This window comes from Vidua chalybeata, chromosome 10 (assembly GCF_026979565.1).
Source record: "Vidua chalybeata isolate OUT-0048 chromosome 10, bVidCha1 merged haplotype, whole genome shotgun sequence".
Taxonomy (NCBI): Eukaryota; Metazoa; Chordata; class Aves; order Passeriformes; family Viduidae; genus Vidua; species Vidua chalybeata.
The window spans coordinates 3776269-3848357 of NC_071539.1; the positions used below are offsets into that span (position 1 = coordinate 3776269).

The window sequence follows — 72089 nt, forward strand, 5'->3', positions numbered from 1 at the left end:
GGAGTTCCTCCAGTGGCCACCCTCGGGAAGGCAGACAGGCTGGTATGGCCTGGACAAAGGGGCTGCTTTGCTGCAGGACCACGTTACACCGCTGCATACCTCACCCCAATTAGCCTGGACCTTAATTGGGCCTGACACGCGCCTGTTGAAAGAGATTCCCCAGGAATTAAAGCGCTACTCCTCTGGTTTGAGTTGGCTGCTGATGTGAAACATGACATGATCTTGGAGAATTTTCTGAGCTTACCATGAAACAAGCCTGCCACAGGTATCAAGCGGGCTTTGTGTTGGGGCTGTAATCATATTACAAATTGAACGCTTCCACATGTGCGCGCTGGCACATCCACCCTCGGCTATCTCACATGTATCTGCCCCAAGGTACAGATGCTGAGGTCTTGACACAGCATAATGTGGATCTAAGTATATTTTCCAGATTGCCTTAGCACATGCTAATGAAAATGAGGAGTAAAAGGCCCGCAAGAAGCAGCTGTTTAAAATTTTCTTCAATCCCTGAAAATCAACTTCTTAATTACTGATAATTTAAGCATCAAAATCACCACTAACCCTCTTCTCCCACTAGATCCTCCCAAGCTGGGAGGCCTGCTTGAAGACTCTTGGGCAAAACTTTTTCTTAGAAGTGTAACATTTCATCAAATTTCTTCAGCTTCTCTGGAATTAATTAGTATTAAAATAAAGCAGGGGAAAGGCGAGTGCCTGCTGGAGGTGCCTTCTCTCAGACCCCCCGCTTAGATGGCTAAAGCTCATTGTACCACAATACTTTCATATTTCCACAGCACCTTTCATAATAAAAGGTTCCCCAAACGTCCCCAAATGGATTTATATATATAAATAGCTTCAATTGCCTTTAAAATGTGCACCCTCTTGGACCAAAGAAAGCAGGCTTTGCTTCCATCAGGCAAAAGGATCTCTGTTCAGTCTGGTTTGTGTTCGTACCTAGGGGGGCAACCAGTCCCAAGCAAATTTTAGGCAGTGGTTTTGGGATAAAGGCTGGCAAGATATTCCATGAGTTCCTGGATCACTGTGTGGCAGTGGGGCCTCTTTCCAGGGATTAGCTAAATGTTAGTCTTGTTAGAATCTAAATTCTGGGATAATTTTGCTGAAAATTGTTTTCCTCTAGCAGCAAATAAGTCTGAACCAGAGGAAAGAAAATAATGGAAAAGAAGGTGTACACAGAACTTATTTTTTTACTTTTTATTTGATGCTCACCATCTCCCCACACTTCCCTAAATGACTCTGAACTTGAGTTGAGCCTTTCCTAAAGCTGGCACCATTTTCTGTGCAGAAACAGAAGTTGAATTAACTTGGCTCTTGCCAGCCCCAGGCTAGGTGTACTCACAGACCTACAGAGCCAGTCAATGGATGGGAGAAAGGCTGGTTTTGGCCAGGCTGCCAAAAACATTTTCCTGCTAACTGGAGTCCTGGCAAGGAGTATGGGCTTTGACATGGAAAAAGGTGTTTCTGTTTGCTGCTGGATACCTTTGTTTTGTTTAAATCATTACTGGAAGCATCTTTAAAACTGACTTTTCCACACCACCCTACGAGTGAGCAACAAAACCACAACTGGGACTAAGTATAGCTGGAGAGCACAGTGGAGCCATCCAGGAGCTCACAGTGAGTCTCCACATGTGAGAGACCTGACAGAATGTTTTAAAGTTCAAAACACGCATGGAGCAACGGGCCAAACTGAATAGCTGAGCAAAAGCAGCCCTGCAAATGCTTTTATAATAACTTCCCCTCCCATTACTCCACAAATGTACCCATTGGAAACAGCAGCTGACACGGGAACGGCGACTGAGACCCACAGGGGTATTGAGGAGCTGGGCCAGGGTGAAATATTGATTAATCATCTTGTCATGCTGGGGCTTTGTTCAGTTCTGTAGATGGGAATTGAGAGGCTAATGTGCAGCTCCTCCACCTAGGAAGGCTGCTGGATCACATGGGAATGATTTGTTGACTTACAGAAAAGTACAGAAAAGTGTGGGGTGAACAGTAAGATGATGCTGAAATAAGCTGAAGGGATTTTTGAAAAGTATTGAGGTTTTTTTTTTTTTTTTCCTTAGAAAAAATTAAATCACTGCAATAGAAAGCCAGAAACATCAATCCTCACTCAGCATCTGTTTGCATCTGGACGATTGCACCTGTGTGGTCCATTGGGGAGGGTAAGACACAAAGACAGACATTATCCAGTTTTCTTTGTTTATTGGGGGATGAGATGAGTTATCAAATCTGGGTTTGCTTTTCAGCTATTCCTCTGGGTGAGCAACTCTGGTACTGAGACAAGGCAGTGAAAATCAAGGTCATGGTAAGGGTTCTACATGGAGTTGAAGGACTTGTTGATATCACAGAAATACACTTTGTCCCCTCTGCCCATCAAACCCCATGGGCAGTGCCCATGGGTGGGACACTGTGACATGAAAATACCAAGTTCCAGACAACCAATGGGAAGATCAGTCCAGGGACTGGTGGCAGTCTCTCCCTAATGGTCACCAGACCCGGTTATGGGCAGTTTGAACTAACCCTGAGCTCAGCTCAAGGAGTACTTTTCCTGACAGGTCCATGATACGTGTGTTACTGTAACCCGGAACATTAAACCCAGGGGACACTGTCCCACCCCTTCTCCACCTCCCAAACCCTCTTTCATCTAGGGCAGGTGAGGGCAGAGCTGATAAGAACTGTCATTGCATCAAATTAAAGGGGAAAATTATCTGGAAAGTTGTTTGCAGATAAAACTTGACTTGATTAAGCTATTTGTTCTCTGTATTTGGCAGAAACCTAAAACCAAGTTTCACAGTGACTTTAACTGCACTAAAAATAATAACCTATTTATGCAATTATCTGCATGTACGTGGCCATTCCCTCAGGCCAGTGCAGTACAAGAATATGCAGACAGGATTTTTTTTTTCATCTATTTACTTTTTTTCCAGGTGGGGTTTAGTTTTCCTGCATGAAAACTATTCCAGTGTAGGTTCTCAGCTTGCTACCAACTTGTGCTGAAGGAGCAAACCAAACAAGCCCACACCTGGGCTGAAGAGAAGAATGACACATACAGGTTATTCTGAAATATAACTTAAAATATCTTCTGAGCTATGAGAGGTCTTTGGGCACTGACACAGGCTGAGAGAGGAGCATCTCAGCCCTTCCATCTCTGCTGATAAGAGGATCAGCAAGATGGGTATTCCCTGGGAAAATGCTGTTTTTTCCTGACATCCCTCCTGCACAGGTTGCCCAGAAGCAGGGATTCGGACCTGATTTCAAAGGGAACGCAAATTAAAATCCTGTATTTTTTTTTCCCTTTTAGATTCCAGAAGGCTCACTTTATGCAGTTGGAGGCCCATTTAGCTTCTCAGCCGTGGAGTTTGATCACTCTGGTGAATGAATATTTTACTATGCACCAGCCAAGTCACTGCTTCCCAACGCTGTCCCCACAAGCAGCAGGCAGGCAAAGCTCAAACTCAGGGCTCCACAAGCGCCTTTGAAGGTGACACTGCACCAACCTCTTCTGTGAAATGACCTAAATATCCCTCTTTTCCAAGGTAGTGTTTTGAAGCTTAAAGGACTTAACTAAACCCCTCCAACAGTCAGTCTATTGAGAGGCTCTGGCTCGTGTCCCACATTTCATGGCCAAGTCCAAGACACCCCCCAGTGCCCCATCCTCTGGTTGCCCTCATGACCCCACAGATCCATCTTTGCTGCAGAGGAAATGCTCCTTTTTCGCCCCAGCTCAGACAAAACCAAGACAAAAAGGAAATAGATCCCTTCAGTTTTGTAGTCCTTTATTATTTTTTTTAAGTTGATCCTCCCATAGTAATGTACTGAAATGCGTAACAGTTACATTGTACAAAGCATTTAAAGAAAGTACCTCAACTTGCCGATTATTTCAAAATGAGATTATAAACAAAAGGAAAAATAAATCTGGTCCCTCACTAAAGGCCAAAAAAAACCCCAAAAATAACTGAATACCTTCCGTTATTTATTTTTTTTTTTAAAACATAAATTTGGAACACTTCATCTTACAAATAGGATTAACATGAACATAACATCACACAAGCTCGCAGACAACCAGCATAAAATATTGGGTACAGTTTTTTTAATCAGAAGAATCATGCTTTCATGAAGAAATTATAACTGTTTATACAATCGAATCGATTTACTGTATTACAAAAAAAAAAACAGAACAAAACTAAGTCGCATCTATTAGTTATTTAGTTCATTAAAAGGCAAAAAAAAAAAATAGAAGAGGAATGTAAGAAAATTTCAAACACTGTTTTGCACTCCCATATACACAGATCAGTTCACCTCACTTTTTTGGAAGTACATGGGTGCCTTACATCGTAACGCAGTGGGGGACTGGAGCAGTGCTGTTTGTTACAGGAACAGTGCTATTGTAATCAACAAACAATCGTTTGCCAACAAATAAATACACGGTACACACAACACAAAGGAGAAATTAGGAGGGTAGGGGGAAAGGAAACAATACAACAAAATAGTGACATGATTGTCGAAAATTAAAAATCTCCTTAAAATGATTCGAACTAGTGGTGCTGTTGATGAACACGGTGCTTTCACGGAATTATCTGGATGATTTAGCTTCTTGGAGTATTGAACATTCATAGTTTACAATATACACAAGCTTCTTATGTATTGTTTCTCAGAGTTCTTTCTTTTTCCGTCATTTTTTTTTTTCTCCTCATTTTTCCTTTTTTTTAAACAATGCAGTTGAGAAGGTAAAAGAATTACGGAGAGAACAAAATATTCCCTGTTATTTCTTTCTACATTTACGACGGATAGTGCGCATTTGATAGAACTATTTTCTTTCTTTGAAGGGCTAAAATGCATAAAGCTTTAATGAAGAGATTTGTACATAAAAGCAACTGTTCCAAATCCTGTGTCAAACTATCTTATACAAAAAGAAAATCAATTCAGTTCCTACTTTAAAGGAGTGCCCATGTGTGTATCAATGCAGTCTTAACCCTTCTGCCCATGCCCCTCAAAGCCGGGTGAACTGGAAGACACTTTTTCTCAGCCCCGTTCACATAATCCACTGAAACAATTTATTTATTTTTTTTTTTTAAGTCGCATTGATCCTCCAGAAGTCAGCAGCTGCCTTTGCTGTGCAAAACAAAATATTGAGAATAAATAGTTTCTTTCTTTTTTTTTTTAAAATTATTCCGTTTAAGGTCACCGGACTTTAAATGAGTGACCCTGCAGATTTATAAGGCATTCTGCTCAGCAGTCTTTTAAATAGTCATATATGAAAGAGCCATGCTACTGGTTTGGACTTGGTCCCATCCTCGGAACGACTCCGCACTGTCATACGTGGCTGATGGACTGGATGGCGCTGGATTCCGCGGCGGCTCTCGCCATACTGTGCCACATGTTGGGAGAACTGTGGGATGCAGAATGAAGGGAGTCCTTGTCGGAGAGAGAGAGCATCATGGCATAGGCCTGGACGGGGGCAGAAGAAGGACAAGGAGGTCACACTCCCGTGGTGGGGATCTGAGCTTGGACCCGCGCCACCCGTGCGCGGCCAGGGCAGCAGTCAGGCTACAGCCACTGGGCTCAGCTTAGTTAAAAAAAAAAAAAAACACCCCAACAAAATGTTTTAGGTAAAACCACTGTCAACCCTTTCACTGACACTTTTGACTCACTAATAGCAATAATAATTTCTGCTTTCATCTGGTTTCACAAAGCTCAGAGAAAGCTTTGATAGTCGACAAGGTCCCAAAGTCTCCTTTGCTTTCAGATTCTTGGCACCGGAGGCTCTTTTCAAGAGGCTGAGGAATCACATTATCCCTTGTCTCGTCCTGTATTTCACCAAATGTAACAGTCTCCTTTGCTGACCTTTCCTACATGCATATTCTGCAGTTTTTAAAACAGGAATCTTTCAAAGGGGCTAAAAAAAAAACCCATTTTAATTAGTTAATGTTTAGAAAATGGCAAAAAATAGCACAAGGATACCATTTCAGTTATTGCTGTTTGTAAAACACGCTGAGGACCTAGAGGTGGTACCATCCATCAGGCTATTAAAAAATACCAAAAAGCCAAGCCAGCCAGAAGATCAAGTCACATCCCTGTGAGGCTGCAGCTAAACTCTGCAGCATCAGTGTCAGCAGAGTGGGACTAGTTCTTATCATGGCATTTCTGGAGGCAGCAGGCAGAACAAAAATAGTAAAAAAGTAAGAAAAAATTATGGAAATCCTCTGTTCTCAGGGACCAGAGCACCCTGCCATGTTTCTGGGGTGCAGTGGGATGTTGGGTGAGCCTGAGGTTTGTGGACATGGAGCACAGCCCTGTCTGACAAAGCTGGAACAACCCTGCCTGCCACACACTAACAGCTTAATCCTGCGGGTATTTGGTGACAATAATATTTTAACTGAGTTAAGCTTTTACCTGGGATTTGGATTTCCTGTACAACGGTTGCTTGAGGTCCTCTGGCAGCTGGGAAGCATTGAAAGCTGCCAATTCAGCTTCACTGTATTGATTTTCTTCCACTTTCCTCATTTTGAGGCTATCTGTGAAGTGCCTTATGTGGTCCAAAGCTGAAAGTCCAGTCTTATTATACTCCTCTTCTTTATACCTACAAAAACACCGTGGAGGTTTTAAATGTCAATTAAATGATCCTCTCTGTGTTCCCTCATCTTCTCAGATTTACACATCTAAGCAACTTCCCCCTTTTTCACATTCATAAAACACCTTGCCTCATGGAACGGTGATCCTGAAGTAAAAGGAATTCCCTTTTCTGCTCTAAAGAAAGGGCAGTTGAGTGGGGGAGGGAGAGTTTGTCTCTCTCATGGTGTCCCCACGGCCTCTCACAAGGCCATTATGAGAGATCCAGGACGGTTCACGGAGCAGATAACGTCTCTCCCATGGAACTGTCTCACCCTGCTTCCTGTCTCACCCAGAACCTCACAATAGCTCCCCAAGCACAGTCCATTTTGCTAACAAGGGCTCCAGACTGCATGAAGAGGCTGAAAGCAGGGCTGGTGCTGACCCAAACAGAGACGCACGTTGCTATTGTGAGTGGGAAGCGGCTGCTCCGGTGCGGTTCCCACGGCAGCCGGTTTGGTGCTGGCACTCTTGTATGGTTTATTGTTTTTATTCCGCCTACCGGGCACACCAATACTCGGAAGGAACCAACCTGCCAGGGGAAGCTTTGCAGTTCATGTCCAAAGTACTCGTTTCCTCATAATCCTCCTCGGGAGTGCCCTCGTGCATGTCACTCGGCACGGGCTCTTTGACTGCCTTCCCTGCCATTTCGCTCTCTTCATCCTCTTCGTCCATCATTACTTCATCTTCTGCCTCCTCGTCATCCAGCAGATCCGAGTTCTGGCTGGCTACCATGGCTTTTTCATCCTTAAAGTGGCTGCCATTCATTCTGAAAGTAGCAAAACAAATGCAAGCTATAAACACAGATCTGATATGAAAGCTCCTCATGGGCAGACTCTTGGAGGCAGATCTGAAGAGCATCTGTCCCAGCAGAATAAAGTGATTTCTGTATTTTATATCTTGCTTAGCTTCAGACATTCAGGCAGCATTGGAGAAAATTCCACTCAGAAATCAGTGGCACGTTACAGAAGCAGCAGCACGGGATTTTCCTATTATCCTGCTAAAACTACTGTTCTAACAGAGGCATGTTCAGATAACCATTCCAAATTTTCTCATGCATTATTTCAGCTCAAGCTTCCAATCATACATAGTCTGGGCAAAACAACTCACTGCCTTTTAACAGAAGCTGTAGGGGCCAAGAAACTCTGAAAATCGGATCTGTCATTTTTAACAAAAAATGACATCTAATATAGCATTCAGAGTTTTAAAGTCAAAATTACATACATAATTAATTTTGCCCACTACCACCCCTCTGGAAGCCATATTCCTTCACTGAATGTATGGATTTCATACATGGGAACCTAAGGGACTTTAAATGGAGACCTGAAGAGTGGTCTGCAATATCACCTCTGTGCTGAACTAGGTTATTGAATGATTTGAGGGGTGAAAAGCAATGAAAAGAAAGGTCATATGGCAATTTAAGTGCATTTATTCTTATTAAATGAGTAATTACAGCAATACACACATGGAAAACCATTTGGTCTACAAACTGTTATTGCACTGCCCTTTGCTCTCAGACAATGACTTCTCTTAACTACTTCCTACGGGATTTTTATCAAGGACGTAATACCCACGCTGAAGCAGGGGCTTGTTTGGTAATGGTCTCAAGCCTGTAGGATTCAGAGCATCCGGCACTGCATCGTGTCCATCACATCAAATGAGAACTAAAGAAATTCGGCACCGCGGCCTCAACGAACACCCAGCCAGAGGCACAGGGATGTGAATGAGCTGCACCCAGTGGAGCCCCCGCCAAAATTCATGCTACCACTGTATCTGCCCCCACCACGTCATGCAGCACAGAGGCCTTGATTCATCTATTGTTCTCATTGTGCAAAAGGTCCTTAACTCTTCCAGGAATACAGTTACAAAAATGGAAACCTTATTGTCCGCACGCAGTTTGCTTCAGACTCCGCGTGCTTCAAACTGTGCGGGACAATATGGGGTAGACCCAACGCTGGAGCAAGATAAGATGAACCCTCACAGCCGTGTTGGTGTTTAACATTTGACTTTCTGAGGAGCAAAGCTGGTCTCTGCCACAATAATGTCCTGAACATATTAGAGTTTCATCTATTTTCCGAGCAAATTCCAGCTGACTGCCATGAGTTTAGTATTGCATTGAAAAAAAAACTCTAGGGAACAGTCTGTCTTTAGAACAGTATCAAAAAAATCTGAGGTTGTGCAGAACAGGGAGAGCTGAAGCAGCCATCTCCCTCTAAGATCATCAGAGAAATATCTCTTTATCATCTTTTATTTAAATAGGCAGGAGTAAGAAATTGTTGAGCTCAGTTTGGGCTGCCAACTTGCTCGTTATGCTCAATTGAGGCTGCTAGAAATGAAAGGGAGATGGACTACAACCAAAGTAACAAAAGCCATGTGATTAAGAAAACAGATTCTCTAATTATGCTTTCAAATGCAGCAATTTGCCAGGGATAAAATATCCGTCAAGAGCAGTCTGAAGTGCCAAATTTAGAAAGGAAACACTGCACAACCCAGCAACCTTTCCACTTTGCTGACTTCCTGTCAGAAGACATGTTGAGACCAGATGTGCAAGGAAAAAAATCCCAAGCCCTCATTGCCAATCAAGATGGAATGAAATTTGAATATGCATGTAATCACTTAATCCAATACTATAGTGGAGATTGTGTTGTGTCCACCCTTTTTATCCCCTCAAAAAGGGATCTAGAAATTGAGGAGACAGCAAAGTTTGTCACCAACAGTAAGAAGTTTTTGATGTTGATAATGTAATGCCAATTCAAAAGGGAAAATAATGCATAATGCAACACCAATCCCAAAGAAATATTTGGGGCTCCATCCCACCACAGCCTATCTGCTTAGCTGAGCTTTTATTAACTGAAAATATTTGGAAGTGGTCTCTCTTCTGTTAGTTCAGAAGAATTCAAACACCCATATACTTAATAAATCTTAGTAGAAAAAGCTCTCTCACATGCTGGAGCACCGTGGACTCCCAACGCCCACCCGCAGCCTCACGGGCTTTTGGCTACTCAGCATCTTTCTTGGGATTGAGTTACTTACGGGAAAGGACTTTCAGCTACAATCTTTCATTTGATCCAAGAATTTAGCCTGGTCTACTTTATTAATTACACATTTAAATTGCACTTAAATCCTAAGGCTCCATGCATTTACCCACAGGATGTAGAAGTCACCTGTTCTGCCGTGAATGTAAAGAGAAGGAATTTTTCAGCAGACTTAAATCAACGGCAGGAGCCTGAAACTGAGAGCTCCAGATACAAAGAGAAATGTGTTCACAGATGGAATCTCTTGTCCAGCATCTGCCACTTGGAACATCTTCGTACACAGTGGGGAGGGAATCAACACATTTCTTTTCCTGGGACACCAAGGTGGCCACTGAACTAACCAGATTCAAAAATAACTCTGGCTCCAGACATCATCAAAAGTGAACAATCAGCAGACCTGGAAAAGGAGCGGTGGGCACCTTCGGAAGGCAGATCAGACACAACTCACCTCTCCTCTGAGTTTCGGGGGGATTGATTGTTGTGGTTGCTGTTTCCAATAAAATTCCTAATTTCTGTGAAGTAAGAGTCTTCCTTGTCATCTAGGATTGCCCCTGTGCTTTCCAGTTCTGAGTGAGGTGAAGATGTTGCAGTACCTTAAAGCAAAACATACGATGTCTGTTGCTGCTCCTTTACATTTTCTATATTTAACCATTTAAATCAAAATGAAATTGAAACTCTGGTTGATACGGGTGAGAGCCAAAAGCTGGTCAGTGTGAACTATCAGCTTTTGGCCATAGAACCAGTAATTAGCAATTATTCATGGGCAAAGGTGATTTCCAGCCAAAATGACTTGGTTGCATTTCCATGATTTATCATCACTTTTGCCATGTCCCTGTTTTAATATCTCCCTCCTGCTCCTTGTGATTCCAAGACTGTCCATTGATAACTGTCCTCCTTAGACCAATGGCTGAGCAAATGGAACTTAATTTTTATCTATCAATTGTGCAGATTTGTTCAACATATGGAGCAGCCACGGACAAAATCAGCACAGCTCATTAGCACTGAGAGACCAGTGGCAGACGCCTTTCTCTGAGCACTGGGGAAGGGACAGCTCTGCATTCACTGCATGCCCCAGGTTATCTCCATTGAGGCAAAACGCAGACTGAAAGGACTGCAGAGAGGGTTTTCATTAAACCCTGCAGACACCCAAACCAGCCCAATGACATCCCCTTTTGCCACTGCCTGTGCTGCTGCTGTGCAGTGACCAATTTGCTGTGGGGCTTGAGAGGCACCATTAGCTCCATAATAGCCAGCGCTTTTCAGCTCCTGACAGTGGGAATATTTCAGAAGGTGCCAGGAAAATCTTTTAGAGTGCCCCCTGAGACTCTAAATCTAGGACTCCTATTGAGAGCCAAGTGATTGCAGAGATGGGATTAAACCAATTTTCCCAGTCTGCTCTCAAAAAGCTATGGGTTGGCTTAATTAAAACCAAAAGAAAAGACATCATCCAGTGGTCTTAAGTTATACAAGGGGAGAGTTTATGCGGGGATTTTCAAAGCACTTTAAATGTCAGCAGAGCTTAGGCACTTACATATTTTGCTACCCCCCACCCGCTGGAGCAGCGTGTGCCTGTGGACACCCAGCAGTGCTGAGAGGGAAGGGGCAGTCCCTGCACATGGTATGTGGGGCAGGCTGGGGAGGGAAGAGACAGGAGGGAAAAGACAGAACATACCAGACATGTTCCCGTTCTCGTGCTTTTTTAGATGTCTGTCAAGATTGGTTTGTTGACCAAAACACCTGTCACACAAGTGACACTTGAATGGCTTTTCTTTATTGTGGATGTTACGCACATGTCTCTGCAGGTTAGAGGATATGCTAAAGGATCTGTCACAGTATTTGCATCTAAAAAAACAACAAAACAAGTGGGTAGGAAAGAGTTTGTTAGTTGCTGGAAACGTAAGATTTGTCCTAAAATACATGACGAGCCTTCTGGGCTCAGTCTCAGCACCTCAACCACAGTTCCTTGTTCCCTACTGAGGTTCAATCCTCCCTGACATAAAGACAAATTTTGGCTAACTGGAGAGCTGTGCTCTTAGAATGGAGACATAACTTCAGCTTTAATTCTTATTAGACTTTATATTTTAAATACTGCCTTTAGGAATGAGCATAATATTTCTGAGCTAATGGCATCAAATTAGCTATGGTAATTGAGTCTCATGTTTTTAAAACTGTTGCACGCAAAGTTGGGAAGTTTGAAAACAGTAGAGCAATAACTCTATTGTTTCATGTGCTGCCAATACAATACAATTAAACACTTTTGGAAAAAACATGAAACAGATCTCTTCTAATTCTCAAATAAGGTAAAAAGGGCTATTTCTTTTCCTATTCTAAATTATACTGTGTGATTAAATCTTTTCTTGAGGAATTAGCTTGCTTGATTGCTAATCCCAGAGGAAATTCGGTTATCTTGCAAAAACCAGCAATAAACAATCCCAACCTTTAATACTGTGCCAATGTGAGTAGTTTAGTCTATCACTCTGGTACCAGAGGCATCAATTTTCATACTCTGTAGCGATTTGGAGTCCCTAAAGCCTTTACTGTATTGCTCTTTAAGCCATTACTAAGTCATACTATAACTATTCCAAATTCTCTGGCTGGCAACTAGCCAAGAGTCTTCACCACTTTAGTTTTTTCAATCTTTTACTTCTCCCGTGCCTCTCTTACACTTGTCAATGATGTAAAATTTTTTTTAGTGCTGAAATCGCCCATTATGCTACTAATTGCTTGTGGCTTTTATGCAGTGGATGGGTATAACATGCATCAAGACCTTCCTTCAATAAAATTAGATGTGAATCTCATTTCCCAAAGAGACTACATGCAAAAAACATATTGTTTCCTCACAAACAATGAGCTTACTCTGCTCTTTACAGCTCATAAAATGCAGAAATCTGTGTATTTGTTTTACTGGAACATGAACTGGCCTCTTTCCAGTTCAAATTAGCCTTTCATTTTCAATAAGGTGAAGCTTTATACACATTTCTGCGTGTGACCGTCCTGGATTCAGTATCACACACATATTCTTATCAACAGGAGAGTACACCCACATGGGTTTTGGTTAAGCAGACCTCAGAAAGGATCCAGATTAGGCAGGAAACAAATAAATACAGTAACACCTTTGCAACCAGGACCTTTCAGAAACCAGATGACTGACAAATCACCCAAATTTAGGCTGCAAATAACACCGCAGAGTTCCAGTAAAAAACATTTTTGCAAGGGAAAATACGTCCATGAGCCCTACTGAACATCACTTCAATCACACTGGTTCAGCAGTGCCAGCCACCCTGCCAGCAAAGGCAAGACTTGGGGATTGTGTTGGGAAGGTGCCCCAGCCAAAAGAACTTTACTAAGACCAAAACTCTCCCCCTTTCTGCAGCTCCAACACCGAGGATCAGCACAAAACTCTGAGACCAAAATGCAATGGTGTGTCCAAAGCTAACGAGGAAGAGCTGGAGCTGGTCCAGCAAGGATGTTGAATTCCCTGGCTTTATTCAGAGAAAATGTCTGCATTGGAAGGGACCCTAAAGCTTGGCCACAGCACAGACAGGGGTGAGGGGTGTGGTACCTATAGGGCTGCTCTCCAGTGTGCGTCCTCAGGTGACGGGTCAGGTTTGCAGATCTCGGGAAAATCTTGCCACAGTATCTGTGATAAGAAAATGTTTGATAAGACAACACAACCTTCAGTGGCTTCGTCCCAGTTTGAGCTGCACTGGATGCACAGCCCAAATGGAATCATCACGGTATGGCCCTACTGGCATTGCTTTGGTGCAACGACATCCCAATAAAAGCATTCAGCAAATGTAAGGGATCGACACACACACAGGAGTGGGACTGGAACTGCTGGCACCAGCCAGCTTCGCTTGTGCAGAAGCAAGGGTTATATGAAAAACCTGTTTTAAAGATCACCCCAAGGTTCTAAGCCCACTGGGCAATTATCAGACTCGTTCAGATTTGGAATCAAGAGAATCTGTTATTAAAGCCTTGGATTTCTGCCTCTGTGCAAGCAAATTTCAAACCTTTCAACCAATTCTACGTGTCAGCAAACGTGACACAGTTCTGTGCATTGAATAGGATCAGAGCAGACAAGACTCAAAGACCTAATCCATCAAGGTATGTTTCTATAACAACATGTCTTGAAAGAAGGTGACATGTTTTCAAAAAGATCAGATAAACCGATATGCCAGTGTCAAATGCCTGCACATTCTGGAGATGATATAGAGACCTAAGCAGAGCAATTTAAAAACCATTCTCCAAACTCGATAATATGTCACAGGAAAAATAATGGCAAAAAAAAAAAAATTATTGTGAGTTCTCCCCCTTCATTCAAGTAGCATATTAATATTCAGTTTATAATTGGCCCATTCTGTTGAGGACATTGAGCCCATTTTTGCATGGGGGCAGAGCACACACAGCACTCCCTTAAGTGAATGAGGGTGGTGGCTGCTCCAAGCAATGACTTTGAAGATTGCATCCCTTCACTGTTAACATCCCATTTATTTTTTCACAACATGATGTATAAGCCTTCAAAATACCCACACAGCTAATTCCACTCTTCTGGACAAAGCTCCCATTCATTTTGGGTGCACATTCAATGACTATCTTCATTGTGGGTTTTTTTTTAAAGTCCATACACACAAGTCCTAATAAGTCATGTATTTTATCACTGATCCCTTTGGATATTAAAACCAGAAGCCAGAGAGAAAACACGTCTGTAGTTTATGATCAAAAAAATCAATTATGAAAGCACACTTTTATATATGAAAGTGATGAGAAAATTTGGAAAAAAAAGAATTGTTTATATAATGATTTCCACCTCATTTATCAAAACCGCTGTGATACAGGGTGATGCCTTAGGATTTAACATTTATATTTTTCAAATCCTGTACTGCTTTAGTGTGTAACTCTAAAACTCCATGTAGACTGTTAGCTACTGTCTTCACATTTTGGTCAGACAAAACAATTCATCTCTGGGCCTGAAACTCAAGGACACCTTACTGCCTAAGACCCTGAGAGAGGTAAACAACAGTGAATTGGGAGGGGCAAAGTTGGAGTAAATTACTTCATTACCTGAAATTGTAATTGGAGGATTAACCTCTGATATGTAAATGGACCAAACTTGTAACTGTCTGAAAAACTCGTGACCGTCGTCCATCTTGGGTGTAGCCCCTGGGAGGCTTCTGACAGCCCAAGGTGTTAATAAATACCTGCTTTTATTCTCTTAATCTTATCCAGCCTCTATTCTAGGCAGCCACTCCAAGGCATCAAGGGAGAGCTCTTTGTTTCGTAACACCAATAATTTAATAAACAGAATCACAGACTCACAGAATCACCAGGTTGGAAGAGACCTTCAAGATCATCGAGTCCAACCCAGCGCCAACACCTCAACCAAACCCTGGCACCCAGTGCCACATCCAGGCTTTGTTAAACACCTCCAGGGATGGTGACTGCACCACCTCCCTGGGCAGACAATTCCAGTACTTTATCACTCCTTCAGTAAAAACCTTTTTCCTAATATCCAACCTGTATTTCCCTTGGTGCAGCTTAAGGCTGTGTCCTCTGGTGCTGTCAGTGCTGCCTGGAGAAAGAGCCCAACCCCAGCTGAGCACAGCCACCTTTCAGGAGCTGTGGAGAGTGCTGAGGTCACCCCTGAGTCTCCTTTTCTTCAGGCTGAGCACCCCCAGCTCCCTCAGTGGTTCCTCACATGGTTTGTGTTCCCAGCCCCTCTCCAGCCTCGTTGCACCCTCTGGACATGCTCAAGCATCTCAAAATCCTTCCCAAACTGAGGGGTCAGAACTGGACACAGCACTGGAGGTGTGCCCTCACCAGTGCCAAGCACAGGGGCAGAATGACCTCTCTGCTGGCCGCACCATTCCTGATCCAGGAACCCCAAAGAGAAACTCTTCCCATGCTGGGCACGGAGAGGCCTGAGAGCCTCGCTGTTGGACTCAGAGCAGGGGGGGGCTCGGGGCGGGCAGCGCGGGGTGGCCGCAGGGCTACCTGCAGGTGTAGCGCTCCTTGCCCTTGCGCAGCAGCGTCTCGGGGAGCGCGCTGGGCGGCGCGCGGAAGTTGAACATGGATGGCACCGACTGGATCAGCTCACTGGCCTCCGGCTTCAGGGCGCTGAAGCTCTCCAGCTTCTCAGCCATGTTTTCTATAGCTGACACCTGCAGCAGGAGAGAGCACAGAGCCCACCACGGTAAATAATCCCTGTGGATTTCTGCCCCCACCGGGAACCCGAAATGCAGAGAACATCAACTGACAAGTGAAAGAAGAAAAGGGAAAAAAAGCCAGGGTAGAGATGCAGTCTTGAAAATTATAGGTCATGAGGGTAATCATCAGCCAGTGTTCATTTCTTCTTATTTTTAAGTCCCAGCTTCAATAAAATTCTAAGTTTTGCAATCATGCTCTGTGGTTTTATGCCTACAAGTCTATGCATCCCATCTACAGAAATCATTGAATATTTATTACCAAATGAAGAGAAATAATAACTGAATTTCTAATTTTATTTTTTGTTAAGGACTCTCAGAGGATGCTTATTGCAGAGGAAACCTTATGAACACTCTAGCTCAACCAAGGTCTGCAATAATCCAGATCCAAAGAGGCTCCATCAATGTCCCAGGCACATCCAACCACCCAGTCCAGTGTTGTAGCCCATCATAGCCAAAGACTATTAGATAAAGAGAGAAGAAATGAAGCTTTGGTGGGTTTGGTGCTCTGTGTTCACATTGTCTGTTAGATGTCTATGCTATTTTTCCACCTCTTAATATTCTTGCTCTACTTTTAGTTGCTTGTAACTCCTTTGTGCTTTGGGATGGCTCCACTCTTGATTACCTGTCTGTAATTTGCAGGGAGTGGGGATTAAATAATTTCTGGAGAACAGTTTCCTTTAAGCTGTCTGGAAATGACCATGAAAAGCTCCTCCAAAACCTCAAATATTGCCACTTGAAGAGTTCAAGAATGCTGCTGAGCCGACTGACAGGTGAGAATAACCATCCACCTCTCCACAACACCACAAACAAATGAAAAAAAAAAAAAAAAGAGCCAAGCCAACCTACAGAGCACAAAACCCACAGCATGAGCCATGTGCAAGATCTTGCTTGTAACAAAGAAGGAAATTATATGAAAGACAAGATGTTGAACCCTTCTCAGCTGGAACACCTCCACAGACTGTTCTTCAAAATCCATAAAAGGCTGCTCTGATTGTTGGAAAATTGAAATTTTAACTGGAAGAACTGGGGAATTTTGCAGGTTTATTTAATTTTATTTTCATTGGCAGAATTACATGGTTGTCTCCTGGCATGACTATTTCCATGCTGGTTAGCTCTGCCTTTGGGCTGGGTTGTTTTTTTCCCTTTAGCCTGTAGCCTGCCCTCTCATTTCATGCTCAGATTCCTAATGCTGAGTACAAATTGCAACGTACAGGGTACCACTGCCAATTTGCCAAATGTCTTTCATCAAACACAGTGAAAAAAAAAATAAAAAATCTCAGAGGCAAGTCAAGATACATTTACTTGTCAGGCAACAAATGTGAAAGCATTGCGAGGCAGTAAGGGCTGTAAGCTCTGGGATTTGATTCATAATCACTCAGCTGCTAAAACATTCTCCACAGATGCAAGTGGACAGCACATTTGTCAATATGAAGGATTTTGACATGTACTGATCACAGGCATGAGATATGTAATGATGATGCTGCTGGGAGAGGAGGTAATTCTATCTCAGCACTGAGATGTCATTATCAACCCATACACCTCAACATTACCATATATTTCTTTTTATACTACTTCATATTCTCCTTTAGCTGGAATTGATTCGTACAGCTTTTAAAGCAGTTGTTCCACTGCCTTTAATTCCTTCTAATTGTTCCCTACAAAAAATTCACTCATCTATTTTACAACTGCTGAAAATAAATGGTTTGAATGAAAAATGCCCTTTGGCCTTCGGGCTGATTAGCAATGACAAGACAGTGCATGGGTTATGATATCACATATTTATGGTGAAGAATAATAAGGGTACTGAGAAGTATAATAAATGTTTTATTTATGTATATTTAATATTCAAGTCCATTTCATTATCTAGTGGGTTTAAATCATTTTTGGATCATAATTTCTCATGCACATGTTGCCTGCCAGTAATATATTAAAGCAACTATTCTCCCCTTTATATTTAAAATGGCTTAGTCATGCTGATTTTTGTTTTAGTTCTTATTTCCAGGATTTTGCAGAGTAGAAACTGAGACAGACTCTTGTTTCATGCACAGCAATGCAGATCAGTTCTACCTCCAACACTGCCTCCAGGATTACATCAGTCCCAAAATAGGTATGAAATCAGCACCTAATCTTAAATCCCTCATCCAGAGGAAACACGAGTACTTCCAATTATTTTAAAGTATTACTCGCTTTCTATAAATATGTTTCTCACCATAGGAATGACTATTGTGCTTGCTGTTTTGCTGTTTAGGTGTTTTTTTTTTTTTTTTAAAGCCTGACTTATGTGGTGACCTGATATGATTTATGTTTTTCAAGAACTGCTCCAGCACCAACGGGAAGTGTTTGGCCCCACGGCTTTGCTGATCCAAGGCACTGTCTCTCCACTGCTACCAGGATAATTATAGCTGGTACTATCTGCTGGAGTTAGGGGTCCCAAGAACCAAAACTGGGGCATTTTCTCAAGAAGTCCTGGAGTGTGTTGGTGCTCAGAGCCTTCAAGATGCAAATCCCTATTGTGAGATGGGTTCCTGGGCTGTGGGGGCAGCTCATGCAATCCTGCAGCCCTGATCCACAACATGCTGTCCATCGCCTTCAGCGCAGGCAGACAGCCCCTGCTCACCAGTGTACTTGCAAAACACCAGCTGAGCAGTGAGAAATCCAGGGGGTTTGCGTTGAGGACTCATTCAGACACCAAAACCAAGCAGGAACGCTAAACCTGCCACGTGAGCTTCTGGAAGGTGGTACTTGGTGCCAAGCAGGGGCTCCAGGGGATACACAGGAGGGCGAGCAAGGGACAAATCTCCCCACTGCCACACACCAGCCCAGGGAGGTGCAGGAGCATTAACTGGAGGCTTCATCTCCGTTACAACATTGAACAGCCATCGGCCACTGCTCCATTCACTTGGCTAAACCTTTTCAAACCCATTTCTATTTCTGTCAAGGAGAGGTCACCAATTTAATTAGGTGCATATGAAAAGATACTGGCTTTTGTTCCTTCTAAGCCTTTGCCTGATATTTTTGTGGTGTTTTTTTTTTTTTTTTTTTTGTATTGTTATCACTAATGAATAACCATTCCTCATTCAAGTTCTGCTCACCATTCATAGGCTCCCGGAGCTGGGGCACAGCTCCCTCAGGATTTTTTTTTTCCCAGCTGAAAAAATCAAAGTCTACCTAGCGTGTTTTTGAATGGAAGCTGCTCCCTATCTGTGATCATCATTGTTGCACTTTTCTGTGTCTTTTCTAATTCTGCTATGGCCTTTTTGAGAGGAATATTAGCTGTATTCAAGACCTGAAGCCATAATGATGTTTTCAACTCCTTTCTGCTAAGCACTCAGATGGTATTTTCATAAGACTACCAACTTCAAGATCTTTTTCCTGAATGACAGGAGTTAAAAGTCACACTTTCCCCATGGTATTAGTGGGTATTTACTGACATTGACTTTTATGGCTGTTTTAATCCTGGTGACTCAGCTTCCTCTGAATCTTCTGCAGAATCTTCATAGTCAGTTCTGGATTTGGATACTCACAGTGAAGAGTCACAAACTCTCTGCCTGCTCACCCCTCTTCCTATGGCATTTACAGACATATGCCACAGTTCAGGGCCCAGTGACACTCCAAGGTGGACCCACCAATGATCTTCAATGATTGTAAAAATCACTATTTCATTCTTCCCCTTTCCCCTCTCTTTTTTAAATGACTAAATGTTAACCCAGGAGATGACTTTCCTTCTTCCACAATGAACCTCCCTCTTCCACACTGAAACACAACTGAAGTAACTGCTCTTCCTTCCAAACACTGTTAGTATTGATGGCAAAGCAAGACCTGCCTCCACAGGAGTTGTGTTGGCCATGGAGATGAAACTCAATCCACCAAACTCCTGGAGAGAGATGTTGGTGAGAGTGCAGGTCCTGGGGGTTGGGTGGGTGCTCATGGTCACCTCCCCTCTCCAGGGATGGTCCCTGGGACCACCAGGGAGGCAGGTGTGTGGCTAAAGCCACCAGCTGTGCTTTCAGGGGGTTCTGCACCATAACCCAACACCCAAGGGTTGTGGTGATCCCTGAATGGGGCACGGGGGGGGCAAGCACTGCTTGACCCCAAGGATTGAATTAGTGGAATTGCCATGCCCATGGAGAAAGCTCTCTGAGGAGGCAGGAGAGGGAGAAGATCCTATTACATATTTTACATACAGCTATTGCCTTACGGACAAGTCACGTGCGCTCCTAATCTGCGATCAGTGAATGACAGTGTTTTATATAGAACAGTAACTTTTGATTTACATATATAAGAGTTGTTGATTCTATCTGTGTCCAGATGTCTGGAAAAGGAAGCAGCTTTCCCCCACCTCCCTGAGAGGCTATTAACCTCCGACTGACGCAAACTAATGTGCAGTCACAATTCCCCAGCTCCGACTCAAAAATGCAGACATTACCATAATCGGCTAAAACAAGTATTTATAAACATTTCAGCGGGCAAGATATCATCAGCGGGGGCCTTGAACATTTGTCTTAAAATTTATTAACCAACCCAAGAAAAAGTGGCATAAATAAAGCGAAGGTTCGCTGTTGCTGCTTTTTAAGAATAACCTGATGATATGAAATAATCTCACAGACAATGTCATGAATTACATGACCTCCTGTTTGACAAACGTGACTGCTTCATTGCTACTATCACAAAAACAACTGACTTTATGGCCAGACCTCTTGGGGAAAAAAAAAAAAAAAAAACTGTTCAAGTGTTTGCTTTCTATTTTTACTACTGTTATTTGGGGAACTCTTCAAAATCCAACTGCTAAAGTTCAGGATTTCTCCCTCCCCCAGCTGAAGTTATAATGTTGCCTCTAAAATCTGCAATTTGTGAATCGTGCTGACTTGAAACTGCATGTATTTGGACAGTCAGCCCTGGAATTTGGCTGAGTTATATTCACGTTCAAGAGACCTATCACATGTGGCTGCACTTTATGAAGCAGTAGCAAGAAACTCCTTCTGATCTGCGGTATGGCTCCAGAATAACTGGATTTGTACTAATCCAGTTGGTGGGGATTAAGCTCAGTTAAGAGAATGGATCATGCCCTAAAACTATGCCCAGTAAAACAAAAGCTTTGTTAAGGCTCTCACCAAATTCCTTTCCATTTATTTGTACAATTGTTTTAATTATTTACAATGGTTCTTCCTAAAGCAAATACTCTGTGCCTAAAATTACAGAACCTCCTTAGAGCAACCTTCTCCTGATGGGACCAAAATGGCATAAATAGATCAAATTAATCCTGATCATTCAAAAGAGAAGCCCACTGATTTGCACCATAGCGCTCCTGCCAAAGAATGAAAAACCAGTCTCAAATAATGTTGAAATATGTGGCACATGCAACTGGGAATTGAGATGGAAAGGCTTGTGTCACATAACCAAATCTCTCAAGATGGAGATCCATCCATGAATCAGCATCCTGCTCAGTCACTCCGTGTTTTAAACATCTATTTCTGCTGGAGCTGCTCAAGGCGTGAGCACGGCCAGGAGACGTACACTCACAAAAGGAGCAGAATGATGGAAATTTGAGGACTAAGCCAAAGTCAAGGAAATCAGACAGAAGAAACAGACTCCACTGGGTTTTTCCACTTCCCAAACCTGCTGAAACAGAGCCACTTTTCTCAGAGCAGAGGATTAAGGGTACCTGGGCCAAATCACAAATCCTGCTATGGCCCCTTCATGTCCTACAACAAATTTCCCAAAGAAAATATTTGGGATCCACCTCCTGTTCTCTCCAAGTCTGGCATCTAACCCCACCTCCTGCTTGCTGAGCTCCTGCAGCACCTCTGGGTACTCTCAGGAGTCCTTTGGTGCCTGCTCAGCTCCTTCCAGCTCAGGCTCCCAGAGCATCTTTGCAGCTGCATAAGACAGCTCTTTGCAGAAGAAAGGGGGATGAAACTCACACAAAGCAAAGGTCCAGCGCTGCTCCAGAAGTGTGCCAAGGAGGGCACGGAGCAGAGGGCAGGGCTCAGAGCCCAGGGGCAGCACCTCCTGCAGCAGCCCCGTGCAGGGACACACAAGCAGAGGAGCGCGAGAAGATCTCAGCGCTCGCTCTGCAGAATTCTGGCGTCGCCTGGTGAAATGAGTCCAGGTGGCAGCGAGAGCGAGGAGCAGCAGTGAGTCAGGACCCCAGCCCTGCCTCCTGGCTCCAGCTCTCCCCTCCAAAGCCCAAAGGTGGGGAAAATCTGGGACGAGCATTTTTGGGTTCGGCGCTGCAGCTGAGGAGCCAGCAGTGCGAGATCAGAACACGGCGTTTTTGGAGTTGCATCTGCAAAAGCAGTTGCTCTGGTTCTTTTTTTTGTTTTTGTTTTTTTTTTTTCCCTTCTCATGAACAATTTAGATGTATTAAAAACAAGGTTTTACAAAAATAGAGGAGAAAGCCCGAATTTATCCCACTGTGCACTTAAAGCACAATTCCTGTTCGTGTAAGGAGGATGATGTAAGTATACACAGAGGACAAATTTGACTTAAACACAGCAAATAAATGGGTGTTTTATTTCTGCTTTAAGCACTGCAATGAGCAATTAGGCTCAAAATTTCAAAGCTATTAAAGTAACTATTAAAGTGACTACCACCGAAGTCAAGTGAGAGAAAAACATAAAATCCTCAGAGACTCTGTATTTTAATGCAGATTAAATATTTATTAACTATTGCTATCTAACAAGATTTCAGCCCGAAAATTTCACTGCAATCTCTGAAGGAAAATGGCTTGGAACAATTTCAGTCACATATGAACAAAAGACTGCATTCTGCAACCCTCACTCAGGTAAAGCTCCCATTGCCTTCACCAAACAAAACCAGCAGGATCAGGTACATAAAGCCAATTTTTCATAAGAGCATATTTATCTGCTCAGTGTAAGACCCTGTAGGAAAGAGTGGCATGCTCCATAATTGAGAGGTAAGTTATCTTTCATATTATATTTTTCTTATGCAATTTATTTCACAGTGATTAAATTAAAAATATAAGCAATGAACTTACCCAAATTCTTTGATCAGGCAATTGGAACTGGGAGCAAAATTGAAACAAAAACAACACATTATTCCTGCATTGGAATCCTTATTGCAATCAATGTACTTATTAAGATTTTATTTAAAGATATTAATTAAAATGCTTTTTATGAATGATTTATTGGACAGGGGTGTTCTCTTCCTAAAAGTTACAATCCTTCTAATGGCAAATTATTGTGGAATGCCACTAAATTATCTAATTTTCATAGCTTTTGGGCACAGGGAGGAATTTTGCCCAGCCAGGAACAGGATACAGACTTCAGGGTTTATGTCTGTAAGTTCTATTTCAGAAACCTATTTGAAAGATCCATCTGTTTGCTGTCATATCATCTAGTTAAGAAACAATAAATTCTTGGTCCCTGAGATGGCAATTTTCAGGAATAAATTCAACAACAAAACCACAAGCTTTTAGGACATGAACAGTCAGTTTGTAAATATTTTAAATCCTGCCAGCAGAAAATGAAAACTCGTGGAGCACTCCCCACCTGTACTTTTACAGGGGTGAACAGGACTATAAAGGAAAAACAGCTTTTCTGGAAGCCGTTCCCCAGCCCTCTATAAATACCAAGCCAGATTCTGCCTTTGCAAACAGGAGGCTCCTTTCTGTTCCATTAAGGTTTGCAAGAAAGCATTTTGACATTTACTTCTTCGACAGGACATGTGCTGGTGGTTTGGTTTTCTTTTACAACGTTCCTTAGTGCCCATTACACTCCTGACCTCTGTATCGATCCAGCTCACACCAAGTTACAGACATCATCCCTCTCACTCAGGTAAGGGCTAAAACCAAAGCCAGGCTTTGCCATGGACTTTTTATTCTGTTGCACAGGCAGAAATGTGGAGGAGGGGGTTCTGCAGAGCCAGCCCTCCCTCCTGCCCCTGGGGGCTGGCTCTGCCCCACCTGGGCTGGCTCAGGTGGCACCTGACACCTCCTCCTCACACTGCCAGCCTTGGTGACAGCACTGGGACCTTCCTCGGGCACCAACAAGAGTTTCAACAACTCCCTGGGACAAAACACAGAGGGTGGAAGCCTGACATCATTCCCATTAACAGGGAAATGCCCAATTTCTCCATTTCACCCACACATCCTCGCCTGACTCCCAGTTCCCCAGGTAACTCAGTCACACAAAAGAATATCCAACTCCTTAAAAGAATACATAAAACAATATCCAACTCCATAAAAGAATATCCAACTCCTTTCCTGCCCACCACAACCAAACTCCAAACAGTGAATTTTACCCCAGTAGCCCCTTTCCCACCCACTGACCAGCCCACCTAGCACTGGCATCAGTCCAACCTGCAGCAACACCTTCAGAACCCCCAAACCCAACACCACTGAACCACTCTTGAGTTACAGTGTCTGAACAGCTAGAGAGCACTAAGCAAAATAATCCTGCTTTTCCCATCAATGCAGCATCTAAAATGCCCCCATTTAAATAATTTACTCATAATTTACAGCTCCTTAGCTGCTCTAACAGAATCATTGACTTGATGGGGAGGAACCAGCGTGTTTCACAGCAGGGACAAAAAGCAGATTGAGGTCCTTTGTGCATTAGCACTATCTGCTACTAGAGGGGAATTTTCACTTGTTTTGCCAATTGGGCAGATTTACCTTATTTAAGGTAACTCAGTGGGAGGTGTTAAGCTGCTATTAAACCTTGCACATAAATTCTCAATGATTTTAATACATCTTAAATTCTTATTTAATGCTTATAAATACTTACATAATGCCAAAAATACTCATGGCATGTAAATACGACTAAATACTTTCATTCACAATCCAAAGCTTTGTTCAGACATTGAAATTGGAAAGGGGTGCTGTGCATCTGCAGCCATATATGCTATCAGCTGGTCCTCCCAGCTCTGCAGAAGTGCCATGTTTCAGAACATATTCCATGCAAGTTAGGACATAACTTAGGATTTCATTGGGAAAAAAAAAAATCAAGTGGTAATTGGGCTGTTTTGCCCAGGATTCAGAGGAACCTGAACCAGAGACAGCAGCTCATGGTTGCGTGCTTAAAATAGAGGATGTGTAGAGGGTGTCATTACTAAGATGAAACAGCCCACAGTCAGCAAAGAGTTCAAATCTGTAAATACCACAGAGGATTTTATTGCAGGTGTAAGACTGAATCGAGATTTTTAGCAAAATCTACTTGAACAAGGAGGAGGAAAACAAAATGAGGGCGCAGTGCTGGTGAAGAAAAGCAACGTGTAGTTTGCACACAGATCCTCTTCCTATGCCACATACACATCACAGTTGTTAAACTGTTTTGGGACACCCTCCTAAATGTTTTTCATCCAGGATTGTAGTCATAAAATCTCCCTTCAGGACTGGAGGAGCAGGGATCCTACACACACTGCACACGTTGCAGCCCACAGCAGCTACCAAAGAAACCGTGGAGTGTTTGCACTATGAGGCTTGCAAACAACAGGTGGAAACTTTTCTCTCTTTTATGAGAGTCCTTAAACAAAATATAATCCCTTTTGAAGTGGGATGTTCAGCTTTTCTGGCCTTACTGTGAATCTGCACTAACTCCTTGTAGTCAATACTGACTCTCCTAGCTCAGAGCACAGGAGGGTGCTGAAGACACGAGTGGCTGCAAATGTTGGTAGCTACGTTATGGTTTTGGAGGAAAATGGTTCTAAAAGACACACTCAGTTCGAATCTGGCTTCCTCTACAATCAAAACATGTTGTTTCATCTGCAAAACATCAAGAAGCTCAGAACAATGCTAACGCTTTTCCACCACAATGGTCCAGCAAAAACTGTGTGTTTTAGGAAATCCAAAAATGACTAAGACTGCATTCATTTCTCTGCACCTGCTTTGAAGCATCAACAGGCTTGTTTACAACATCAAAATTCCCAAAATACTTACTTGTGGATGAAACAAGAATCCCGGGGAAGGTCTCAAGTATTTCTCTTTTAAAGCTTCCAGTGGGTCAGTTAGCTTTCTTTTTTCTACTCTGTAAATGTTAAAATTAGATTTGCTTGTGATGAATCAGTCTCAGATATTAATAATCATACAGCTACTCAGGCTTAAAACAGGCAATTACACGTCAAGCAATTTGTTTCTAGGAGATAACAGTAAAAGATAAGGGAGGATTCAAGTCTTGATTCCCACACATAGCTCATTACTGCCAGGGTGGGGCTGGGAATCACCTCTAAAGTAGATTATACCATTTATATAGGGAATAATCCCATTTCAAAAGGTTGATAACCATTATAATAGGAACCAATGACTAACTACCAAAAACTTTTATACAGAAATTAGGCAACTGAGTACGCTCAGCACTAAGAGGAGAGGAATTCAAGGCAACAGAGCCTTGAGCAGTGGGTCCCTTGCCATCTGTCCACACGTGACATCACAGCCACCACCCTGGGAACCTCCCCTGTGCACAGCCAAGGCCAAGCAGGGCAAGAAAGGTGGGCTTGCAGGAACACACTGAATCTGATTTGTGCCAGCAACAAATCCTGCAATTCACTCGTGGCAGCAAAACCCAGCGTGGACAATTTGGAAACAGCATGGGAATTTGAGGATTTTGCTTTTTCTGGTACTGATGTGCATGGTTTCCTGGATGAATCGTGCTGTCCATGTGTAGAGGTAAGTCATGGCAAAGGAAGGCTCAGTAATAACTGGCCTCGTGCTGTACTGCCAGAATTTGTACAGATTTCATGAAACTCATAGAAATGTAGGCTCACAGAATGGTTAGGGTTGGAAGGGACCCTAAAGATCATCTTGTTCCAACCCCTCTGCCCTGGGCAGGGGAGTTTGCAATGCAATTTAATTAGTTGGTAATGCAGGGCCATAAAACACAGATCATGATTTCCGCTGCTTCAGGCATTTTAAGTGAATATGACGCAAAGAAAACTTATGGTCCAACACAGATATCAATCTGGCATGAATAAAACCATCTCACTAAATAGCATCATATCCTGTTTCTTCATAATGCAGACTTCTTGTCTTATGCACCAGCACTCTCCAAAAACTTTGCCCACAGCATTTCTTTTTCAGATAAAGTAATAAATAAACATAATTTACATGGCAGTATCCTTTTTTTTATAACAAGAGGCTATAAAATTAGTCATTTATATTACAGACGAATATTTTTATGGCTAATATTTCTCTAAACTAATTTAGATGCATGATTTTGACTTGTTAGAGATGTAAGTGCAGAAAGGGCAAAGGGAGGCTGACACACACAGGATGCAGGTGAAATTCACATGCCAGTGAGATCCATCTCAATTCTGCTGGGAAACACCAGAAGGTCTGGATTTTACCACTGGTTTTAAAAATCTCAGCTCACTGACACTGTGCACCTTTCAAAGCCAACAGTGCTCCCACTGATTTCACAAGGTAGGCCATGGGTGGGGATCTGCACAGCCTGGCGGAGTGGAAGGTGTCCCTGCCCATGGCAGGGGGTTGGAATGAGGTGAGCTTTAAGGCCCTTTCCAACCCAAGATTTTCTGTGATGATTCCGAGGAGCCCACTGCTGAGGCTTTGTGCACGTAAGGATGCTGTGCCTTCATTTCCATGAACAAAATGCCCAAAGAAATCAACCCAGTACTCAAATAATGGTAAAAAAGGGCAGAAATAATTCTCAATTCCCATACTTTTTACACATCTTAGGGCGAATGTGTTTCTCTGTTGTACTTGTGAAAAACTCCTCTTGAATCCAAGAGGAGCTGGCAAAGTGGAGTACAAGGGGTACTGTCATCTCCAGGGGAAGCCAGAGGAAGAAAGTGAACTTCAGGCAAACCAGTGACATCAAATAAACAAACATTCAATACTGATGCCAACTCAGAGAATATATTCAACCTCTGCATGAAAAGCTATGCAGGTTGAACTAATGGCAACGAGGGCTTGCTAATTGCAGCACTGCCAGTCCCGTGGCTCACTTGGAGCAGCTGGGATGTGAGGAGGCATGTACAGGTCAGCGTGTGGCCTGGGCCCCCTGCCCTGGCAGTGCAATGACACCTCCAGGGACACTGGGAGGGGGACGGGGTGGCAGCCCTGGCAGACCTGGCTGCCTGCACCTAAGGATGCTGAAAGGCAGCAGAGGGTCCTTTACCTGTATATGGGATCCATAAAGAACGGGGTGGGCCTGGCGTGCTGCAAAGAGGACTCTGAAGCTTTCCTCTGCTCGAGGTCTCCTCCTTTCTTCTCTCCAAAGACGTGGTTTTTCCGAGGCTCAGCTTGCCTTGTGCTGCTGGCTCGGCTTCGGCTGCCCATGCTGAGATCCAGGGGCTGGTCCTGGCTGGATGCAGAGGGGGCTGCTGGCTTTGAGGGGATGGGAGTAAGTGGCTTCTCCTCCTTACGTTTTATGGTGAGGTCAAAGGGAGACTCAGAGCTTCCCTTTGGGATCTTCTTAATTTCACTGGGTGATTGGGGCTCCACTTTCAAGGGTAACGGTCTCAAGTCTCTATCAGGAAATGGATACATTGATTGAGAGAATGCTGGAAAAAACGGGAGGGGAAACATGGAAGGGTAAGGTAAGGCTCCGACTTTTTTGTCTTGCAGCCCCACAAGTCCTGTTGAACCAAAGTACTTTTCAGCAATAGAAGCAATAGCCTTTATAGAATCATTCACCGCTCCTGACACCGCAGTCTGCTCCTCTAAGGATGGTGAGAAAATGGAATGATTGCTGTGGTCTTTCTTATTATTTATTGACGCCAGGCTCTGCAGAGAGCTTACTTTGTCTTTGAACATTTTACCATTTTCTTTAAATTTCTCTTTCTCACTTTCAATGTCACTTTCCAGATCAGAGCCCGAGGTGGTTTCCAGGTCACTGCCACTGGGGGTACTGACATCGTCAAGGTCAAGGTCACTACTCTCTGACTGGTCACTGAGTTTCTCATGTGGCCTCTCTTCAGAGGACCCTTCTGGTTGAAGCTCCACTGGCTTATTCTCCCCTACTGATGGTTGTTTATTTAGTGCCTTCAAAATATCCTGGGTGGCTGGCAGTATCTGAGGATTTGTCATGAGGGGACTTTGGCTTTTGTTTGTCTGATCTGCGCTCGGAAGTCCTTTAACAGGAGAACTAGTAGGTAGCAAAGGTGGCCTGTGGTACAAGCCTGAAGGAAACAGACCGGGGAAGCTAAAAGAAAATCCAGGAGCTGTTGGAAAGGTAAGACCAGCAGGATGCCTATTGGCTCCAAAATAGTCAGCAAGGCCCGGATTTGCATGATTCATATTAACCATGGACGTTTTATCCATAGCTGGGGTTCCAGGAAGAGAAATGCCTTGGCCAAAAAATCCTCCTGCTGCAAAATGGTTCTTGCCCTCACAAAATCTCCTGTGTTTATTTAAGGAAGACGTAGTGCTGAACATTTGTCCACAGTCTTTGCACTTGATTTGGGTTCTGCAATCAGCATGCATGCGCTTATGACGACAAAGGTTTGAAAACTGAGTATAGGATTTATGGCAGACCTCACCTGTATGTAAACAACAACAACAACACATCTCAGGCTTTGTGGTAATTGCCCCCACCCTCAAAGTTGTGCAAATAATACCATTTTTTACCCGCCAAATGTCAATGAGGAAGCCACAGGGAGAGATCTAGGTGCACAAATGTATAAAAGCAACTGTGCTGTCCAAAGCAAGGCATCCGAGCAGACAAATGTCAGAAGACGACACCAAAACCTGCTCCAACCAAGCAGAAAAGGTCTGGAATCACTAAAAGACACTCTCTCCTCGTTTGCTCTTTGCACTGCACAGTGCTGCTCGTTCAGTACCATTATTCCACGTTGCATTAACCCCCAGAGCCCCCCACGTGCTGTGACCCCGCATGAACCCACGGTGCTCCTGTGCGAGAGCACAGGTGTCTTCAAATGGCATCCATTTATGTCACTATTCCCATGTGGAAATGAATCATTAAAATAAATATTTGCAGGACCAGACAGAGATGAAGCTGCCTCACAGAGCTTTCACTCTGCAAGAATAGGAAAGAGGTGAAGGAGGAGGCAACCAGGCATTTCCTATTTCCAAGTATAAATGCAACAAACATTTTTTTTTTCCACTTACAATGAAAAATTTAATCTCATGGAAGTCCAGGCTGGAACCTGGAAAACCTCAGTACTCTCATATGTCCAATGCATTTCTATTCATGCAATGCATACAGTGCTCACAGGTGCCTGTAACTCTAAATTCCACATCTTAACTTTCCTAGTCTTAATATTGCTTATTTGCCTCTTGCACATGACAAGATAGACCATATTTCAACAACAATTTCCTTTAAGAATGAAACCCTCTTTATTTGCATGTCTGATGCTCAGTAAGAGCCCGATGAATTTCCTTTCAAACACTTCTGGGATGAGAATGATTTCAGTCTCACAAATGCAGCATCTGGGAGAAGGTCTGGGAACACACAGGGGAGCAGATCTGCCTTGAGGTCAGGGCCTGATCTAGCCTGTGACACTCTGCACGTTGGAGCTCAGCTTCCACAGTGGCAGGAGGCTGGAAGTGGTCCCAGTGGTGCAGAGTGAGACACTAGAGAGACAATCACGTCACTGAGGCAAACAGGATTTTGCAGGCTCCTGGTTTTCTGGCTGCTACAAACCTTAGGGAGCAAACTGGGGCAGCAACCCAGTTAAGAGTCTGTAAGTAGAAGCGGGGTTTGGAAGAGGGCAATGCTTAGCTCCCCAGTGACTTTTTATGCCCTTTCTTGGCATCTTTTGGATGAGCAGGAGCATCGGGCAAGCCCCAAGGCTGTGCTGTGCCTTGTGCTTTTCATTATGCTAAAATTTGTCTGTACCTCTGCACTACCTTGCTTCTAACAGTATCAGCTCCAGACTTGTTTGAAAACAACCACTATCAGCAAACACTGTTATCCCTGCAATAAATCCTTTTTTTTTCCCAGCCAGAAGAAAGCATGTGGCCGCTTTATTTTTTATTTAATTTCTGTTATATCATAAACTCTCATCTTTCACACATCAAAGCCGCACAACAATGCGCATTGTGTATTCCGAGGCCTTTTTAACAATCATTTTCATGATTTGAGACAGTCTGACATAATTTACAATGGCTCTATTTTAAGCCTGCAGAGGAAACTGAATTGAATGTATCCCATCCTGCACTCTTGGTTCCCATGAACTGCAATCACGTCCTCTAACTTCCACTCGCACCGGGGCCCGCGCTAACCTTCCTGCTCCTCCAAATCCCTGCCCTTGAGAAACTCCACTACTTGTTGTCATCTCCTAACTGTTTACCTCTTCAGCAGCCTGCTCCGTATCTCACCAACAATGCTCCTATTGTTCCCGGGCCTGATCCTGCCCCATCCACCCGTTTTTCCCCTGCTCACATCCCACACTGACATCCCCGGGACAATTCGTGGGGTAAACGGTGCAGGATCGAGCCCAAACACAGGAAATTTGCAGTGTGGTAATTCAGGAAGGAGGTTTGTTTCTGTGTATCAGTCACTGTTCCTGCTGGAAATCTTCATTCACAAGGAAAGGCAAGAAAGAAGAGAGAGAAAATCAAAAATCAAGCAAAAAGTAGACAGGAAAAAAAATGGAAGAGAAAGAAATAAGAGAGACAAGAAGGATGAGAAGAGACTATTCTAGTTTCTTGAAAATGGTTGGTTTTCTCTTGTTAAGTAGTTTTTGTCCCTTTAAAAATAATTTATTTGCCATTTAACATAGATTTTTTTTTAACATAGAATTATTTATCATTCATTTTTGCTCTGATTTTTCTTCAATTTTCTCCTATTTTTAACCTAATTGCAGGCATAAGATTTCTATTCCACACTCCAGGGTACAGAACCAGGCCCCTTACCTTCACTGTTGAGGCTTTACACAGTAATTTCCCCCAGCTCCCACCACACTGATCACAGAAACCAAAATTAAACTGACCCAAATGGTGACTCGAGTGTTGCATCCATAGGTTCACACAAGCTGGATATTATGAATCTACTCCTCTCCCATGTCTAAAGCAGGATAGACCATATGTATGTTTCCAGAAAAAGAAATATCTCAAATGCATGCATTTCCAAGGATATGCTATTGTAAAATTAAAAAGGAATCATGTTTTATGAACTTTAGATCTTCTACCAGGTTGCCTTGAGGTCCTGCTTCTTATTCACATGGCTTTAATAAAGATAAGGTCTTGATCAAGTTGGCTGGAGTGGCAAAGGACTGAAAAGAGGGGTATTGGCACAGATTCGGTCTTCCTAAAATCTGGAAAGTTCTCCCTTAAAGAACAGTGGTACATTATTAAACTATTATTCTCCATTAATATATTCCATTGTCAACAAGATTATATTCTTGTTGAAGAATATTATTATATTATCAAGAATATATCTACATATATATATATTATTCTATATCAAAAAATATTCTACTCTGAAGAAAAGCAAAAATATGCACTTAAAATTTTAAGATATCCTTACAGGCTATTAAGGGAGATGCAAATTAATAATTTGACTAAATGCATTTTATCTCAGCTTCAAACAAAGTTCAATCGATAATGGCAATACCATTAAAATACATAAATATTTATTATTATAATCTCAGCAAACAGTTAACAGCTGTACCAACAATTTACCTTTTTGAGCACTGAAATTATTTAAAACCATTCAGTGAGGCGCTGCTTGCTCAAGGTGCCTCTTGCATTCAACAGGCATTCTATTTCATTTTTAGGGCTGGCAAAGAAATTTTGTGCCCAGGTGGCAGCCCTTGCTCCCTGGAGTACTCTTCCTCTTGGGGACTGTCACCTGAAGCCTGGGTGTGTCACGGCATCAGTGATGGGCACACCCAGTGCCACAGGGACTCTGGAGGAGACTCTGTGTCTAAACTGACTGTGACACCTCCATGGGTACTCCCAAGAGCCAGGACTCCTCAGATAAATTTGTGTTATAAGATCTGCCTCCTTTTCATCACATGACTTAAACTTTAGTAGATGCAGGGTGGTTATCAACTTTAATTGTTTCCATGCATGAAAGCAACAGAAGCTGGGTTTGATTTCTGCTGTTACACCTTATTACAGCCTTTAAATCTCACTGCCATGCTTTTAAGCAACTAACTTGTAAGAGAAGCCTCCCCTCCTTGCAGCTTTTATTGCTCTACAGACCCCAGGTTTAACACAAACCCCCAAAAATTGCAAAAAATTAATCTCGTGCCTACGCACTCTGTATGGTGATTGTCTCTGAATCCCAAATTAGCCAGCAGTTAAGTTTGCATATTTTCTGCTTATTAAAAAAATTACTGTAAGTACTATTTAGAATCTGTTCAGTCTATTATGGCATGTGGTTTCTATTTGGGGAGGCTGGAGAATTTGTGAAGGCAGTGAGTAATTACCTTAGTGTTGGTGAGTTTTCACTCAAGCTTGGGCGGCACACTGTAATAAGAGACAGTTGCCATAAACAGACTGGTATGAGTAAATCATGGTGTGTGGCCTTCTGGTGGAAAGCAGATATCTGCTCTAGGTGACCCTACCTCACTCTCACAGCTCAGCAAAGCTGACCAAACATGTGCTCTCCAAACCTTTTTGTTCTGCAATTACACGGCTGTTATCCGTAGGTTGCTCCATGGGGTTTCATCCCTTGCACTACATGTGAATATACCAGTTGTTGTTTTGATTTCTCAGGAAAAATAGCAACAAAAAAGCATTTGAGAGATTATCTCATCCATGAGAGCTTCCACTTAGAGATTTCTATGTAGGACGTTGCAATAGGCCTACCTGAGGAGTCCCTACCTAACCAGAAGTTAGTTTCTTAATTAAGTTTAATCATTTAATCTGCAATCAGCTTTAAAAATTATTAGTGATATTTAATATTGGATCTATTATACATTTTCTCATTGAAGGAGTCCAAAACAAAAGTTTTACTCATCCAATGGCAGGTTACAGATTTTGCACAAATGAGTTGCTTAAGCCAATACTCCTCCTCTTGAGGAAATATATTGGTTTGTGGCCAATGCTTTTCACATTTCTGCATTCACACCACAGGTGTGGTGCAGATATTTCAGTAAATTATTGCTGAGAGCAGCAAAAGATTGAAAGGTTTAGCAGACAAGTAGGGGAGATGGTCACAGCAGGTGCCTGAAAAGGCTGTGGTGGAGAACAGCAGTACCAACAATACTTTAAAATATTTTCTGCCTCCGCTTCCCCAGTGAAAGGGAGGGAAAGCAACCTGCACCCTTCCCAAGCAGGGTCTGGCTCAGCAGCAAATGCAACCTGTGAGGTGCTGAGGTTCCCATTTAAGCCCAGCACAGAGCCAGGCTCACATCCAAGGCCAGCTTTATTGCTGGAGAAGCTGTTAGTGAAGATCTAACAGCTCAACTTAGTCCTTAAACTTGGGGCATGCAGAGGAGCCTCAAGGAAGGTGGCAACATGAATCTCACTGCCTCTGAGATTTGTTTTCCAAACCCAGCAAAAGTCATGGCATCTGCTGTGGAGACTCTGCAGCCCAAAATCTGCTCCTACAGCAGGAGGAGAGCAGCCAGTTCAGCACGGTGCAGAGCAATGAGGCTGCAGCCACCAAGCCTGGCATGGCTCCTTCTGGCTAAATCCCACTCCTCACTTTGCATCTGTGCATGGAAAAACATCCCCGCGACAACAGGCACATTTACACAGCACACAGTGTCTGTCTGAAAAGGAAAATCACATGAAAATAACTCCTTGCATTGGACCACAAATTACCCAGAACTCACTCAGTGAGTCACAGCCCTTGTGACACGGGTGGGGAATTCAAAGGGAGCAGGACACAACCTCCTGCTTCCAGGCTGCGCTGCTTCACGGCACGAGAAACAACACTTAATCAAAGACGTTCAGTTGAAGACTTACATATAAAAGGTTTGACACTGCTGTGGATGTGTTTATGCTGTTTGAGGCCTGAAGAAGTGGCAAAGGTTTTGCCACACTCTGGACAAGCGTGAGCACGAGCCCCCACATGCTGGGAACGAATGTGCCTCTGAAGGTTGCTGGGGTCCGTGAAAACCTGCTAGGAAATGAGTACTGATTAACCAAGAAACTTGACTGTGGAAGAAGGCAGTTATTACAAGAGTCTTTTAAAATTCAAGCCTTGGAGCTATTTCTGGGAACATTCTAAGGTTAAAACCCTTGCTAATGGACAGCAATGGAAGCTGTGCCTGAAGGAAGGGGCCTCAGTTTCCCGGGATCACCCAAGTATTGTGTGGGTCTGTTAACCCCTTTGCAGCAGAAACATTTGACTTTGCTGTTTGAAATTGCACATTTGAGGTCATGGTTTTCATGGGAAATGAGTGAAAATGTGGCTGCTCAAAACCTCTAAGAATAGAAATACTACAATAGAAATACTTTATACTGATACCTGAGTGTGTGACAACAAGTAATAATCCTGTACACAACTCAGAGCTAGAAACCAGGGCTTGGTTACATCTTATAAGTGTCAGCTCAATATGAAATTCCCAATATTGCAGCAAATCTACCCAAAAGTCCTCATGAAAAAGGGCCAAGCAAATGCAGAGTACCACATACTATACAAATAATCCCCACAGCAAGCCCAGTGCTGGGATGTGATGGAGATGCTTTAGAGATGAGAATTGTACTCAGTGCAGCTGGAGTGCATTGCTATTGCTTATTTTTGATTTATATTGCAGTAGTGTCCTGAAGTTTCTGTACCCAGGAGCTGACACACAGCCTAGGGAGTCCTCTGCCTTGTGTTTCCCTGGGGGTTCTTGCCCCTCACTGACCCTCTTACACCCCACCAATCCTTTCAAGAAGCCAAGCCCTGAGCTCAAGAAGGCTGAGCATCCTGCATCAGTGCCCATTTCAGACTCCACAGCCATTTCCAAATCAAAAGGGAAAGAAAAAGAACATATTTTCAAAGCAGACATGAAAAACCCTTGAGAAACCATCTGGAGCACAGCAGAAGCCCTATGCCCTCCTGCATCCCAGCCTGGGGCACCCCCACTCCCAGGCTCCCCTGCATCCAGCAGCACAAGAAGTGCCAGGCAGCCTAAAAATTCACTGTACCTTGGCACAGTTCTCACACTCGTAGTGCTTCCCGCTGTCGTGTGACATTTGGTGACGTATCAAGTTGGACTTCCAGTTAAAAGCTTTGGGGCACTGGTCACACTTGTACTCCCTCTCCTCACTGTGTGACAGCATGTGCTTCTCCAGGCTGTGGAAACAGGAACAGGGCTCAGTGAGATGTGGGTTTATAGGAAGAGGAGAGAGCAGAGCACATAGTTACAGCCAAAAGAAAAAAAAAATTAAAAAGCCCCAAAGGCCCAATCCCGACAGAAATTAGTCCTGTGAGTTCCAGGCTCACCCCAGCCAGGAGGCAGAACCTCCTTCTCCCCACCAGAATAACACATCCTCTCATGTTTTGCCAGGCCACTTGCAAATGCTCCAGGAGATGCTGCTGCCATCGCTCCCCAAGGAGATTATTTCATACACTTCTCAGTATTTCACTCTGGTAATTCTTCCCTGCAGTCTGAATTATTTCTGCCTTATGACTTTCCCTCTAAACACACCTTGGATGCCACCACCTGCTATAAATCCACTCCTTTGATGGGAGTCAATTTTTCTTACAGCAGGAATAGATGAGGAATAACTCCTCTGGAGTAGGACAGGATGAGTTTAAGAAGCCTCTAGATAAGGTAGACCACAACTGAGATTATTCTTGATGATTATTACTAACTGTGTGCAATTGTGTGGTTGTTTAGTCATTAATTTCTTAGTGGTTTATTCAGTCTATTATTAGGATATTCAATGCCCACCTAAATTCTGTAGCACATCTTTAAATTAATTTTTGTCTCTGAATTTTTATCATTCATTTGTAGCAAATATGTATATTTAAACAGCTGTATTGCTTGGTCCCATACAGAGTCATAACTCACACCGCTGCTTGAGGGAAGGTCACTACATAATGCAAGAGTGGATTCACAAAAAACCCACTGGAAAATGGGAACTTTAGCCTGGGATGTCTAAACCATTTTCATATGAAATGCCCACTGATCTCTGCTGAATCAGTGACAAAACCTCCTGGGGTTACAGCCTTGTTTGGGTTGAGTAGCCCAAACAGCAACCTCCATTCTCAGCCACAGGCAATGGAAATGCTTTCACTCTGCAGATGCTCTTACTTCTACCCCTCTTTTCTTTTGGAAGGAGGGGGAAATAATTCTGGCTTTGCCTCCTAATACTTTTATAACAACTGACTTTCCATCACGTAAACAAATATGCCACAAGACCTAGAGAGAATCTTGCCCCTGGCTGTGGCAGCAGCTCCCAGACTCTGTGTCTGGCCATCAGCATTGGGCACTCCTGGACCCAACACCCCCATCCTCCTGCTCAGCTATTTCTCCATGTAATTACTCACACCCTCAAGCACGGCTCATCTGGGCCTTTTGTTTTATATAATCTGGATATAGCACACTTTGGCACTTTTTTGCAGTGAACTGTCTGTGTGGTGTATGAGCCTTTCAATAATTCAGAAGTTCACAGAATGGCTGCATTCACGCTCATTTTTCACTCTTTCTCACAGTACTGCCCATCTATTTATGATGACTCGTTCTTTGTTTTCTGCCTTTTCTCTTCAATATTTAATATTTTAAGCTAAATTTACATTTCCTCGATGATTCCCATATGTTAGATATCGTCCTCTCATTCGCAGGGAGAAAAGAACTTTAACACTGAATAACTCCCAACATGCAAAAACCTCACAGACCAGAGTCCTGCCTCACCCAGGCAATTCTTCTGACTTGATCTGCCTCCATCAGCCCCTTGGAATCAATCCCTCAGGCTGAAAATCAGACACATGGAGCCACACACTGCCCAACATCAGCCAATGAACAAGACCTTCTGCCTGTACAAATTCCTGCTCAGCGGGGTGACCTGTGCTGGGCAGTGATGTTTGGCACGTCATGTTTCAATTTCAGTGTCATCAGTTTTGTCCAAGTGCAAGAATCATCTACTGATCTAAGACACCCCACATGATTCTGGGGTAAGTGCTCCATGGAGAGGAGTGAAGGAACATTTCAGTTTTAGGAGAGAGGGCTCCATCTGCAGAACCAGCACCTGGAGCATCCAGCAATTATCCAACTCTGGGCATGCAGAAAACCATGCTAAGCTCCAACAGACACCACCAGACCCCGGGTCATGGACTAGTGAGAATTTCTGTGAAACACACAAAATATTCTAAATTGACAAGCCAGCTTTTAAGGGGCAAATGATTTGCATATGTGCTGAAAAAGGGCAGTTCATAGTCACTCTGGTGTGCCCACACAATGGGAAAAAACAACAAAAAGAAAGAGGACAGGATGGGAGTGTGGGAATGGTGCTAAGACTCTGAAAAAACAAGAGACCCTGGATATCAACCAGCTTCCTACGAAAGGCACTGCCCCATCTCAGCAGAGCATCTGGCCCAGGACTTTGCTATTGAGCTATTTCAACATTACTATCAAATATTGGTTGAGGCTATCCTTCCCCAGGTGAAGAAATCACCAAGATGTGAATCTGTAAGGGATGTGCTGCAAAAATTCCTGTGTACTCCCAGTATCTTCCAGCAACTTGCAAAATTTGCTGTTAACCTGCACTGCAATATTGTATTTTAAGTAATCACAGAAACTATAGTGAGAGGAAAGTTGTACTGTTTACATTCTTTGTGTATTTTGGGTACAAATGCACACAGGTCTATCTGTTTTAACAGAGAGATAAACTCAAGAAAACAACAAACTCTGTCATGACCATACAGCTCTGCTAAAAATAAATATCCACATATAGACATATTTATTAACATTTAGAACCCATCTCTAACTAAAATGGCTTATTTGCAAAGGCAAAATTGGTAACATCAGTGAACAACACTCACAGATCGTCCAAATTATTTCTACCTAAGATTAAGGAACCCAGACCTCAGCTGATGTGAAGTAGAACCACTCCTGTGACTTCACTGCAATCAGCCTAATTCAGATCTGATTAGCAAAGGATCCAGCTCTTAATCTAGTCCTCACTAAGGACTTCAAGCACAAGGACCAAATTTCTGATTTATTTAGACTCTATTGCTTTTTATACCATAAACCACCAGGTGGGATAGAAATCCTGCTCACCTTCACCCTTGGTTTCTGCAGAAGGTGAAAGTATCAGGTTCTGATGCCCTGCAGGATCCAGCTGAAGCCACCACAGAATCTGCCCCATTCAATCACGTTTTAAGCACCTTCTCCTACCTTTGTAAGTCTGGGAAGACTTGGTCACACTCTTTACACTCCTGGATTTCATGCACGTCCTGAAGGTCATTCTCATTCTCGAGCTTCTTCTGGAAGTCCTCCTCCACCATGGAGAAGGCGGAGTGAGGTGTGCTGCAGGGGAACTTCTGGTGGTCCACCAGCTCAGCCTTGGACTCAAAGAGCTGGTCACAGTCCTCGCAGCGGTACTGGCGCTCCTCTGCAACACACAGGGGTTGGGCACAGGGACACCACCTCAGTTTTCAGTCCTCTTTAACCACCACCCCATCAGAAGTTGGATGATGGTGTGGTTAACAAATTGCTCCCCAATTAAAAAAAAGAGAAGACCCTCAAAAGAAAGAAGGATTCCTAAGAATGCTTTATAATAATGCTTTGATTCCACGTTAACTGCCTGGGTGACATCCAACAGGAATCCCTAACACTGGCTTAGGACAAAATTTTAAATACCAAGGACAAGTGTTTAAATACCATCCTAAATGGAATTATACAGGGTCTAACATGGATATCCAGCAGAGGCTGCCAGTCTCTGCATTTCTCAATGAAAGGGACTGACTCAGACACAAAAACCAGCATCTAAAATAGCCAAAAGGGTGTTTAGAGTTTTGAAAAGCCTCTTCACTTTCATCACAGTCTGTCATTCCACCCAGCCCTGTTAAAAATAAGCCAGAGACACATGAAGTTAAATTCTTTGCTTTAAATTCCAAAAAATTGGTCATAATTTCTTGCTGGAAAGTGTAGAGTATCAGCAAAGTGTTACTTTGGAGTGAGTACTGCATTCCCTTAATTAGTAATTCCTGCAAACGAATAGATTAGCTGAAGAAAATCCCCAAAAAACAAACTTGGAGAAGAGCATCCCACAATGTTTTTTTTTCTGCTGTATTTTCTAGTGTTGGTCCACACAAGGAGCCAGACACCCTGGTTTGGTTCCAGATATAAATGCCCTGAGGCTCTGAGTCACAAAGGCACTGGCTGGAATCCCCAACAAATGTTCTTGGTTGCTACTCGACAGTTGAGCTGATCCAGAGAAAGTGTCATGGGGCTCTGTTCTTGGCTGTCCACGAGCAACACTTTGGCTCAGTCTGCTTCTAAATTAGCCCTGTGGGACATGATCCTGCATGTGACTGCAGAGATTTCCTCTGGTGTCATTTATACAATAGCTGCTTGACCATGGGGACTAGGCAGGGAGAAGAGTGTGCTGGATGGGGGACACCTTCAGCAATAACTAAACAAAGTTATCACTGGGGGGAAAACCCAAACACAGAAACTAATGGGAATGAATGTATAACCCCCACTTTTTTCTTAAGAGAACAAGAAATACTACTTTAAATGTACAAGGAAGTGGAGATCTTGATAATTCCTGCCCTGTGAATTGTCCCTGAACCCCTGAAAATTTGTAAAATGAACCTCTGGGCACAAACTGCAACATGCTGGGCATTAAGCAGATATCCCACACCCAGTTCCCACTGTGGCTGATAACCCACTGCCCAACAGGCAGCACAGCTAAAGGAGATTTTGGAGACTGGGGAAAAATCTGAGAAGCAACTCAGGAGTTTCAGATGAAAAATCTGTGTGTGGGAGGAGTAAAAGACAAGTATGAGGAGTAAAAATGGCTGAGATGTCCTCACAAGTGACTGCAACATTGACAACCTCAGATTTCCACTTTTCAAGGTCACAGTTGTTTGGCTAAATGACAAAAAATAACCTATAACCGGGCCCATATGTGTCCTGCAGGAGCAGCACAGTCCTGAGATAAGGACATGGACTGTTGTTCTTCTTTTGCAACCCCACAAAACTGTCAAGTTTCAATCAGGAACAGAAGGGCAGAAGATGGACAAATGCAACCACAGTCCAGCTCTCCTCTCTGGCTGCAGTGAAGCCATCCCAGATTTCAACAGAAGAAAAAGTCTTCCTAAATTCTGGGTTAATTTCAGTGATATTTTCTGTCAGATGAAACAGTAAGAAGAGGCTAACCGTGGATGTCCGGAGCCATTGTTTCATGTGAATAATCTTCACTCTTCATGAACAGTAAGAGCTCCTCTCCTGGTTCAATATCTGCCACCACTCTGTAGAATATCTGGAAAAAAAAAAAAAAAAAAAAAAAAAAAAAAAAAAAAAAAAAAAAAAAAAAGAAAGAAAAAGAAGCAAGGTAAGCACCACAATAGGCAAAGAAGCACCAGCTCCTGCTGGTGAGTGTGGCAGACCCTGTGGCCAGAGCCTGCCCACTCATGGTGTGCTGCTGGAGAGGAGCTGATTGACCATGGCAAGTCTGCTCCTTCCAGCCCCAAAGCCGTTGTGTTTTGGGCTCTGTGAGGATAAAGAGGACTGCTTTCAACAGCCTCTGCTGCAAAATGAGCTGTGTGATGACTGCAGATATCACCAGCAACTTGTCTGCTGAGTTATATCAAACCGAAGTACAGAGCAGCCATAAAACACATCCCTGAGTGATCCTGGTAAGAGAAGGAACTCCTGTTGCACTGGGGAAAAGTACTAAAGTAACTTTAATGCTTGGACTGGATTATCTTAGACGTCTTTTCCAACCTTAATGCTTCTATAATTCTAAAGCAGACATGAGGAGATGCTGCTGGTTAAGCCATAGCAGCCCCCATTGTAATCATCTACACAGTCCAAAAAGCTATGAGGAGAGAAGCTTGTAAGAACCAGTGCACCTGGATATTCCTCAGCTTCAAATGGAAACCAAGGGAAAAATCAGTCCTGGATGAAGAAACACCATGAGCAGCCAAAGCTGCTGGTGGTGGCCCTGGCTGGTGACAGCTTGTCCCCTCATACAGGTGATGCTGGGCTGTGGGAAGGTGCCCTTTGGGGTGGCAGGAGGCTGTGGGGGAGGGCAAAGGGGACACCCTCCCTTGGGTCTATGCACCAGAGGAAGCACAAGCCAGCACCACGAGACTCTGCCGAAAGGAAATTCCCAAAATCCATCTGGCTGCTTTCTGTCTCAGCAGGAAATGTGAAGAGCACTAAAAAGCTCCATGAAGCAGCTCAAATAAATATTAGTAACTTCCCCGGGCCTTGTTAAACAAAACCACACAACAGCTATGTTTCCTATGCTAAAAAAAATGATGCCTTTGCTTTTTCTCACACTAACGTCTTTTTAAAGGGTTTGCTCCCAAACTCTCAACTCTCAACACTCATTGCAGTGCATGGGGAGAGAGGCAGCAAATCACCTCCAGTGTTCAAAGTCCCACAGATGAGCTTGTCACAGGTAGGGACAGGTGTCTGGAGGTTCGAGGGTACCTCCCCTGCCCGGTCACACGAGGACTGTCACCCACGGTGATGCTTTCCCTGCCCAGGCACACGCAGCGGCAGCCAGCACATACCAGTGTCCTCCAGGAGGTGGCCGTACAGCCTCATCCTTTCTGCCTGCACAAGCCATGCCCAGGGATATGGGCTAAACACCTACAAATAGCGAATTTGGATGCATTTCCTCAGATTTGGAGGGTTTTTCCCCACAGTTTGGCCCAAAAACCACTCCGGAGAACAGTGCGGGGAGTGGCAGTGGAGGCTGCTGGGGCAGCTCATCCCACACCCCGGGCTCACCCCTCACCAGGGGACAGAAGTGCTGGCAAAACACATCAGGCACAAGGTACCGGTGCCTCAACCCCCTGCTTGTGGCCAATTTTCCCCCAGAGAAGGAGTTTATGGGCAGTGTGATCCACCCTCCCTCCTCATCCACACCACCCTCATCAAACCACCAGCCCGGGCTGCTAGGGCTTCCCATTTTTATCTCTTGTCGAGGGGAATTCAAACTCCACTGAGTGTTTTGGAGGCTGAGAGAGCCTTGTAGTGTCCTGTGTATATCCCTTCATGCAGCCAGGCAAGTCTCTGGTACCACAATCTCCTGTGGATCCAATGCTGCTGTCAGTGCCAAAGGATACAGGGCTTCCTGGTGGGCTTCAGCGTGCTGGGGCTGCACTGAGGCAACACAGCTCATCCCACCAAAGGCCAAAACACATTTAAATGGAGCCAGCTTTTACCTCCTGCAAATAAACCTGGTGACAGCGCCACATCCAGTGAATATTTGCTGCAAGCAACGCTTGGTTTTCCATTTGTTATGATGAGCATATTGAAAAGTGGATTTTCAATTCCAGAAGCGTAATGGCCTCTGCATATCTGAAAGGTAAGCTGCAGTTGGATCTGTGGAAGATAGGCCCAGTTGCTGGCTGATTTGGGCTGAAAACAATGTGTGGAATAACGACATGTGCACACTGACTGGAGAGACTTCTGGAAACCTCCATCTTGGGGTGGAAACAGAAGGACAGGACACAGAAGGAGCAGCACACAGCCAGGACGCAGAAGGACTTCCACCATCCCAGAGGGACTGTGCCAAAGCTTCTGCTCTGCCCAGGACTTGCTTCTTCTCCCAGGTTTTGTTTCCCAGTCAGGTAAACGCCACTGTTGTTCCCGGGTTGGTTTTGCACCCACACCAAGGAGCAAACAAAAACCACAGCAGAGCCTTCTCCGGTGTTTCCCCTGTCCCATCAAAGGTGTCTGGACAGAGCTTTCCACCCCTCATCACAGAGGGAGGACACATGGACTGGGACATAAAGAGGGTCTTGTTCACAGGTGCTGTGCTGGGGAGCATGGCTTCTCTTGGGGCAGGAGGATGCAGCATCTTCCCTGCAGCTGTGGGACACATTCCTGAGCAGGGAGCAGACTCTGCAGCCAGCTGTCTTGTCTGCATTGGTATTTAAACATCCAGAGATGATCCAGCTACCTACCAGAAACTGCCTGGCCAGCCTCTCTGTCCCTCAGCAGGGAAACAAGATGAGTATTTAAAAAAACTCCATTTTTTAAGCTGAGTAATGTTTCTTTATTTTGCATCTCAGACCTAACATTCTGCAAAACAAAGGCTGAGTGACAGATTTCCAGCTCCGGCATTTTCACATCATTAGAGTATTAACTTTAATTATTATTAAAAATAATTTAAAAAATTTCTATATATACAGAAAAAATTCACCTGCACTAACCCTTTATACATCAATTTGCATTGCAATGAGAATCTAAAATAAAACATACTGAAGTTGAAACCAAAATGATCATGCAGCAGGTAAATTTGTTCTGATTTTAAGAGCTGTCCTTACTTCACATGAATAGCTTTTTTTTCTCACTCTTCCCACCAAAAACCTCCTGGAATTACCCTGTCTGGCAAAAAGTGAGAAGCCAACTATTGAAATGAACCACATTACCCAAATTTTGAGGTAGCAGCAGATGACTGAGGGCAGGCAGGGAGGCGGGGAAGTCCTGCAACCCCCAGATGGGAAACCTCACAAATTCCCCCCAGCTCCACAGGTACCCCTTGGTGTTTTGCAAGAACAGCACCTCTACCCTGGGCAGTATTTTTTGTATTAGAAAATTAGAAAGTGGATTTTTTCAATTGCAGAGCTTGAAGATTTCTGGCGCATAGTCCTGACTCTACTGTAATTAATGAAAGGTTTCAATTTTCTGGCTATCATTTCTCCAGCTGACAGAGCCTGTCCCATTAACCAACTTTTTTGGCTTCACCTGCACTGGCCTGCTTGAGAACAACTATAGGAAGAGCTTCTGCACAGGAGAGGAACAACCAGAGGAGGTGGAGGGGGGGGAAATAAAAGCAAAGTCCAGATGCTCATTTCACATGCCCTGGGATCAACAATGTGTGACTAGAGTTTATGTAGGAAGAGCAAAATCGGATTCAGGTCTGGAAACATTTTCAAAGTTCAGGGGGTCTGAGGTGGGGAGAAGCTGGGGGAGGCCTGGCTCATCAGTGCTCTGTGCCTGCCCACACCGCAGGTCAGAGATCTGTGCTACCGAGCAGAAATAAAAGCTCCCAAACTGCAAAGCCATAAAGGGAAAGGGGAGGCGGGGGGGGAAAAAAAAAGGAACACACACAATTCACTTTTAAATGGATGAATAAGGCCTCATTGTTATGAATCCCAGTTTACTTTTCCTGGTCAGGCACTTGAAATTTTATTTATGCTTAATAGACTGCATTTGGCATGTGTAAAGATGACAGAAGCGTGAATTATGAACGACCTTCGACCTATTCAGGAAGTTGTAATAATTGAAATAATAGCGAAACGCGCTCCCCGCGAGCTCGGCTGGGGCCACGCTCGGCCGCTGAGCCCGTGTGCTTTGAAGCACCCCAGCCATCCCCCTGCCCCTGCCAGCCCCACACTGCCCCTGCCTGGACCCCCCTCTGCTCCCCTCAGCAGCCCCCAGAACCAGGAAGGGTTAATTGAAGTTAAGGTTTTGGGGGGAAAAGCAGCAATTCAGTCACTGAGCGTGAGTGAAGGCAGGAACTGCCATGCACACATTTGTGGTGCCCCAAAGAGGAGCTGTGTTCTGGTGCATCCTACTGAACCCTTTATTCCTGCCTACAGCTTTGGAAAGCGTTGCATGTGCTCCAGAGCTGCCTGGGAAATTCAGATTTTAGGGCAAGTCGATGCAGTTTGTCCTTTAACCCCCAGGCCACGTGCTGAACTCACAGCTCCCACCACAGGGGAGACACCCACGGATCCTGTCCTGCACTGGTGCAACCAGGAGGACCCAGCTTGGGATGGTGGGATGGAACAGAAGACCCCAAAAGTGGATTGCTCCCTGGAGAGCCCCACCAGCACCCACATGCAGCACTCACTGGAGCACATTCCATGCGAACACCCACCCAAGCAAGGCAACCTCATCTCCCAGCTCCCCTGGGGAATGTGCCCCAAGAGGCAGCGTGCATGCTGCCAGCTGGCATCCACTGCTTCGGGGCACGAGTGGAATTTGCTTGAAAAGCAAAACAAATTAAATGTCCAAAACTACTAATGAGCGTTATGTCCAAGGAGCTCCATCAAAATCAGGAATTACACCCGCCAGATAAATGAGAAGGACGAACGGACACACAACTTCACAACAAGCTGCAATTAAGAGTTTGAAGGGAAAAAAAACAAGAAATAAAAAGGTCCAAATGGTACAGCTTCAATTTTAGCTCCTGTGATGAACAACTTGTGCAGCTGGAGAGCTGTGTGATGAAACCCGAGCCAGCTTCTTTTTGCTATACTTAGGCAAATGATAAATTGAAACAAACTGGAGTTTTTTCAAGGGCCAAGGTAGAGGAGTCCTGCCTGAGAGCTGTACTGGGCCCAAAGAAAACTTCAGCAAAAATCCAGAGGCAAAAGTCAGCAAGTCTCTGCATGCAAGGAGCTGCAGGGGCACAAGTGGGAGCCCAGTGGGGAGAAAGGACCCTCCCCGTCCCCCTGCAGAGAGGGCAGGAGAGCACCACAGTGCTTCAGCACCAGGGCTGTGAATTCTTTCCTTCTTCATTTCCAAAATACCCCAAAATCTCTATGCAGGAAGGACTAGAGGAAGGATTTCCCAGGAATCCCCATTTTTCCACCTTGTGAAGGAAAAGGTGCCTCCTGCTCCCCAAAACAAGAAGGGAACTGCAGGATACCTCTCTGCAGGGCATCCTTTTTGGCATCTTGGAAGGCTGCAGGCCACCTCTCTCCCCAGTATCACTCAGGTGTTCCTCCAGTGTCAGTGAAGTTTAGTTTCTGTGAAAGCCTTGGTTCATCCAAGCTGCTCTGGTCCTGCAGAATCTCTTCCCTGGGGTCACTAACCACTGACACCAGACCCCAGCTTCTGTCACCCACCTGTTCTCCTGAGCTGATCTAACCAATCTGTTGTCCTCCAACACCCATGAACCTCCATTAATGAACCACACCAATACCAAGCAAGGTGCAGTCTTGTCCTTATGGGCCCTGTGGTTGCCCATAATTCTCTAAGCTTTAACAAGCAGATGAGTAGGATTTAACAGCCCTCATCACAGAAAAACCCTCATCACTTTTATGAAACATAAATCATCAAAAAAAACCTCATCACTTTTCTGAAATGGCAACAAGAAGTTTCTAGGTTTGGTTTTAAACAGTTTACTTTAGGTCATATCAGGACAGTCCAATGCTGAGAGCAATAACACCACCAGTGCATCAAATTCCAGATAACACAGGCAGTCATAAAGCCCAGGCAGGAATTTCATCCACAGCCTCAGCTCTAACTGCAGCAAGTGGAAAATCACCACTGAGCAGCTCTTCGTTCCACCAGCCCCAAGCTAAAACATCCCTGCTCCACTGGAGACAGATTTTTAGTGGGAGTTGGATTAAGCTTTATTTGCTTAATAACCAACAACCCATAGGAAGAATCACGGCAGAGCAGGGCCCCGTATGAGCTCAGTGTGTACGTGCCCTCCTGACCCACAACAGCCAAAACCTTAATTTCACTCTCTTGACAACAAAGCCTCAAAACTATTCCTTAAATACACAACTTTTGCAGGTGGCTGTGCAAGGAGCCCCTGCCCGCCACGGACAGGGGGCCGCGGCCGTAAAACCTGAAACATGAAGCTGTGCCTGCAGATTAAAAAAGTTTGTAAAACGTGTAAGGTGGGATCAGATCTGGTGGAACCTACAGCAGTAGGTTCACTCCTGTAAGTTTATATTACTGACATCGGGCATGTTGTTAAGAGAGTGATACTACTGGTTTTGCTCCCTTCGCAGTGGCACGTACTTGAGTATAAGGCAAGGAAACAAAACACACACACAAAAACCCACCAAAAACCTATTTCAGCACGCACAGCAATCTAAAACCTCGGTAAAGTGATCTTGAGTCACTCTGAATTTTCCATGGATAAACCAAGGGGACTCTTCAGGAGCTGCTTTGCTGAGGGGAAAGAGACCTGGAAGCCCCAGGGCAGTTTCACAGCACTATGTGTCTGTATCACTGTCAGAACTCTCCAAGCAATAAGCAAGATAGAAACAATATTCTGGGGTTTTAACTTCAACACCTACCAACAATCTTTCTAAAAATAAAAAAGTTTAAAAAAAAAATTTTGTAGTTTGAAGGTGACCGTGATCTCAGCCTGGAATGTGTGACAGACGCTGCCATGCCACTGCTTGATTTGCAACTGAACTTTCATTAACATATATCTTTAAAATTGTGCTTTTGCTGGGCTGACAGCACTGCCAGAAAGCCTAAATAGAGCCAATCATTCTGAAGTCATTAAAAAGTTGAACTAATAGATATTTAACGATAACAGAGAAGAGTCGTCCAAGTTAGCAGAAACTGCTCTAGAATCCTAAACTGACTCTGAGCTGAAAAAAACACATTCCAGGGCAAAAACAGTGACAAGACTCTCCGCAGCTCTGCACACACTGTAGTCTCTTTGGGGAAAAGAAAAAAACTGAGTGCCCTGTTTGTGGAATTTCATTATTGATATACACCTAAAATTACATATGTTCAGGTTAGATTGGGTATGACAGGAGATAATAGTAAGACAGCAAAAAGAAATCCTAGATCGACCTCATTTGGAATAAAAAAAACTAAAAAAATGCAGCTTTTAAGCCCTACTCCAGCTGCAATCAAATGAAACATGAGTTGCATCCAGCGTGCATGTTTTGACTGCATCCCACCATTATCGAGCTGTTCATCTCAGCAAAGCTCATTTATACAGTCATAAGAAAGAGCCCAGGCCTTTTGTAAAGTTGATCCTAAGTGATGAAACCTAACCTCAGCCGTGAGTCAGGGGGTGGGGTGGTATGTCTCTGAAAAAACTCTAGGAGGGAAAATGACAAAAAAAATGTTTTTCTTTCCCTCTTTTTGTTAAATACAGTAGGTAGAACACAGCAGAGAGACCAGATTACACACCGCCCTGAGTTCATCTCAATCCTGCCTCGAGCAGTCTGGGAACCATACCTATCAGTCAAGCTTGAATTTAGTAGTATAAACTTGTGGGCAGCATGAGGCTGGGAACATTGGAAGGATCTTTTACCTTCTCAGGTACAGCCCCATGTTTGTTTGCTTGTGAATTTTACAGATGAGTTGAAGCAACTAGAGGTGAACAATTCCTGCTGATCGAGTGTCTGTGGCTCGGGAGCGAGCAGAGACTGGGGATGCTCCCCGTGCTTCCAGGGCTGCTGAGCTGCTTTGTGTCCCTGGGGGAGGCAGGAAGAACTGGGGTGTCCCCCCATGCCTGCACCCAGCACTGGCTGTGGCTCCAGCTGAGATGGGGTCTCCTGCACCAGCTGGGCTGCATCGTCTCTGCCCTCCAGCTCTAGCCACAACCACTGACACACATCCTCAGCTTCACCTTATTTTTATTTCCCCTTTTTATTCCCTTCTTTTTCTTTTTCCCCCCCTTTTCCAGGAGCTACTGAGGCTGAGTGACCCCAGGCAGCCCCACACGGTCTGTATGTGCACGCTCAGCCCTGACTTGCATTTGTCACTCCTTGTACACGCACACGTTTGGCCATGTAACGTCCATTTCCCAGTCTGCCTTCCCATTATATTTTATATTACCTCTGGTGAGCTTGTGCCAGAAGAAAGCAGAAGGAGGAGCTGTTAGAAAGACTTTCTTGCTTTAAGATTCAAGAGCACATTTTTAGCATTAACTTTTTAGGCTCTGGTCATAAAACGTTGGAGTACACGGACGATTTTGTGGGGAAATGTGCAGCGTTTCCAGAGGGCCAAATGAACAACAATCTCTTGCTGACAGCACCCAGATCACAGCAAGCTACTTGAAAGACAACCAAATCTTAATTTGCAAATCTCAGCAGCAAAACACTATAAAAATATGGAATTATGAACAGCACAATACTGTGCAAAATAAATAACAAGTCTCCAGTGAATGAAGGGAATTATTGGCAGCAGTACAGCCACCATTACCAAATGTCAGAAATGTAAACACTAAAAAAAAAGAGAAAGTTAAAAGCGCCATAACTTTCCTTCCAAAAATGTCAAAGCGCGGGTGTGCACTCGGAGGGAGATGCTGATGGTTCAGCCTCGCCTGCACTTTCAGCTGCAGATCCCCAACACCAACCCAAAGACAGTGAGTTGCTCTGACCAATGCACGTGATTTCCCTTCTGATCTTTCCTACTTACACCAGCTCCTGCTCAATGTAAAATACTTGAATTTACTGTTTCAATTAATCTACATAGTTTCCTTTTCCTATCACTGTTCCATAAACGCTCTGCATGGAGAGAATTTATCGTTTTTCAGCACAATGCATATTTCAGCTTGGAAAACGTAACTTGCTTTTACTAATAACCTTTATGGTTTCTTTAGTTAAACCAGCTGCTGTATAAAAAAGAAATTATCTCTCGGTCCGCTGGCTCGTTCTATGCTGCGTGTGCTCAGGGCTGAACTGTAAAAGTTGGAAATGAAAAAAGATCTTCTCTCATAGTTTCTGAGAAAGTTATTTAACCCAGTTTTAATCAGCTATCTTGCACGAGTGAAATACGTAGCACTGAGCTGGAAATAGCAGGCTCCCTCACATTCATTTCCTATATGTAAGGAATTTGATTAGAAAGAATGATTTCTAATTGAAGCTTTGTGTCTGGTTGTGATTCTTCTTTCAGTACTGTCAAGGCAATTAAATCAGCTAAAGATAATCTTTAACATTCACCTGATGCAGTTAATTAAGTGATGAAAAATCAAACACTGATTAAATGAATCGAATCCTACATTGCAGGTAGCGAAGTTTAAATTGGAAACAAGAATTCACGATCAGCTGTTGCTTTGCTGTTTTAGGTATTTTACTTTAAAGAAGCAAAGCTTCCTCAGCCTAACTTTGCCCATTAAAATATTTCATAATGGCCTGTGTTATCCGCAGACAAAAGCAAACTCTGATTTAGGAAACACCTAATAACTCATCAGCATAATTGAAAACAAAATGCTTTACTGCTTTACTGCATTCTTCCTCTGCCTATCCCAGCCTTTTTTCCAACACACAAGGATAAATAATGTTTCAGCCCAACAAAGAGTGGATTTAAGTGCAATAAATGAAAAGAAAAAGAAAACCACTGAAGACCCTGATTCAGCACATAAGTACTACGAGTTGCAGCAAACTGTATGGGAAGGCACAAAAATATCCATGCACATGTGCACATATGCATTCAAACCCAAAGCCCCACACATGCAAGTACACTGGTAACATTATTGCTTTTGTGTCCTCCCCTCTTTGCATTAAATTCATGTTACAGCATCCAACCAACTCCACGATTTACCACAGCAATCCAAATGGACTGCAACAGGAGCCAGAAAATGTTCCTAATTCAAAATCAGCACATAATGCCTTTGTATCCCTTAGAAAGCAGTCCTGAATTTTATCAGCTATAAGACCAAAAAAAAAAATCATATAGGAATTGAAAAACAATATGGAAAACTGAAAATTCGTATTTTCTACTGCCCATAATCAAAATTATTCCATTCTTCATTTCCATCTGTACCTTATCTTTTGCCATAAAAGCAAACAGGCCAAAAGCTGCTGTGAATTGCTGTTATTTTTTTTCCATTGACACCAGAAAGTTCCTTACAAAAGTAAGTCCAGAAAGTGAACACCACGTACCTGATCACTTATTTGACATGCAACAAGGTTGTGCTGATTGTAGCATCCAGCAAACTTGATATATTTGAGCCAGTTTCCTACATCTGGTTGACTGGCATCTATGCAGAACTTCACATTGCAAAACTCATCCAAGATCTAAAAAAAAGAATATGAAAGAGTAAATCTTTCTGTTGCTGGCTGAGTATTCTAATCAAAAGATAAATCACAGGTTTCCAAATAAACAAGCATAATAATAATATAACAATAACAATAATAATAATAACAACAATAACAATAATTAATAATAATAATGATAATAATAATAATAGTGACGTGTTTATTCAGAAATCTGCTTCCCTGCTGAGATTTTTTTAGGAACTGTCAGAACACATACATAATAACAAAAAGGCAACAAATATTCTGAAAAATGTCTTGACAAATATTTACAAGTAATTGAAATGTTGTCTAATTATTGCAATGAAACACTATGTTAAGAAGCACCTGATTTTCTATGCATTCATCAATGACTGTGTCTGAAATTATTATTTTAATTAAATAAGAATCTGACAAGAATATAACAAAAATTATTAAAATAGATGGCATTGGCTTCATTTAGGGTTTCTATTTTGTTTCAGGATCTACGTTGATTGCAGCACTCATTTAGAATTTTTATATTTGTTGCTCTGAACCAAACTTTATCTGGTAGGCAGAGTTATTTATCTTGTTTTAATATTACACTTCCCAAACAGTCCTGTGCAACACTTAAATCCCTCCCCTTAATCGAAGCAAATAACAGAACTCCTTATGTCAAAATAAAGAGAAAAAATGAAAAACAATGTAAACACTCATGCAAACCATGGCAGAATTCAATACACACCAATAAATGGTTCCAATTATGCAGACAATAAACAAATATAATGAGACTGCTCGTAGACAAGCTAAAGACGATGTTCTATTCTAATATTATGACAAATTACTAATCATTACAGCGGACTGAATATCATTATTTGCAAGCTTCACCATCGGCCTATCCCAAACTTCCCACAGCTTCCCAGGGAGCTGACTGCTAAATTGTAACTTCTGCGCCTTGGCACCGGCAGCAGCCACCCCGTTTTAACAGCAAAATGAAGGAAACAACCTTAAACGCCCCAAACGAAAGCGAAGGGCGCGGGAGGCTGTGCCCCGCCGCGGAGCGCCCGCAGCCGCGGCCGGAGCCGGCGCTGCCGCTGCCCGGACACCGGCAACCCACGGAAGTCGCTGACCCTCGGCGGTCCCTGACCGAGCCCCGCGGGACGCGCTGTCCCCGCGGGACCTGCCCCGGTCACCCCCCCGCGCCCGCGGGGCCGCGATCGGGCCCGGCCGTGGGGTGGGGGGTGCGGTGGGTGCGCGCAGCCCGCGGGGCTGCCGAGCATCGCCCCGCCGAACCTCCAAATGAGAAGGTGGAAAACCTCAGCCCCAGCCCGGAGGCCCCCGAAGCCCGGAGACCCCCGGGCCCCGCGGCCGCGCCAGGAGAGCTCGGTCCCCACGGGCGCGCACGCTGCCCCGCCGCCCGCACCTCCGGCTGCTCTTGGGAACGGGACGTTTAATTTTCCCTTTCAGAGAAACCCCCAAGGAGGGAAGGGGGGCTCACCCCGCACTCGCCGGCGTCTGGGCTCTGCCCCGGGGCCGGCGGCGCGGCGGCACCGACGGGGCAAAGCGGCCCCGTCCCGCGGGGCCGTGGCAGCGCCGCCGCCGCGCTCGCCGCTCTTACCTTGTGTCGCCTGGAGCCCGCGGGGGCAGGGAGGGGGGAGAGGGACAAATATCCTTCAGGCGGCTGGAAGCAACATCTCGGCGTTAAACGCGTGCGGAGGCCGCGGCCGTCGGGGTCCGGGGAGCGGCGGGCGCGGCGCGGGGCGCTCCACCATATGCGGGGGGCGGCGGGGCCCGGGCGGGGGCTGCTGGCCCCGGAGGGCTCAGCGGCGGCGGGGCTCGGCGGGCTCCTGCCGGCTCGTCATCACCGTCCCCTTTCGGCCCCTCCTGGTCTTATCGGCTGGCTTTGGGGCGGCGTGTGCGAAAAAAGTTATCGGGGAAGGGGGAGGAAGGAGAAAAAAAAAAAAAGAAAAAAAAACACCCCAAACCCACACAAGCCTCTTCAGGGAAAGGAAGGAGGGGGGGGGGAAGAAAAAAAAAAAAAAAGAAAAAAAAGGAAAAAGAAAAACAACAACAACAAACCCCACGGCGCACCGCTCAACAAAACAAACTTCTTTCACTTCTCCGCCGGGGATGGGAGAAAAGTGAGTGCGCGTGGGAGGGCGGACGGGCGGGCGGCTCTCCCCCTCCCCACGCCCGCAGCCTGCCCGCGGCGCTGCTTCCCCGCCGCACCCCCGGGCAGCGCCCGGCCCGGCCCGGCCCGGCGCGGCCCTCTCCGCCCCCCCTCCCCGCCCACCCCGTCGGGCCGTGCCCTCCCGCCGCTCCCCTTTCGGGCACTGTCTCTTTAAAGCGGGGCAGCCCCGGCCGCTCCGGCCGCCTTTCCCCCCCCCCTTCCCTCCTCGGCCCCCCCGTCCGGGGCGGCGGCGGCGCTCCCGGCGCGCTTAAAGCGACAGCGGCCCCGCGGCCGGGGGTCACCGCCAGGTCGCGGAGGAGCGGCCCCGCCGCGGGGGCTCACCGGCAGCCCGCGGGGGCAGCCCCCGCCAGCCCCCCCCGGACGCATCCCCCGCCCGGGGCCGGCGGTGCGCTCTGCCTCGGGCCCTCGCCGCTCGCCACTATTTATTCGCCGCCGCCGCCGCTCGCCCCGGTGCCCGCAGCCCCGAGCGCCGTCGCGGCCGCCCCGCAGCGGGGGCTGCGGCGAGCGGGAGCCGCGCCGCGCTCGCCCCGACGGCTGCTCCCGGCGCTCCGGGAGCCGGCGCGTTACCCGAATTGTTCCCGTCATCGCATCACTCTGGTTATTAATAACGATTTTTAATGAAATGCAACTTCTTTTTTCTTTTTTTTTTTTTTTTCCTTCCCCCGGCCAATTTCGCGACGACCCCGTTTGGTTCCGCGGAACTACCACCCCGCTTGCCGCCGCTTCCTAAACGTTTTTTCCACATTTTTTTTTTTTCTCCCTTTATTTCTTTGGTAACGAATCCCATGAATGGAGCGGCGGGAGGCCGGGCTCTACCTGCCGGCGGGGGCGGCGGGGCCGGGCCCGCTCCCTCCCGCGGGGCAGCGCAGCTCCCGCGGCTCGGGGCTCTCCCGGCTTAAATGGACCCGAAATCCAACCGTGCCGCAAAGCCGCAAACGTCCGCCAAGTTTGGAACAACCCGGGCTCACTACGGAGAGATCCTCGTATGTGTGCTTTGGGAAGAGGGTAGGGGGAAAAGAAAAAATAAGAGGGCTGAGCTGTATCTTTTATTGCACCATACAGAAGTGCCACCCACTTTTTTTTTTCTTTTTTTTTTTTTTAAGTGCAGATATATTTTTCAAACTAAAAGTGAATTTTTCTTCCCTGGGGGGCCAAGAGGGGCCGGGGAAGTAGAGCGGGGGGGAGGGCGAGAAGCCGAGTGACAGGAGATGCTGATGGATTCGTCTCAGCGGCCCGTTATCTGTGACATTGACCTGTTAGCTCAGATAATGGCTATTGTCCGAGGGGAGAGAGATGGGGGGGGGAAAAACAAAACCCGCACGCAGTGGTGGTAGGTAGGACAGGAAAAAAAAAAAAAATCCTTTGTCAATAACCTCAAAAAACCCGGTGGGAGATTCCCAGAGCGCCCGGGCCTGGGAACCGGAGCCCGGCCGGTGTGCGGGGCCGTGGGTTCCTGCCCTCCCTCCGCTCCCCATTGTTGTTTTTTTTTTTTTTTTTTTTTGGTTTTTGGTTTGCTTTTTTTTATTTTTCCTTATTTTTCCTCCCTCTCTCTCTCTCTCTCTTTTTTTTTTTCCCCTTTTTTTTCTTTTTTTTTTTTTTTTTTTTTAATTTAGCCATAAATTGGCCCGGCTCGCGCTATGAGCTGTTCTATTTTCTCCCTGTCAGGATGAGGGATTTGCTTTATGATGCATTGTGTATTAAATACAAGTAATCTGGGAAACTGATTGCTCGGGCCCATCGGCCTGATCAGAGCCCCCGATAGCGAGCCGGAGCCCCTTCCCCCCCCCCCCTTCCCTCCCCCTCGGCCGTGCCACAAAGGGAGGAAACGCCGGTGGATAAACAAAAGCGGCTCCCGGTACCGGCGGAGCGGGGCCGGGCCCGGCCCGCACCGCGGCTCGCCCGCCGCGCCGCCCGCCGCCGCTGGGTGGCGCTCGCCGCCGGGACACCGCGGGACGCGCCCTCCGCGGGAGCGGGGCCGCCGCTCCCCTTTTTTTGGGGGGGGGGAAACCCCTTTTTTTTAAATAGTCCCCCTTCATGCAGCGCTCCCAGCGGTTCGGCTGCAAGCCAGCGCGGCCAGAAGAGGAGGAGGAAGAAGAGGGGGAGGAAGGCTCATACCCTCGAGCCGGGGCTGGGAGGCGCGGGGGGTCAAGCCTGGCCCCGCCGCCGGTCGGGACCTCCAACATCCCGATCCGGGGATGTGGATACACACGTCAACACACGGCCATGTATTTCTTCTTTCAAGCGAAAATCTTTCAAACGTCTCTTGCCGCCCTTCCCCTCTCCCCTCAGACGGTTCGGTGGGCGCTTCAAGAGGCCCAAATATTTCCACAGGGTCCCCTTGGCAATTGTTTATTTAAAACAAGTCGCTCTATTAGTGGAGCAGTCAGGAGTTAGTACTCCAGTCTGCTAGTAATTCCCACCAGGCTGTAAACTGATGCCTCTTTTAAGCCTTTAACTTCATGGTCGTCCCAGAAGTAAAAGTTCTTCTAATGGAGACCCTATGGGCATCGTGCATTCCAGCACATCATTAAAGCAAAGCAAAGCAGCTCGGCCACAGCCAGATGAAATAACGGCACTGTCCACGTTTAATGGGCTTCCTGGGGCCAAACGCTGCCGAGGACAATGGGGGAAAATCAGACAAGTCACTGGTGATTTTTTAAATACCATAAATGTTCATATTATGCTTAATATTATCCTTTCGTTTGTAGACAAGCCGCTTCACAACCACCTTTTTGAGAGGGGTTTAATGTTTTATATCTCAAGGTGACTAAACACAACACCGAGCATCCTGGCTAACAGTGTGATGAGTGTTTGAAACACTGTGCATTATCGTGGAGAGAGAAAGGAAAAGCAAAGCAAAACAAACACCAGAAAACAACAGCTTCCTAACATATCCAAATGCTCCAGGACAGACCTGGGAAACAACAACAAGAACGAAAGGCAACACAGTTTCTGCATGTCAATTCCTCCCACCCCGTGTTGTGGATATCAACTTGAAAAGAAAAATAAAAACAGGTGAAAACACGAGTGTTGCTGCTAATTTCAGGAGGAAGAGTCAGATAATTTCCAGCACTTGATGAAGGAGTGGGGTGGGCATTGCAGTGCCCTCCATGTCGCTGCCCTGTCCCTGCTGCCCCTCCTGCCCTCACACGCTGCCTGGCTCATCCCTCCCAGCCAAAAGGCAGTTTTCAAGTGAGGGAGAGGAGGAGAAAATTAAAGGTAAAAAAAAAATGTAAATAAGAAATTTCCCTTGGTCTGGAAATGGGCCCAACTGAAAGCATGTTAATCTCCACCTCAGTAATTTGGTTCTCCTGGAGAAGACAGAAGCCCTGCTGCTGTGCCCTGCACTTCATAAATCACGTCTTTATGTGGACAAGGTCAGGGCACCTAACAGCTCAGACATGGGCCTTTGCAGTGGCTCGGAGGGCTCCGGCATGTTTATTCTCTCGCACAGATCTCTGAGGAGCAGTCCAGCACGCTTCTAATTACTTTTGATTATTTTCATTTGCTCGGGTCAGACTGGCTTTGCCGGCACTGCTCGAGGGTGGGTTTCCTCCCTCCAGCCCGGCTGTGGGATGCAGGGGGATCAGTGCTGAGCCCTGCACCCCCTTCCCCAGGGCAGTGCAGGGCTCCAGGGACCCCTGGGGCTCACCCTGCCAGTGGCGGGGGTCCCGTTTTGGCAGCGAAGCCTGGAAGCTCCAGCTGAGTCAAGGACCCCCACACTGCCCTCCCCACCCCGCCATAGCCAGGCAGAGTGGGACATTTACCAGTGTGAAATAAGGGGCGTGCAGAAAAACACACATTTCCCCCCCGCCTCCCCCAAAAGTACCTACTGCCTTGGGGGAAAAAAAACAAACGACCCCGTATCCTTGCAAAAAAGTTACAGCGGTGCATGTGCAGGCAATAAAAAAATCGAAGGACCTCTGCTATGCCTGTGGGGACAGAGCTGTGCTCGGGAAGCTGCGGAGCACACGCAGCCCCAGCCCTGCCCAGAGGCAGAGCGTGTGTTGGTGTGCTCTCCCCGACTGCCGAGCAGTCACAGCACGATCCATCGGGAATGCACGGTGCCCACGCAGGGGGGATACACGGTAGGGACACGTGAGTGTCCCTGGTAGTGCTGGGGTCCAGGTGTGGGTGCAGCCATCCCCATGCTCCCACAAGTGCTGCTGTACCCACTCTTACAGGGGTGACAGCACACAGGTGCTGTTGGCACAAGCCAGCTACCCAAGTACTGAGCAGAAAGGCTCTACGTCTTCTCTCCCATTAAAACGTGGGCTCTAAAACAGCCCTTCATATCCCAATCTGAGCTTGACAGCCCAACCCTGTATTCCCATCCTGCTGTGAGTGATCTCAGCAGACCAGTGCCCTCGTGTCCTGTACCCCAGCGGCTCTGTCACATTCCAAAGGTGAGGCTGGGCGTTGGTGCCATCGCAGTGGTGGTACCCACACTCCTCGAGCAGGGGCTGCCTGATGGGGAGCAGTTTTCTGGCAGAAAACCCAGCCGTGCCACTGGGTTTTGAGCCTGAAACTTTTTGGGTATTAGGTGTTGCTGCAAACCAGGAGAAGGGAAATCGCAGCAGATTTACCTACTTCATCAATCAGGAAGATGTAAAAATGTGTCAGTGGCTGGTATCTGGCTGCCTGGGTGATTTTACTCCTGTCTTGGGGAGGAAATCCTGCAGACACCCTTCCTTGTGGCAGGACAAGATGTTTGCCTTACTGCAAACAAACCACAGCCCTCACAGCACACCCCAAATTTGATGTTGAGGGATGCAGTGCTGCTGGTCCACACCCCTGCTGTGAGCACATTCCTTGCAATGCTTTCCTCCTCCAAACCTTTCCCTAGTTCTTCCTGCCAAGGCACGTGCTGTAGGTCTGGATGCTGAGGATTGTTGCTGTTTTCCTTTGGAGTGCTCATTACTTCCATTACAGAAGAGTCTGGAAGCCCTCAAATCCAGCCAGGGCCATTTTCACACTCGAGGTTACTGCACCCACAGGGTGAGACAGCCCCTGCTGGATGAGTCTGGCACGAGTTTGGCGACAGTAAAAGTCTGGGGAGAAACACACATTAGCCAGCTTGTCTTAGCACCTACGAGAGCCAGGGCAAAGCAAGGCAAGGCAAGGCTGACTGATGTGGCTGTTGGCCTCCTGTCCACTCAGAAGCTGTGTTTTCCTGTGCTTCACCTTTCTCATGCTTTGAAAGGAAGCCAAAATCCTGGAGAATCTGGGTAATTCCACTGGCGATGCCCTTGTTGTGCATTTCCCCATGTGCTGGGCAGCCTGGAAGGCTCTTTTCTTTCTTAACCACCCAGAGAGTAAAATACCTTGAGCACAGTCCTCCAAATCCTACCAACATGACCAAAAAAGCATCTGTTTGGGTTTTTTAATCACTCTCTCATTCATCCTTGTTGAAATACAACTGAATAAATCCCTCAGGTTTGTAGCCACTCCTGCTTCCCATGATATGCTCATCTGGAGATGGAGCAGTGGGACCCGTGAAGCCAACAGAGGGTCCATGTGAGGTGGCCAGAGCTCCCACCCAATGTAGCTGCTGCTTCTGTGCCTGAAAACACAACTTTTAGCAGAAGCTGCCCTAAAAGTGGAAGATCCCTAAGAAATACTCCCTGAGAAGGCATAATATCCAGGAGGTAGGAAGCACAGTGTTTTGCAGACTTCCTTTGTATGCATAGGAATTCAGCAAGGTTCAATTAACCCTCCATTTCTTCCAATTTTTTTAAGCCTTCTCATTTGACAAATAATTTGAGGGCCTCCTTTGGAAGACTCCTTCCAGTCCCAAAGCCCTCATGGCATGTGAAAAGCCACGCAAGGAGGTTGTGTGGGAGAAAGTCCTGGGGAACCATTTGGGTTTAGGTCCTATTCATGATTTGAAAGCAGAATTTGCAAGCCAAAAGGATGAAGAAGAAAATATGGAAGCAAGGAAAATGCCAGGCTAAAGGAGACTGAAGGGGTTAAACAACAGAACTTTACACAACAAGAATTAATGTGATGCATAACAGGTAATTCTATTTTAATAATCAATTTTAGGAGTGACTGGCTATTTTCAAAGCATTCCTGTTGTAGCCAAAGTTTTAACTAGGCGTGTGAGAGTGGGCATAAACACCTGTGGACTTTATAAGAGTAAGAAGCAATTTATCACCCAATAAAAAGTCAAACACTCATGTTAAAATTTTCAGGTTTGCATTTGCTGCTTTAAGTGTCACACGTGTGGATGGTTCTGGGGGAGGCTCAGAAGAAGTGGATACACATCCTACACAGAGAAACACACGTGCACACAGCCAGCACAACCAGCTCTACAGCAGGGAACAAAACCTGCCTGAAAGCACCAATGTTACAGTTTCATCCCTCCTACGTTTTGTATTAAACCCATTGTGATCATCGACCGGAGTTGTCTAAAACCTGAACTAAATGGGCATTAAGTCAGTTGCCATATGAAATTACTGCCATTCGATTTTCAGATAAACCACAAAACTTGATGAACTAACATTGTTCCAGCTGAATTAACTCATCATCCCCGGGAAGAGAAGGTTGTGGAGGAAAGCGAGGGCTCTAATAGCAATGATTAATCCTCCTCCTATTGCAAGGCACTTGCCTGCAAGTAGAGAGATGCCCTACTACAGGCAGGCTGAGGATCCACCGTGCCTCCAAAACATCTGCCTTGCTAAACCCTGATGGCAGTGTTAAACATTATTTACATGCGGGTAGGAGAGGGAGAATTTTTTGTTATGGGCTTGTGATGAAACTATAAATACACTAAAATCCCCGTCAACAGTTCAAGTCATGCTTGGTAGATAAATCCAGGGGCTGAAATTCAGGAATGTTAATTTATTCAGCTGGTGGAGAAACATGCAAAGCTGATCCTTATCCCATACTCGGGCAGTCTCCCTGGGATTAAGCCATAAAGTGTTGGGGCAGTAGTGTCCTGTGAGTGGCTCAGGCTCCCCAGCCCGGGCGGGCAGAGCCCTTCGTGTCCCCCACCCTGGCTGTGCTCAGAGTCCTGAGCAGTAAATGCTTAACTGGCCCCGTGTGTGCACAGCAGCCCACCTGGGCGTGCAGGAGAAGTGCTGCTCCACATAAATTAGTCACACATGGGCAAAGGTGCCTGATGCATTTGGAAAAATCTTACCCTGAGAGCTACCTGGTTTGCTCTAAAAAGATCTTGCTCATCGGGAAAATTCAGGGCAGGGAATGGGGAGAATATATTTGATGCAGGTGTCCAAATAAAGCTGTCCTATAACCCATGGATCACAATGGGTTATTAATGAAATAGCTGTGAACATCAGCATATCCTTGTGGCAGATTTCTTTCATAAATGAGTTGAACATTTTCCAATTTCAGGGAAGTGCTGCTACCTATAAACTTGGAGATTAAGGGCTTTTTCCCCTAAGACTCAGATCCCTCGGGGCACTTGTGTTCTGGCATGCATCCCTTATTTGCTGAAGAAATTTCAAACTTGGTAATTTAGCACCATACTGATAAAACAAAGAGGGGAAGGAAAAAAAAAAAAAAAACAAAACAAAAAACCAGCAGTTGGGCATGCATGTGAAGGAGGAGAGAGGTGAGTGGTACAGCTTCAGGCAATTTTTTCTGGCTTTTCTTTTTTTTTTTTATCCACAAGCCATACTGCAGATTTTTTGTGAGATTCATAGAGAAAACATTCCCAAGATACAACATATAAGATGCATATCAATCCACAAGCTGAGTTTTGCAGATGCAAAACGACCTGCAGAATTTGAAGGAGGATAGAATATAACCATATAATTTATTTAAGCCTAAGATGTTGAGCTGAATTTGCCACTAGCAGAATTATGAGCATTAGTATTATTAGCATTACAGGAGCACCTAGAGGTCCAGTGGAAACTGGGACCCTTTGTGGGTAGAAAAATAACAAACATGAGACACTGTCCTGAAATCTTACAGTTGGCATGGATGGGATAAAAAATGTGCCAGATGGGAAGATTACCATTTTATTTTTACAGATGGAATACAGAGTTCTGCTCATGGGGAAAATCAGTGGCAGATTCTCATGCAATCTTTTCACATAATTTTCATTCATTGAGAAGTTGTTTTTTATTCCTTTTCTTTGTCTGCAATGAACAGAAACTACTCTCTGCCTGCTGGTGCTTACAGCTTCTCATGGATAAATAGTGGGAGTCTGCTTGGTCACTGCCAGTTAAAACAGGTCTGCATGCTATAATATGGCTCATTTGTAGCAGAAATTCTACTTTATCTCTCTTTTTTTAGCTAGGAAAATATTTTAGCCTTGGAAATGAGCAGTTGATACTTTGGAACACATCTTTAAACATAAGCACATTGTGCTGATTGGTGCCATAAATGAAAGCTCCTCCTATAGAAGCAGTTTTGGGGAGGATACGTCAAACTCTGCCTTTGACTTTTGTGGCAGAAATGTGAAACGGAGTTCATGATGTCAAGTCTTGTTGCTAGGAGCCCCCCAGCAATCATGCAAGTGCTGAGCATAAGATGGATCACGATCCCCACCAGGGAGAGGGGGAGAAACTGCCCCAGCCACTCCACTGTGTGCTCCTAAACCTCACTAAGTGGCTGCAAAAAGCAGCAGGGGATGGGCCTGTGCTCAGTCACAGTGTTTTGGGTCCATAGAAGCAAAATGAGGCAACGTGTTAAGAACAGATGTCTTCCACCAGGAAGGATTTCAGAGGCTGCATGATCTGTCTTGCTGAGAATCCAGTATAGTAAATACAGCACTAAAGATCATTTCTTTCTGTATGCTTCCCTGTGCTGGAATGCTCACATGGGACAATCCAGGAGATCCACTGGGTTAAGGAGCTGTTGCAGGGTGTTTTGGCTGAGGAAGGTGGTCATCTCTGTGGGCTTTTCAAGGAGTCATAGTGAGGGTTGTCACATATTCCCCAGGGAAACACCAGCAGCTCCAAGTCCTGAACACAGCACTGACTTGAGACCATTGGCTGCCTTGGGGCTGAACTGGTGACCAGAAGTGTTGATCAAGCCCAGACAGAATCCCATTTCCACACAAGATTCCTGTCACTCCTGGGGTCAGACAGGACACTCAGACCAGTCCTGGTCTGTCCCAGGGCTGTAGATGGAGGAGCTGCTCCAGCTCCAGACAAAAGTCAGTCCTGGATCCTCCCACTGCCTTCAGCTCCAGGACCAGAGGGCTGGAGCACAGTATTTCAGTACTATATTTGAGAGCTCTCCAGAAATAAATGGGAGCTAGAAGCTATCCTGCCAGGCACTGTGAACAGAAGCTCAAGCCAGTTGTGTGTTGCACGAAGGATGTCTGTCAGCTTGGGTGATAAAGCAAGAATATCTGTCACTATATGAATGACCACAATTTTCCCTAGAGCTTGTGGTGCATTTAACAGGGCCATAAAAGATGCAAGTGGGAGTTATGAGTGCTCATTAGCACTTCAGAATTACTTAATTATTTCATTCTCTAAATTAATCCATGAATTTTGTCTCAAATGGAAAACAGTAGGTTTAGATCAAGGTTGCTGTGGACTGGGAAATACTTCTATGAAAAGAAGAAACTGAATTGGGTTGAATGATTTATAAAATGTGAGGGTTTCATTCCAAAATATCATTTATATGCCCAGAAATCTACGCAGCAAATCTAATCCAGCAAAGGAAAATGAACATTCTCAATACGTGAATAAAGATAATTCTGCAGCAGATTCAGCCTGTGCCTGCCCATGTAGACAAGTAACTGATCTGAAGCCTTTTTACACATCTGTTAGGTTTGTATTTACCCTGAGTTTAGGAGACAAAATTTGGGAAAAAAGAACATGACAGTAACCTTGAAGAAAGCAACAATAATGACAACTACTCTCCACACTGAGTTAAGCAATCCTTCCTTCCTTAATGCATCCACTGATGGGAAAGAAGGAGGAAGGTCAATGCCAGAGGCAAAGACTGACCAAAACCCCCAAAACTCCAGAAAATCCTTTTGCTTTTGAAAGAGTGCACCTCCACCAGTTTACGGGGTACAAAAAGAATAACACAGAAATGGGGTTTATATGAACAGGTATAAGAAAGACCTTGTTGATCTGATTTCCAACCAGCCACACGAAGAGTGTGGTGACCCCGGATGATGTTGTTCCAGGGGATTCATTGCGACTCCAGTCAGTAGCCAAGTGTCCAGCAGACACATCTGAAGTGCAGTGACCTTGGCTTGTGTGAGTGAGGCCAGTAGTAAAAGTAAATGGAAGTCAAAATGAAAGTTGTATATTTTTAGAAGAATTTGTAGTGTTTGGACTCCAGCTTTAGATGGCTCAAGAGTATTTTGCAAGCCAAAAATCTGTTCTTCGCTTCTGGTTTGTTGATTAAATATACTTGTTACCAAGAACTTCAAGCAGGAAAATATTGAAAAGAGACTTCAGCTACGATATTGTCAGCTTCAGCTGCAGCACTGAACAACTAAAACATAATAGCTCTTCAGATCTCAAGTTATTCCCACTGACTGCCATATAATCAGCATGTTAAATCTGGGCACCTCTTCAGGCAGTTATTTGTGTGATATATACAGATCGATAGCTATTGATTTTATAATTTTGATTCATCTCTATGCAGTGATTCAGTTTCACATCATCTTATTTATCAAGCTTTTCTCCATGCCTTTGCTTCCAAGCTTCCTGACACTTCCAGGCCACTTGAGGAGGGTCCCACCACAACCACCCCTTTTTCCCCTGCACCCAGTGTCAGTGGGCACTCACTTGGTCACATTCCAAGGAATTTTGTACGTAAAGAGCTGACACAGGGTACCCAGGGCTGTTAATGCATGAGGTAAGGTTCATAAACCTCCTTTGCTAACGCCATAGCCCCACTGCCCCTGCTGGATGTGGAGCCACTCCCCAACTTCCCCTGGAGGCTTTGCCACCCCAAGGGACTGAATGCAGCCACGTGTTTCTTACCCAGTGGCCATGAAAGCTAAAACTTAAGGCACCATTCATGCCTTCAAACTTCCCTTTGTGCTGGCTTATGAAGACACGAGGGGGATAAAACTTTGCACTGAATATTAAAATTTGTTCTTTTTACCCCTGGAGATTTTTTGGACCCGTGCTGGTACCTGAAGCCCCTCCCTGCTGCAGCTGCTCCTGTGGACACAGCAGCAGACTGAGCAGAGGAGCTGGCACAGAAAGCCCGACGGTGACTGATTAACAGCAACCTGCTTGACACACTGGAGGAAACCAACCCCATTGCTGCTGCTGACAGGGCATCAGGGAAATCCTGTTAACCTCACTGCATTGCATATATGCAAATGACGGCAGATTAACGAGCGCCAGCGATGCCGCCGTTCCCACTGTGCTCGCACCACTTCGCATCACAACAAATTACATCTGGACACACAAGAGATGCCCCACATAGCCTGAATCATGATTTAGCAACTCATGTCTGCCCAAACTCCAGCTCAGAGGGGCAGCCCAGGTCTCCTGCTGCTGGCAGCCCTTGCGCAGCACCGCAGTGGCCGGCGGTGACAGGATGTGGGGCAAATGTGGTTAAAAACCATCTGCTGAAATTCATGTGCTGAATGAATTTAAGGCAAACAGGAGAAACTTCTTTATGTTGAAAATGCCCAGCAGAAAGAGCTGAGCTCTGTTCCAATGCAACTATTTCCAAATGTTTTCGTAGAAGGTGCTGAAGGCAGCTGGGATGTACTGCATCCGTGAACTGGGAGTTATTAGGGTGGATGCCTTTGGAAGGGAAACAAAAAAAAAAGGATTGATGAGGACTAAACATTTCAGGGGGGCTCACACACTCCAGCAAGATAGAAGCATGGGCTAATTACAAAATAAGACCTATCACCATGCAAAAATAAATGACTTCAGAAATAGCTTTAGCTATCATGTTAAAAGCACCTTTGGGAACAAAAAGATGCTATGCTAAAACCAGAAGATCTAAAGAGCTGTTATTACACATCCATTACGTTTTCTGAGCTGTCGCATTGACTTTTTGAAGTTCTGTACACATGATACGGCAAGGCAAAACATTTTATGTACCGTAAGAAATTTGAAACAATGTTTAATGTTCAGAAGATAAAGTTAACAAAACTACACTTCAGTGGCTTTTTTATTTCTCTATTTTACGACCTTTCGAGAACTTAAGAGTAAAAGGAAACAAGAAGGAAGGATAAGCAACCATACGCTCCTACTTGTTTTTTCTACATTGCTGATCAGAGCCCAAGAAATCATAATAAAAAATGTCTTCTTTTTAGTGTCTAAATAGGAGCTGTTGAAACACTGATGGTACGAAGTGTTTCAGGATGGAAAGCATTTGTTCCTCTTGCAGCTATCAACAGTCATATGTTACATGATTTTCCGATTTTTCTCCCTGAAATTACAGCAGCCTATCACGTCCTCACAACCATTTGGAACAGTTTTTCTGCCGTTTCTGCTTTTTCTAAAACCAAAACCAGCTACAACGATGACTCGCAAGAACTGTTTCTACAAGCACCAGGCAATTCAGATTATTGACATTTTCTCTGCTCTTTCTGAATATCCTCGGTTACATTTTGATGACATCGATAGTGGTAAGTACTGAATTTATTGGGCAGTGAGCCCCCCACAAACTTTCATCCGGCTGGATGCTAAAATGCTCCTGATGCAGCTGCTGTGATAATTGATATTATAGCACAAACACACACGCAAAATTCACTTCCTAACCCAAGCACCCACTTCAAATTCAAGTTGCTCATTTCCCTTGGAAGGAGAAGGCAACCACAAACAACAAAAAAAAGAGTGAATGTGATGGGAGATTGATGCGAGTTTTAGAGCATGGTGTAGTTCACTAATTTATTGGCCTAATGAAGAAAAAATTGACATCTGAGTGGCATGAGCTACACCAAACACAGCATCCTGCCAAACCTACATTAGATGGAAACAGGTGCTTAGTTTAAACTGTCAAAATCTTCCACAGTAGTACATCTATGTGCTTGTTAATAGAGGGCCTGGTAGAAAGTGAGGGATTATTTCTGCTGGTTTCAGGAGGAAGATGCAAGGGAAATAGCAAGAACACCAGCAAAGTTTTATAAAATGTATTTCATTACCTGTCTTGAATGAGTAATCATTGCACTTTTAAAAAGTCCTAAAGCTTAGAGACTATATTCAAATATATTTTGAACATTTCTTACCATGTTTTTATGACATCTGTTATTTCTCTCAATGAGAGACTTTTCTGCCTTTAAACTAGAACTTTCAATACCTATTATTTCCATATCAATATCTAACATCTCCTATTACAACCCTGCAGATTTACTGTCTGGGATTCAGAGTTAAGTCTGAACAAATCAGAAGGGATTTTAAGAGCTAGACTATGTACCTGCAATCCAAATTAATGTGGTCAAATTCATTCCTGATATAACTTCACTGAGCATTTTGGTGTTTTTTTTTACTAGGGGAGAATTTGCACTTGGATGGATTTATTCCTGGCATGAATTTCAAAGTTCAAATACAACTACTTAGGGTGACACCCTTTGACTAAAATCAAATGTATGGGGGAAAAAAGATGGGTGAGTGGCTCAAAAGCAGCCTGATGGTGTTTTGAAGGATGATATCCGTGCAGGATAGATCTACAGCACCTCCTTAGCTGATATTATGGCTTTCGAATTATGGTAAAAGCTACAAGGTAAGTTGGAAGGTGCCTATAGCAGGGCAGCGGGATGCAGCTCCTCTCCCCCATGTTTAAGACCAAGGGTGTGATGGCAAAACCAGAGAAAAAGACCTGCTTCTTAATGATATTCCAAACACTTCTAACAGTAAACTCTACAGGGAGCTTGTGTCACTCATGACTGAACAAGCAAACAGCCCAGGGATGGAGCAGCAACCAGTGAAGTGGGAGAACCACATCCCACCAGGACCTCACTGGTGGTGTACTGGGGTTGGTGATTGCCTTGGCATTTCAGCTGAACATGGAGTTAATGTATGAGCCTTCAAGAAAAGATCTCTAATGCCCTCCAGCCCTCTGAGACTTCCCAAATCTGAAAGGACAACTCCGTACATGTAACCATTACGTGGGTTCAACACGACCTGGGCAAAGTGTCACCTCCTGAATCACAGGGGATGCTTCCAGTAACATCAATATTTTCCATGGAGGTCCCCCAGCCGAGCCTGCCTTGTCCCAGCCCTGCTTGGAAGGTCTTCTAGGGCTGTAGGTAAGGTGGTATGGCTGGAGACCAAGTCAAGGCATTATTTTATTTTGTTTTGCTTAGCAGAGTTGATATTTGGTCAAAGGCTCCTAGCTGTGAAATGATGAAGAGCTGCCAATTTCTAAGCTAAATGTTGTACATTCATATCCTGCTACCACTAACTCCATTATGATTAGTCAGGAGTGAACTTAGAAGGTTCAGAAATAACATTTGGATAAACATCCCCAAATTTTGGATGCTTATCTGAGCCTGACCCAAACCCCCTGAGTATGCAGAACTGAGCTGAAAATCTGGCAAGAATGTTAATTTCCACACTTTTCATTTCTCTCTTGAAGGCTATATTTGCAGTTTAAGATATTTCCTTTAATTGGAATTAGCATAATACATTATTTCCCTATGGTGAGAACAGCTTTTCTGTAGTTACTTTGCCTGCTTGGATTTTGTCCAAAGAAGTACAAAAGGGGATGAAAGTGAACACGAAAATCCAAAGTAAATAAGTGAACCAAACTCTTTAAACCCCACAAATGGGTAGATTCTGCTAAAGGCTTCCCAGAAAATAAATTACTTGGTCCAACCCTAAAATTATGCTCTTCCTTTTTAATGGTGCCTCTGTACTGGTGCCAGCCGTATTCCTGCCACATGCATGGTAAAAATTAATAATTAATAATGATTTATGCTTTGGGGAATTTTGTGCCCTTTCTTTTCTGGGGTATATTACTGCTTCAGATAGCATCTGATTTGTTTAATTCCATTAATTATCAACACCTACAAAAATATTGTGCCAGGTATGGTGAGTCTTTGGGGAGCTTGGAGTTACAATCAATAAGAAACTGACCTTGCAAAATGTGCAAGTTTTAAGATGCCAGCTCTATACGTATACTGAATTCTGTGATATTTTCTGTGCAAGTGTAGTATTTCAGCAACCAGTGGAGCCTTCAGATGAGAGGAACTTCACATCCAGGTTGCACATGGGAGGCCCAACCCGCTGTTAGGAAGACCCAGCCTGTGCAGGTGCGAATCCAGCTGTCAGACCTGACCTCACTGCAGACCTTGGGGTGAAGGCTCTAAAACGAAAACCCTGCAAATACCCAAAGTGAGGTTGTTTCCAAATTAACCTCTTTGCAAATCAGCTGGTGATGCGAGCTGCGTTCGGAAGGACACGGGTGACCTCAGAGCCTTTCCGAGCGCGGGGCTGGGAAGGTCGTGTCAGCACCCAGCTGCTCACCCTTCCTCCTGCCACTCTTCCCAGGCAGAACTAATTATAGCAGCAGCCTGTGCGTGCGTGTGGGGGGATAAGCACATGGATACATCCACACACCTCCACAGACCCGAATGTTTGCTCACATTTAATAACGAGCAAAACAAATAAAAATGAGTATTGACATGAATGCCTGTTACCCAATGCTCCCAGGGAAGGAAAGCAAGGCCAAGTGCTATTCCATGAGCAGTACTCAAAAATAATCCTCTCCAAGCTTAAATCAAGAACATGGCATCGAGACCAGCTTGAGCACCAAAACAGAAACCCCGGCTGGTGTTTCCCAGCTCCCTGCTCCTTATCAGGGAGATCTGGGCAAGCTGCCGGGCAGTGGCTGAGGGCTGTGCCGCTCCTCCCTGCCAGCCGGGACGGGGCCGCTTGGGAAAGGAGAAAATGTCATCCAGCCCGAACACAAAGGGCAAGATGGTATCTCACTGCTGGTGTGGTGAAGTCATGTACTAGGAAAAATATATTTAGCTGTTCCTGGGCAGTCCCCAGGAGGCTGCAGAGCTGGTCTGATACCAGCCCTGTTCACCTGCCCCAAAGCGCCGTGTGAGACACTTATGGCTGTGGCACAAAGAGGCTCAGAATGACAACTGGCCCCCGTGCCAGTGACCTCCAGGAGTACTGTGGGAAGGGGGGAAGGCACTGCTTACACAGCTGGGGACGTGCCAGTATTGAAGATGCCAGCTTGATCAAAGAAAACAACCAGGATCATACGGAGAGATCTGCTGTAAAGTCACCAGAAACACGCCCAAAGTGAAGAGCGAGGTGTGAAATACTCCCATCATGAAATCCTGACTCCACTGAGGGCAATAGAAGAGCCCTGACTGCCTTTTGGACAGAGAGGGCAACAATTCAAGTGTTTGTTTAACCGTCAGAGAAAGAACATTACTTGGTGTACAGCCCACATTGCTTTGTGATAAACATGTTATAAAACAGATATTTGCACACACTGCATACAATGGGAAAGTCACAGGGAAAGGTGGGGTTGGAAAATGGATTTATAAAATTATAAAAATGCCATGGAAGAGGACAGGCTGGAGGATGGTGGCAGTTCTGTTCTCCTGGCTCAGCATCCTGAATTTTGTTGTTTCTTCTTGCTGTTTCTTCTGTCATGTTACCATAATTTTACAGTTGAACTCATCAGCTGGCATTAGCCAGAGTCACCCTTTTTAACAGCACCGTAAAACAAACAATCAAGAAGAATTTGTCTCTGCAGCCATGTACTTTATAAGGCACAAGTCTGAATAAATATGTAACTGTTCACACCCTTTCAGAAGTGCTGGAACAGGAACACACTGAACCCAGAGCACTGATTTATATCTAAGGCAACATTGACTCCAAAATAAGAGTGAAAATGTAGGTTAGATGGATAGTAGGTGCTACAAAGAGTAATTGCTCTCTTGTTTTACACCTTAGAGAGCTGTGTGGGGTGGGCAAGAGCCCAAGACAAGTTAGAAAACAGCCAGCTTGAATGCATGGGCTGGAAACAAAGGAGAGTCACAGCTCATCCTACCTGATCAAAAATATTATTCTAAACCATAATGTGCACTATAAATCAAGATGAAGGGTGGGAGGGTTGTCTCTCAAGAAGCTTCTCTCTACTTTCCTGGTAAGGCATGAAGCCTTTCCAAAAATACACTGGCTCTGCATGCAATGCCTGACTGGCTACGTGCAACTGCATGGCCACTTGCAATGCATGAATTCAATCAGCTGAAAGGAGCCACTGAATTTAATTGTGTTAATAAAAAGAAAGTTATGCATCCTCACTGACCACAGGGGGAAAATTGGCAAAAGGTTTGAGATCCTATCTTCTAGATTTCTCCTGCACAGGCTGGGAGAGCAGAGAGGATTACTCCTGGGCAGCCCTCTTGGGCACAGCAAGCTGAATTTTAATAAATGAGCAAGCAAACAGGCTGTCTGTGTAGTTTTTGTATACACACTGTGATTTACTTTGTGAAATTCACATGACAAATAATAATTAGCCATTGCACTATAAACCCTCATTTCCCAATGCTCAGTACCAAACCAAAGCAGCCACGTGTTTAAAGGACTTTGCCCCTATTCATAATGTCAAAATGTTAAAAAAAGAGTTAATTTTGGAAGGGAATTATTACAGTCAGGTTGTGTGAGATTCACTCTGATGTACTCTAAATGATGTGTTAAATGATGATTTCCAACAGAGCCTGTAGCAGAGAGTTTGTTTGGAATGACATTTGTTGTGGCACCAGTGGCCACTACGAAGATGAATTTATATATACACTTAAAGCACCTGCCTGCAGAGGTGTTGCAGAGAAGTTCTGCATGAGCAGATGACAACAGATATTTTGCAAGCACTCACAAACTGAATTTGTGCTCCAAAATAGCAACGAAAAGGTTGTCCAGAGCACTTTCTCCACTTCTTTCATGAAATGCAGGCAACCACACTCTCTGCTGTTGTTATTAAGCATTACATGGTGACTTCTTCAGCAAATAACACTCCTTTAGCAAACCAGCCACACTGCTGTGGTTTCTTGCAACCTGTTTAAATTTTAGTCGTGCAGGTTTTGCAGAACTGCTTGTCTTGGCTACATGATTGCAAGCAGTGATATTTATAAATGAACACAATGTTTGAAATTCTTTTCAGCCCTATTTAGGCACCAGCATCTACACAAACAAAGCTCTGATGGCTCTGAGATTAGCAGAAAACTGACAGAAAGATAACCCACGTGAAGGCTGAGTAAGGAACAGTGATGGATTTGCCCACTTTTCTTTCAGCTCTGTTGAGGAACCCTTCCCAGTGAAGTCACTTCTTTACCCTGCAAACACTGAGCTCCGGTTTTACAGCTCTGTGATTTTAGATAAATACAAGTGTCCATGTCAGGAGAGAGATGCCACCTCCCCTGAGGACAGTGATCACAGTCAGAACTCCTCTGCTGGAAGTCCCTTTGTTGTTTGGCCATCAGGTGTCATCT

At 44.8% G+C, this 72089-nt stretch overlaps 1 protein-coding gene across 3 annotated transcripts; it reads right to left on the bottom strand.

The window, feature by feature from the left end:
- Positions 1-3975: 3975 nt before the first annotated feature.
- On the bottom strand, positions 3976-51513 carry MECOM (MDS1 and EVI1 complex locus). Of its 3 annotated transcripts, none has more exons than XM_053952199.1 (15): positions 51421-51513; positions 41018-41120; positions 39029-39245; positions 35835-35982; positions 34665-34818; positions 27958-29320; positions 25764-25851; positions 22863-22889; positions 15654-15820; positions 13222-13299; positions 11332-11501; positions 10108-10252; positions 7157-7393; positions 6409-6595; positions 3976-5463 (listed from the first exon to the last, which is right to left on the bottom strand). In XM_053952199.1, the coding sequence occupies exons 2-15, from the start codon at positions 41064-41066 to the stop codon at positions 5329-5331; spliced, it is 3165 nt and encodes a 1054-aa protein (XP_053808174.1). In that variant the 5' UTR covers positions 41067-41120; positions 51421-51513; the 3' UTR covers positions 3976-5328. The 3 variants fall into 3 exon arrangements, with proteins under 3 accessions (XP_053808174.1, XP_053808171.1, XP_053808173.1); XM_053952196.1 differs by having other exon boundaries at positions 34665-34821; XM_053952198.1 differs by lacking the exon at positions 22863-22889 and having other exon boundaries at positions 34665-34821.
- Between the last annotated feature and the right edge of the window lie 20576 nt (positions 51514-72089).

Coding starts and splice junctions, on each gene's coding strand:
- MECOM (XM_053952196.1), bottom strand. CDS start 41,066: ATGAAGAGTGAAGATTATTCACATGAAACAATGGCTCCGGACATCCAC. Junction 39,246..41,017: donor AATGGCTCCGGACATCCACG/GTTAGCCTCTTC, acceptor TGTGTGTTGCAG/AGGAGCGCCAGTACCGCTGC. Junction 6,596..7,156: donor TGCAAAGCTTCCCCTGGCAG/GTTGGTTCCTTC, acceptor GTGTTTTTGTAG/GTATAAAGAAGAGGAGTATA.